The 61,140-nt window shown below is 43.4% G+C and overlaps 2 protein-coding genes across 2 annotated transcripts; one reads left to right on the top strand and one right to left on the bottom strand.

The window, feature by feature from the left end:
* Positions 1–28,063: 28,063 nt before the first annotated feature.
* Positions 28,064–47,076, top strand: ZDHHC15 (zDHHC palmitoyltransferase 15; the record flags this gene model as incomplete). Its single annotated transcript, XM_080625114.1, has 12 exons — positions 28,064–28,211; positions 31,841–31,867; positions 33,632–33,726; positions 34,819–34,939; positions 35,769–35,838; positions 36,448–36,480; positions 37,556–37,676; positions 38,473–38,605; positions 39,120–39,246; positions 40,165–40,274; positions 41,023–41,105; positions 42,213–47,076. The coding sequence occupies 11 exons, from the start codon at positions 28,064–28,066 to the stop codon at positions 41,064–41,066; spliced, it is 1,029 nt and encodes a 342-aa protein (XP_080481240.1). The 3' UTR covers positions 41,067–41,105; positions 42,213–47,076.
* Positions 47,077–47,775: 699 nt separating this feature from the next.
* Positions 47,776–59,191, bottom strand: UPRT (uracil phosphoribosyltransferase homolog; the record flags this gene model as incomplete). The annotated part of the gene is made up of 7 exons (XM_080624888.1): positions 47,776–48,184; positions 48,938–49,036; positions 49,809–49,970; positions 50,704–50,766; positions 51,430–51,499; positions 52,937–52,979; positions 58,920–59,191. The coding sequence occupies 7 exons, from the start codon at positions 59,189–59,191 to the stop codon at positions 48,078–48,080; spliced, it is 816 nt and encodes a 271-aa protein (XP_080481014.1). The 3' UTR covers positions 47,776–48,077.
* Between the last annotated feature and the right edge of the window lie 1,949 nt (positions 59,192–61,140).

Raw genomic sequence — 61,140 nt, forward strand, 5'->3', positions numbered from 1 at the left:
GCTGGCTATGTGTGGCATTTGTGGGTGAGAAAGAGTTTTTGATGCTACCTTTTATTAAACTGGGGGGGGGGGGGGAATAGCTTGAGACTAATGGAAACCACTTCCCATCCCATTATATGTGAGTGGGCAGTGAAATGGGATATTTGGGATGGGTGTTGGGGATGATGAGTGTGAATGTTTTGTTCATCCAAACTATATGGCAGTCACCTGAGTTTAAGATTTGCTCCTGGGTGTGATTTCAGCCCTGATTCATCAGGCTCACAGGACCTATAGAGAAACTACCAGTTGGCTCTGGTAGTTTTTTAGGTCAGGGGTCCAATCACATTTTTGTACTTCTGAAACTCAATGAATTATAGATAATAATAATAATAACCCAGATAAAAAATTATGATCTTGACTCATATCTGCTTTAGGCTTCAGGCTTTGTTCAACCTCTGCAAATTAAAATGTGTGTACTGGTGTGTCTGCAGAGCTCCCACTGCTGATCTCAGGCTGAAATCCTCACTACCAGAGCACCCCAGAGCTCTGCAGCATGGTCTGCAGCGTCGCTCCCACCCATCCTCCAGCCCTCAGTATTCTACACTGGGCAAGAGCAGAATTGTACCATTAAACCTCAGGAAATCTTGCTACTGGCATGATTAGCCCAGTAGTTGTGAGGATACTGGCTAGCACTCCTGAATGTTTTGGTTTCCAGTGTTGTTTATAAACCTGCATTCTGCCAATGTGCTTCTTACGCAGCTTGATAGCAAGTGGTCCCGCTTCTTAAAAGGTCTTTGTAGATGGAGGATGAATTTATTGTCTCTTAAAATTGGATGCTTTCAATTTTACCAACTTAGAATAGTTCATAGAGTAATTAACGCACTGAATTAACAAGGTTTTGTTCCCAAAATGACTTTGCTCCCTACTGGAGCAGTAAGTCTTCCCATGTGCTGCTGTAAACATCTACAGTCCTCCACGAAAACACCCTGCACAATGACAGTGCTGCATTTTTCTGGGAAATAAGTGGAAATTCTGTCAGTCAGTCAATAAACAAGCCTCTTTCTTTGTTTTTCTCTTTGGTTCTTGTAAATGCTACAGTCAAAGCACTGCCTCTATTGGAAACTTCTTTTACAAGTGCTGTAAGAGTTTGGGAAATCTGTCAAACATCCTGAGCAGCTGCTGAGCAGAGCCCTCCGATCCGTGTGTGCTTTGGCATCGGAGGGATGCAGAGGAGCAAAGAGTGAGTGCAGGAACTGGGCTTTGAAGTCTGCTTGGTGATGTTATATTATTCTTGGCTCTTTGCGCTTTGGAAAATACACTGCATCAAGTTCTCATCATTGCTGTAGTGCACAGTTTTTCTTGAGGCTGTGGAAGGGTGGTTTTAGCATTAAATTTGCCTATGAAACACCTCAGTCATTTTGCTGCTGAGATTGTTGTTTTATTAAATTCTTGTTAGGTTTTTCCTTCGTATGACTGGAGCGGTTCCCCAGGTTCTTCTTTGGGGTGTTTCGTGCTCTCACCACAATGCTGATGAGTGCCCTCAGCTGCATTTGCAATAGGGTTTCAAATGACTAAGTCACAACTGAATTTTCTGCTTTGTAACTGGATTCACCTGCACCCAACCCTCAAAAATTATAATCATTTCACCTTCTATTGCATTTTCCATCCACCTTTACAATCTTTAAGTACTTTAGCTCAAGAAAACCCAAAACACAGTTCTTCAGAACTGGAACGGGGGATGTTTTCATGGATATGTCTGATGCTATTCTCAGAAAGATGAACAGGAGCTGAAGTCTGGGTGAGAAGTGTGTGATGGTACCAGTAATGTTCCTCCATCATCTAAGGAGCATCAACCTGTGCTTTTGAAACAGAAAAGTCTGAAAGACCCTGCCAGTCTGAATGCCTTAGTGTCCTTAGTGCCAACTACAGGGATAAACTGTTATGTTTAATGTACACCAGTTTTTTCCTTTATTTAAGATCAGAATAAATGTAGTCGAGATTCATTAACCCAGGGTGGGAGAAAAGGATACATGAGATGATTTAAGCCACAGGAGAAAGTGTTTTTTTCAAGGCAGACTTGAAATCCCATATGGCTGTTCAAGAGATTATTACTCCCTCCAGCTGCATGAAGAAGATTCATCCTTCTTGGGTAGAAATAGTATAGTTTGCACTTCTAACTAGAAAAGCATGTTGATCCCAAAGTGCCAAATTTTATTTGCCAAATATTGCTACAGATCTAGAGCTTTTCTCGTCTTCTGTTTCAAGTGTTTTGTTGGCTATTCCCTGGCATGGCAATGCTTTCCTCCATACAGACTTGCATGAAAATTTGTAGAAATGCAGGTCTTTGGTATTATTATATTATTATTGTAATTATATTATTATTATATTATTATTCTTGTTGTTATTTCAGTGAATGCCTCACAGCTAAATTCTTCTAAGCTTTAAATTCTAGCACAAAGTTTGTAAGCCCATTACATTATGTTAGCTTGTGACTTGAGCAAAGTATTTTCTTCAGAGCCCTTTATACCTCCATGCCTGAAAACAAATACTCTCATGGCTCAAATCCCAAACCAAGCCTTAGATAAATATTTGATCATCATCTAGAACCTCAGTTTTTTGATAGTGCTTTAAGACAAGTAGAAATAATGCGGGACAAAGAAATTCTCAGGGAGTTATAAATCCATGGTAAGTCTTTTTGGTGTGTGTATAACATACAGCTTAATGCAAAATATGTGCCAAACCCCAAAAGATGTTTGCAAAGCTTCAAACCTTTTTAAAAAGCTTTATAACCTGATGGCTTAACCATGTAAACCGGTCTTGCAAGTGAGCCTTAGCTCTTATGAGCAAAGGGTGTCAAAGCAGGCTCTAAAATACTACTTTTCTCTCTCATTTGGATGGTTTCATCTTGTCACACATGTTAAAGTGATGGGAGGCTTTGTTTTTTCCTGGAATACTGTAAATTTAAGATGTCGTTACTGTTAGCATGCATGAAGATTGTGAAATAGCTCATTGGTTCTCAGTGTGGGCATTCGTCATCATCAGAGTGGAGGTTTAGCACCTGATGATTTGACTTGTGATCTCCTAGCAGCAGACTAGTTGGAGCAGTCGCTGTACTTCTGCCTTTCTACAGCTCGTGGAAGCTTGGTCAGATGGGTTTAAATAATGGGCAGTGGCAGGCCTATGTGTAGCTGATAGATGAGGAGAAAGCAAAAGAAAAGAGGAAAACCAGTGTGAATTAATATGTTAGAGAAATTACAACACACTGAGTTTCTAAGGAAAGTATTTCTTCAGTTCCCTGATGTCCAATTTATTGTTTTCTTTTCCAGGAGAAGTAGCGGCAGGGCAGCACTGAAGAGGGGTCCCTGGGCCTTTAGAAAGAAGGGAGTTAACAGGGGGAAGAAAAGCAGGAATACACTGAGGCTAGGGAAGTGCCAATGGCTGCAGCTGGGTCTGAGCACCTCAGTGCTGCCACCAACAATACGGCAGTGGCCGTGGAGGATGGACGGATGGATGGATGAAACAGAGTTCTTATGTTACCTCTGTCTGGGGCAGTCTCCAAACGCCCTCAGGAACACACAGTTATTAAATGTGCCTTCCCATACTATTCCACCTTTATTGATTTTTAACTAAAACAGCTAAAATCACTTTCATGTCCTTCTAGCACTGCAGTGTAATTGTGGTGTTCAGCAGTTGTCGGTAGCTCGTTGTGTCACACATGTGAGATTACACTGACAGTGGTTTACAGGCCCACTGTGTATGATTTTAGAAGAAAGAGTCAGCATAGACAACAGAAAATCTCTGAGGCAGCACTCACACTAAGAAAACAAGTTTGAGTGTGTCACAAGCATCAACAGAACTGTTTTGTGCACTGTAGCATCTGCTTTTGTGCCATCCTGTGCTAACCTTCTGTTGCCCACTTCTTTAATCTTGCTTGGTATGTGTTAGAGACAGCCTCATCCCATTCTGCATCCCATCCAGAAATGGTCCTATATGCTCTCAGCTCCTATTACAGTCTAGACCATAATGCTCCTAGAAAATATTGCATCTCACTAAAGGCTGTGGTTATTTCTGAAGGATCTTTCCTGGGGCTTAATGCACTTAATTGCACAGAAACTCAGCAGATGGGTTTTGCTGCTTAAGGCAGTGAGACCATTTAACTGACCGTGCAGTAGCACCTCTCTGCGAGCACATGTGCCAGACAGCCAAAGCCCCAGAGACTGGATGCTCCATGTGAGGAACACAATGTTCACCTGGTCCTTGCTGCCAAGACTTGAACCATAATACTCAAGACCAGGGCAGCCTATAAACCAGCACATTAGGCTGAGTCACTATTCTGGCAGCATGGGTTTAATTTCTCTTCATATAAACTTATCTGCAAAGTACTTTATCATCCTCCAACTACTCTAACCCAACAGCCTCTGACTGACTGAACATTGCAGAAGCAATTATTTACAGCAGGTAGGGGAAACAGCTCTGTGGTAGGTCCTTCAAAGAAATGAAACGAAAACAAATTAGATATTTTATTTTTGTGCTTTGTCTTAATACTCAACTCCCCTTTGGATCATTAAGATATTTCAGTTTTCCACACCAATTTGTCTTATCCTTCCCAAGAGCACTGGGTCAGTTCATGTAGCTTTTATTAAAGACTCCATCTCTTACATAAACACACATGTACTGACACAACTCAGAAATCACCACTGGTAAACAAGAATGTTAACTGCAGGGTAATTATAGGCTACAAGGAGGAGGGAAGAGTTTAAATGAAGCTGCAGGCTTTTCAAGACAACAATTTGTAGTTGGATTAAGCTGGAATAAACCCAGGTCCCAAAAGTGAAAGGACAGTGTTTCTAAGCCTAAAGCAACACTTCTTTGCCAGTTAGCTTGAAGTGTGCACTGCCCAGTTGAAGTTCCAGGCTCTCTAGAAACACTTAACACTTTAACGTGAAGGGGACAGAAGCTTAACCCTTACATTCGGCAGGCCTGAATTGTTTTTTAACATGGATATACAGGTCTAGAAAGGGTTTAAGTATTTTTCTTTTAACCTCTAAAGATAGCCAAAATTTATTTTACTGTTCTGTCTCACAAGTATCACTTGCTAAAAAAGCCACTTTTAACAGTTAAAACAATTAAGCTGAAGTTCTTGGATAGCACTGGAAGGGCATCCAGTCCCTATCCATCAAAGTCTTGGTCTGTGGCAGTTTTGCCAGAGGTTTTGTTCTGAAGAATGATGGATGGGCAAATGTTGGTAAAACTGTTTAGTGTAGATTTTTCTAACTAAAAGAGCATGTTGGCTGCAATGCTTATCTTGAAAGATGTCAGAGAATGGCCATACGCTGACAGGTATATTGTCATTTTGAAAGTGTGAATGCTTTGCAGAACTGTTCTCTCCTAAAGTGTTTGTATTTGCAGATCTATAGAGGACTGCCAGAGGTCAGAGTTTCAAAGAAATTAATACCTGTTTTGGCCTATCCAAGAGTCTTTATGTGAAACAGCACAGACCTTTTGTAGGCAAGGTTTGTGCAGTTGGGTTGTTATCCATTTTTCCCCTTTTTCCTGCCTATGAATATAACTAGCATATGCAAATCTGAGGTTTTACAGAAAAGAGCTCACAGGAAAGAAATTGTCCTCACAAACCCTGAGCAAACTTTTGAGGGAACTGGAAAATTATTGGCTCCATTGGCACAATTCACAACTGTGAGATAAATATACACAGCAAAAGTGTACTTAAATTAAACACTATTTCTCCCTCCTGCTACAGAGCCTTTTGTAGGTCTCCCTTTGCAGGAGCTGAAGCCATCAGGGGCTCTGGAAGGCAAATACTCTGCTCCAGATTAGTCTTTAGCAGAGACCCAAAGAACTTAGTGCTTCAGAGCATCATTGCACAAATGTAATCTTCACTCAAACAATAGTGCCAGGCTACCCCATCCCCTCAGACCACTGCCTGAGCTTATGGCTCAGTCCTGTAGATGGTTGTCAGTACTGCCAAGACTCAGGGGAACTGCGGAACAGGGGCACACACAGGGTGTATAAAGGTGTGGAGGGCATCAGAAGCACCCTCAGCTTTTACTTGTAAGCTACTAGTGAATTCTTTAGGAAGATGCAAACAGGTGAAAGACTTGGCAGAGTCTTTATATAATATTCCTAGATCTACAAGGCGTATTTAGGATCTTTGTAAAGTATTTATTTTCCAAGAAAATACATGCAACAGAACAAATAAATTCAGGCTTAATGTAATTTGGGTTGGTTTTCAGTTGTTGCAATTAAATTTTCTGAAGTTTTCCTTTCAAAATGACAAGCTGCCTAGTCCAGCTAGGCTGGTTGTTCTCCCAGCCTAGCAGCCTCTTCCAGGGTTAAAACAAAGAGCAACAATTCCTAGATCTTTTAATTTCTGGGCCTCACTGAGTGTAATGCCTGTTAACCCCTAAGGACTGCTGAAACATTTGTACTCCGCAGGCCCTTAGCCAAGCTTAGCATGCCACAGATGAAGTAATGCCATACCTGTCCATCTGTTTGGCCTATTGCTTTACAATATTTGGGATAAAAATTCAATTTCATCTAATTTTCTGTGACATTGTTTAGAAATAGACCATTCTGATGTGTCAGAATGAAATGCAAATCACCCCTTTAGCAAACGACAGTGTGATTTCTGACTGATATTTGTAAGGCCTGATTGTTATGATTGCTACCCACTTGTATATTCTCCCCTTCCTCCAGAAGAAAATGTAATGGAAAATGTAACCTTAACAATTACATACAGATGGCACCATCCCATGATTTCAGTTCTGTGTGGTGGTAGTGGCTTATATTTCTATGCTACAACTGGTGTAAATTAAATTGCAGTCATCTTCTGCACATGTATTATATTGTATCTTCACTAGCAATAAGAGCAAGAACTGCACATCTGTTGGGTGAGAGGACGTGTTGGCAATATTCTGTTTATTTGGCTATTACACATTGCTAGTGCCAATGAGAACCCAGGGATCTAGTTGAATTTGTTGGAAACCATATTAAATGTCTCAGATCACCCCATCCACGATTTATTGTCTCTGCACTGTGGCGGAGCAGGCCGTGGTGTAATTTTTTCTTCATCTTCTCACACACTGGCAACAACAGCCTTTTCCAATTGGAGTTACAGGTTTTGTTATAGGATTGTTATGTTCAGGGGGAGAAAGATTAGGTCTGTCCAAAGCAGAGGAGGAGGAAAGGGCAGACAAGATTTTCTGCACTTTACCTACCTTTGAAAATGAAAATCAAGTTTCTCTTTATTTTTTCTGTCTCACAAAGGCTGCCTGCTTCATTCAGTCACTCTTCCTTCAGTGTCCCAATTAATGTGAATTAATGTGATTCAGTAAATAGGACCCTTCCTTTTCAGTTCTTAAGCACTGTCAACAACCAGAGGCACCAGCACTGAAGATGGGTCTGTGTTGGTAGGTGCAGACACAAGCTCTTCTCTCTATGCTTTGTGCTGGTGACACACAAGCCTGCTCCAGGCTTGATTCCATGGGGACATGCCAGCACAGCTAGTTGGGTTGTGAGGTTGAAGCAGACTTGCCTGCAGCCAGCCTGATGAGCAGGCAGAGCCCTCGTCTGTCCACTCCTGCCTGTGTAGATGTACTCTAGAATTACTGCTCCCCTGGGCAGGAATCATCTTTCTGGTTAGACTGCACCATGCCAGAGCGCAGCCATGGCATCCCGCAACTGCAGTTGGGATGTGGCTAACAGCTATTGGTAAACACTGTAGTTGCCAGTTGCAGCACTACTGTCATTCGCTCCTGTTTAAATCTGGCACAATTCTACAGCTTTAGTAGACCTAGGCCTTAATTTAAGCTGAGGTAAGTGAGAACATGTTTTAGAGGCAAGATGAAATGATTTGGGGGGTTGTCAGAAGGGTCAAAACATTAGTGGTAGAATCTTACCTGCTTTATTCATCGGCATTTGCAGGGCTCTGGCTGTAGTGATTGAGCTAATTAAAATTCTTTATACCTACATTTTCCTTTACAGCTTCAGGTGGTTATAAGAACCTTCATGTCATGTCCCAAATTATTATGATGTGTAAACCAGACGCTGTGCTCCACTCTGAAGTGGCAGCATTTCAACAGTAGATCAAGTGGTCCTCGTGCATAATATCTATTACTGGCTTGTCTTCTAAGATTGTAGTGAGAATTTTAATCAAATGTCTAAAAAGAAGGTGAAATTTTCAGATGAAAAGCCCTTGTGAAGTATAAAGTGCTCGTTTTATTTGATTTTACCTTCTTTCCATTCCGTGTATGTGTGTTTCTGTGTGTGTATATATCAACAGATTAAATTAGGAGCTCTCTCTAAAAAAACCAGCTCTCTGGCTGGTTGATTCACGCATGAAAACCAGACAATACTGAACATGAGTCGTTAGTTACCGTAAAGTTATGAGCCCAGCCTTATTCCCAGGGAAGCCAGTTTAAAGCAGGGCCTTAGTCCTTAATGTTTTCTACAGAAAGCCTGAGACAGTAACCTTAGGAGAATGAAATGTGAACCCCCCGTGGCAATTTAAGTAGGGCCATAGTTGAAAAGCAGCAAGAAACAGGTTCCCTTTGTACTTCCCTGAGCTACACTTGGCATCCCTTGGGGCACACTGGGAGGATTTCAGCCTTCAGTGTCTACACAATCCCTCATTTTTTCAGGAGCAGAGGCTTGTTACAGAAGAATGCTCTCTGTTCCTTGTAAGCCTAGAGTGGAAGGAGATCACTGATTAAAGCAGAGGCTTTTGATTAAATGATGAAGCTACTCTCAGTGATTAAACATAAAAAGGTATTTTGGGGGCCACGTTCTGCAGAAGCTTAAAGCACACAAAAAAGCAAGCAGGTCAATAGTCATTTTGGAGGTTGGGAAGGTGCATAGCATGGAAGGGGAAATAACAATTTCAGGATTATGCTAGTGTTCACCTGTAATTGGATCTCTCCTTATTTTTGTTTCTTGAGATGCTGTCACAGGCATGTATTATATTTACCTTTCTAACTCAAGACACATAATGCCGTGTCACTCAACACAGGTAAAAGGCTTCAGTGTCCTCAGGTAATTACAGAAGTTTTACTGGCTGTGATGAAATAACAGGTATCAGGGCTTTGATTGCATCTTTTGGAAGGGATCCTAGTTTTTAGTCCGTATTTTCTATTTCTTGGAACGATTTTAAAAGTGCTGGTGATCTTTTAAGAGAATCAAACTACCCATTTCTATACAGCTTTTACCTATATCCCCAAGGCTTTGGCTTCTATAATCATAATACTCAGTATCCCACACAGCCCCACTGTTGCAAAATGATTCATTAGCAGGCTGGGACTGAAATCTGTTCCTTCATCATAGTCCATGGCATCACAGTGTGTTGGTTCATATGTAACTGTGCTCTGCATGTGAGATCCCAGGTCCGTGGAATTCCGATGAAAATATGGGAAAGGCTGTTCCGTGAGCATTTGTTTCTGTGTATTTCACAGAGTTGCTATGCTTGCGTTTTTTAGTGTTTACATGCTGCAGCCATGTAAAAACCATAAAGTTATGGGGAAAAGGGCAGGGCTTGCTGCACGTTATCATTAGAAGAACTAAAATGCAGACAACTGTCAGGAGATCTTGATGAACCTGTTTCTGCGGGAACTGGAAAAGAGACCAAGCCACAGAATTAAGAACTAGATCCAGATTCCATATCCTTCAGCCTCACCCCTAAGGGGATGAAAGATTCAGAACTGAAATACCACAAGTTTGGGTTAAGGTTTTTTAATTTCAACCTATCTCCCCATAGTCTGGTTATACTGACAATCCCTCAATAAATGTTAATATGAGCAATACCTGTATCTGATTGTTATACCTGGGCATAACAATAGCATTTGCAGTCAGACTATGCATAAATGCAATTTCTTCCTTTTGTTCCCCCCCTTATTTTAATGCATTGTTTGAAACTGGAAGTTCTGCTAAATATTACTGAGCTGCCTACAAAAACATTGTGAGTTGTTTCCTGCTTTAAATGAGATCTAAGAAAATCATTGAACTTGCTTTCACTCTGGCCCTTAAACTGATAAAATAAACCCAAATTCCTGGTTGTGAGAGATGGGCAAACACGTCAGCTTTTGAACTGAAACTTAGAGGATGGTTAGATTGAAAAACTCACTTAATTCCAAATCAAGCCAACCACAAGATAATACCAGAAGCTGCATTTAACTAAAGAATCCAACCCTTTATCTCTACTATTTGGATTTCCAAAACAATACTTCTGTCAGAAACTTGTGATACTGCTTTTTATTTCTAAATATCATAATGATATTAGGTGAGAGACATCTTTCTGGGGTACCACAGTATTTCCCCTTCCTGCATATCAACATGTAAGATAAACCCCCAAAAAAATCTTCCCATGAATTGTAAGATTCACATTAGTATTGTTATAATAATTAAATCAAAGCAGGTTTTGGTGATAATGTATCCTGTCTGTCTTCAGTTGGCAAGGAGTATATGCACTATATAAGAAAATGTGCTTATGCCAGATATATTCGTTCAGGATACAATAGCAGTTACCTGTTATGATTTAAGTAGTGTGATTAAAACACAGATTTACACAATCTTCTCCTTCAGTATTAATGTGAGCAAAATTCGCTGCCACCAAGCACCTAATATTCTGCTGGATCACCTTTTAACTGAGACTTTCAAAAGCTTTAGCCATTTAATTTATTATGTAAAACAACTAATTATCTACAAATTCAGAATAGTCTTCTTCCTATCTTCTTTCTCCTGGCAAAATATCTCTGATAAAATAGAAGTGGTCCATCAATTTAAACTATATGATGATGGGAAAGAGGAGCCACATTGTTACTGTAAATGCAGCCAAGATAAAAAGGATAAGATAAAAAGACTCACGCAGAAGAATACATCACATCAACCTGAACTGGCTTTCTGCCCCGGATCTTTTATTCTCACTCCTTTACCACATTGGTACCTGCTTGTCTCTCCTTACCCTTTTTAAGTCGGAAGTATTATATCATTGTTCTTCTGCCAGGTCAGCTGTGATGAAAGATAGCTTTCTTTGTGTAAAGAGAAAGTAGCTGTTGAGCAGGCAAAATCATATCTTTTAGAAAGCTAAGTATTATATAGAGTATTTTGTTCGGCATTGTATGTTGGTTGCTACACTAGTTTAGTTGCTTCAACCATACCTAGGCTGGTAAGTGGCTTTCAAGAACAATTAATTATTTCCAATTAAAACGAATCCTAGTTCATCACCTTGACATAGGTCAATTAGTTTATTGATTAGGACTAAGAATATTACAACCTTTGAGAACAAGACTCACAATGTTTTTACTCTGTTCCAGTTTTTCAATGCATTTAAAAAGACCAAGGCATCATCTAGTAGATAAGGGTGAGGGTGATATTTAGGTAAATTTAACCTGATTCAAGTTACGCACAACAACCTTCTCTTGATTTGTCAGTCTCAAAAGCAGGGATACAAAACTGCCATTGCATCCAATCAGCAGCAGTTGAATTCTGAAACACATGAGGGAGTTCATTACCTTCAGCCTCTTCCTACAGATCGTCTGTACTCAAGACACTGTCAAAATACAGGCAATCTGTATGTGTTATGTATGTAAATTATATCTGAATCTTAAAGAATGTTGGTTTATTTTTTGTTTTATATTCTATTAGAATTGGCAGATAAGATAGTGGAAGTATGCACTTTTACTATTATGTTCAGACATAAAGGTAGAACATCAGAGATCATAGGATCACAGAATACCAGGGTGGAGGGACCTAAAGGACCATCTAATTCAACCTTGGCGAAGCATGACCTGGACTAGATGTCCCAGCACCCTGTCCAGCCAAATCTTAAGTGTCCAGTGTTGGCGAATCCACCACTTCATTGGGAAATTATTCCAATGGCTGATTATTCTTAGTGTGAGAAATTGCCCTCTTATGTCCAGTTGGAATCTCTCCAGAAGAAAATTTTGTCTATTACCCACCTTTTCTTTCTGAAAAAGAGTCTCTATCTTCTTTGTAGCCACCCGTTACGTAGTGGAACAAATGTAGGCTGCAGGCTCTGTGCAGGAAGAAGTAGGTGCAGTAAACTGGGTGTAGGCAGGAGGAGGCTGCTGGAGGAGGGGAAGCTGGAGAGACGAGGAGGGAGAGGGTCAGAGGAGATGGGCTTGCCTCTCTTAACAGCAGCCAAGAGAGAAGAGCGAGATCCAGTTGGTGGGGCACAGGAAGGGAAACAGCTAAAGGTGCTCGGAGAGTTAAATCATCACAGCTGCCTTTTTCCATCCGTTTTTGTTTTGCCTCTTCTGAATTCCGACACCTACACAAGACTCTGTCTTTTCAAAACAATGTTGGAGTTCCCGACATTGAACTCTGCAAACAAGTGTGTTCTCAATTAAGTGAAGAACTTCTCCTGCCCCCCCTCACTTGATACGAGTGCTTGGCTCAGACGTGCTGGCCTCTGGAGGAATCACACCAGCACATTTTTCAGAAGGTTTCCCCCTCCCAAAATCCCATCGAATGGCTGTTTCTTATAAACCCAATGGAGACAATTTCATGGCTTTCCCTTTCATGGCCACCCACCTCCTCTTCCCAGCTAGCTTTGATATAAAAAGACAAATCCTTTCCCATTCACATCAAAAGCAGGAGGGTCGCTCTGTGTCACCTACCCTGGGATTTTGACTTCAGCTATTCGGAAAAAAAATAATGGAAAGAGCAGCTTGGTTTTAACTCGACCACAGTGTGTGTCAGAGAGTTTTCAGGGTCATTGACAGATCAGTTTCATAGCCCAAACAGATAAATAGGCACAAGTTATTCTTTATTATTATCGTTCATAATTTGTTCATGCCATAAGCCTGCTGAGTGCACTACAGAGGATACCAGCCCTTCCTCGGGGAGCACAGGGTCCAAGTTAGACATATGTTTTGTGTATTTTCCATGTGTATTCAAGCACCTCCAGCCCTGGATAGGCACTTTTAAAAACAAATTTCAAGTAATAACAATAACATGCTGAGTGATAACAACAGGCATGGGGGTGAAAGGAGGACGAGGGTTACAAAAATAAAGATCATGTGAATCGTTTTCTTTATGTCACACACGAGGCTTGGGATTTCTCTGTTTTTCTTTTTCTTTGAATGCTTTTGTCATTCCTTTCTCTTTGGCAAGAAAAGACGACAGACTTCAGAGGCAGAGGAATTGCTGCTGGAGTGAAGGAGAAACAAGGCAGAGGAAAGGGGCTGTTCCTGTTAGTACACCAGAAATCTCTGGCCTGTTAGGGAGAAGCATTGCTGCAGGCTGAGGGGCTGCCTTAGAGAAGGGGAAGAACAAAGTCTTTCCCAAGTGAACAGAATTTCCACCATCTCTGGTGTATGAGGTTGTCCCTAGTGGAAGGCTTTACCCTCATTTTCTGAGGGTTAAATCTGAAAAGACTCTTGTTCCAGCTCTCTCTAACAAGAGTGGAATAATAGAAGTTTGTGAAAGCAGGAGAAAAACAGACTGAAGTGCCCAGGACTTGGCACTCAGTGGAATTATGTTTCTCTTTAGTTTAGAGTTCCTTCTGTCACATTTACCTGGTTCTACCTGCACCTGGTGCCTTTCAATTAACCCTCTCAGTGGACTCCTCAGTGCTTGGAGCAATCACTGGATGTGGTGGAAGTTTCTATAACACCTTTAGCCCCAAACAACTGCTTGAGCTTCCTGCTCTTCTGAATAGTTGGTTTGACTTTTATCAGATATACTCTTGAGCATCCTTTCTGGTGCATCATGCCGGAGCCATTGTGACAGCTCTTGGTTGTTATTGTATGCATTGTTGATTGCAAAGCTGCTGAAGGGGAACTACAGTAGGCTTGCTGCAACATCGGTGATGTCTCAATATTACAGAGCAAATGGACTTCTAAAATTCAGCAAGGAACTTGATTTTGGTGCACTGCAAAGAAGCAGGTTTCTGAAAGTGCTCCAGATTTGAAGCAGTGCTTAGGAACACACAATTTACAGTGCTTGAAATCTTACTCTTCTAGGGAGACCCCAAGGATTTTTTAGACTCTTTCACCCTGTATTGCAGATGGGGTCAGGAGGCTCATAAGAACTCCCTACAAATTGGGGATCTTCTGAGTAGCATGAATCTGTCCCAGCCAGCTTCACACCACCAGCCTTCCTGCTAGTGGCAGGGGGGAAAGCCCAACATGAGCACAAATTTGGGCTTGGGTTGACATTTGTCCTGGCTGCTGGACCAGCCCTTGGGTGATAATACTGCCTGTTCAGGTTTAGAAGTACCAGAAGTTAGTTGGACTCTATGGGAGGAGTTGCTGGCCCTTGTCTTGTTTCAAGAAGTGCAGTGCAAGTTGACTACTTTCTTTGCCCTTAAACACAGAGCAATGAATAGTTTGTCTGAAGGTATGCATGTGGCCTCCTCTGTGGTGTTAGTGCATCTTATAGCAGCCCAATAACAAGGTTTCCATTAGCACATGAGTCTTTTCACTGTGTTTCACATCCTGCAAATCCCTTCGACATATTTCTACCACTGTATTTCCAGCTCCAAGTTCCGTGCCTGCCAGGAGATGTGGTCTATATGTGCTTTTGTTTCCAGTTAAGTCTCTTTCTTTCCTTCTAAGCACTTGAGAAATGCTGTGGCCTGTAGAGATAGAACAGATTTCTGCATTTTCTCCATTGTGTGAATAAGTTAGTTGTTAATAAAGCCAATTCTTTTATCAAATGCTGTTTGCAAAAATATTTGTTACACATGCTGGAACTAATTTTTCATCAGTTATTTACTTTGTGTGGGGATTACAATGGGCTGCATTTCATCTGATAACTTTTGCAGCTTAGTAGATGTGAATTTACTAGCTGCGAACAATTGAATAATATGAAACTCAGGAGAAACAAGCTGCACCATCCATAGTATAATGATCTTTCTAGATTAGCTCTGGCCAAAGTTCGTATTTCACAATCCTGTAAATAGCTTTCTTATGGATCATAAGATGAACATACACTGAGTGAAGCAACTGAGTTTATAATATCTTTGGTATAAGGTGAACACTTTCTAACAGATCATGACACTATCAAAGTGCTATTTGAAATTAGCTCCATATGCTGTAGCAATGCTGTAAGATTTCACCCTGAATTTCATTTTCAAATGTTTTTCATTCAAGTTCACTGAGGGTAAATTGGAAACACTTGGGTATATCCCACTTATGGATCTGTTAAGACCCACTTAATTTTAACATGTGAATGTGTGGAGAGAGAGGAAGGAGAGGAGAGTTGTGGGATGGGTTGAGTAGGTTTAACTCCATCTACTCATGTCTTTTGAAAACCTGAGCAGTGTATTTGCTAGTGATTGCACAAATACTGCTGTGCAACCCACACTCACCAGTCCAAGACTTGTGAAAGACAAGATTTCCATATGAAGACAGTGAGAGCCTTTCTGCTGCCTGGCTGTAGCAGAGGGTTAAGCAAAGGAGCTCAGCCTCTGCTTTGCCATGGTGATGGGAGCCAGTTGGCAGAAGAAGAGGAGCCACAGAAGAAGGGCCAATCTAGAAATGCACTGGTTCTGTACTTCTGCTGGCGAGGCTCCTGGCTGGTTTTAAACCTGCCTTGCCAAAGCAGGGTTGTGCTCAGGATGGCTTGGAAGCACTTTAGTTTATCAGGCTCTGCAAGGCAAATGTGGTGATCTTTTTTTATTATTTTTAATTTATTATTGGGTAATAAATGCATCAGAAATTCTAATTGGCTTTAAATTATTTCCTCTCTTTAAAAGAAACTGTATGAGGGAACTGTATGTTGCAATGAGGGATTCATGTTTCTTACTTCACCGACTTGAGGAGCTGGGTAAGGGATCAAAAACTGCTTCAGCAGTCAGTGGCTGTAGAGATGAGGAGGATTCCAGGAGCTTTGTTGCACTTCTGGGCTAATAGTATTCCTTATGTGAACATACTGCATCTGCTACTAGGAATGTAGAAAAAAAGAGGTTTAGCTGCAGTACTAAATAGGTCTTTTTAGCTATTTGTATAAGATACAATAAAATACTTTAATTTGGATTGTGATAATTAATCCAAATTAACAGGACATTTAGAATAATGTTCGAAGGGAAGAAAACAAAAAAAGCTATTAGTGCTGGTTCAGTTCTGCATTTACATTTATCTATAGTATTTCCTTATGGGCAGAAACACTGACTGCTATTTGTGTTGTCTTGGTACTGTTCTGGTCCTATTAAATACACTCAACTACAGAGGTGCTGAGAGTATTTTTGTAGGTTAACCAAGTTCTCAGAAATTGTGGCTTTTATCACACTATTTCTAGCAGGTTTTCTGTGCTAGACAGATTATCTTTCCCCTAAGGGGAAAATGCAGAAGAGAGCTAGCTGTGGTTGGGAAGCCCCAGGAAATGGTATACCACAGCTATTGTAGCTCCAACAACACATCAACTGGCAGAAACACGAGTGTCAGGGGAGCTCATTGCATAGATTATCTGTGTCTAGAAGGATATGGTTTTAATTTTGATAATGTTATTCATCTAAAATCTCAAACTCATACCCACAGCATGAGTGTTTCTGAGTTTTGCATCAGAGCCTGGAGTTAAGCACACGTGCGCACCTTTACATCTGGTGCTTTTATGAATCGTTTGGAGGAACTGTTACTAAGCAGCAGCTATATCAGGGTTCCATTTTATAAAGAGGAAGGGCTGTGTTACTCATTTTGCTTCCAAAAAATTCATTTGTTTTGCATTCCCAGAAGGTACTTTTATTCTCCCAGAAAGGTCAAGCAGAAACATTGATGTAAGTCCTGTTTATGGCAATTTTGTTAGATTTCCAGCTATTGCAATGGAACATATTTATAACAAGTATGTTTCTCTCTAGGGTGATACCATTAGTCAAAATATGCTTTCTCATATTTCCACTACATAAACACAAATACATTTTAAGATTCAAACTCACTGGTCTTGAGGATTCCCACAGCCACGTCTCATTAGCGGTTCAGAAGGCTACAATAGCCATGGTTTCAATTTGGGATGAAATGATTTTGTTAGGAGAAAACTTTAACCAAGCTAGAAGGTTGAAAAACAGGATAATATTCCATGTGTGGGCTGTTGTCCTGAACAAAACAGCAACCATGAGAAGTCTGATACTTTAAATGTACAACTTGTGATTCCACGTGCTAAGGATCCAGGCAGGTCTGTGTTTGGTGTCCAGGTCTTAGCTGTGATATTGTGCCATGGCACAAACTTAATTATGTTCAATGTGCTGATAAGGTATCTGTCATCCTTGGTGATGACTGTATATATGGTTCTCTACAAGTATTCCAAAATATGTAGGTATCCTAGCAGAAACTGTCCACTGATACAAACATCAAGAACAGACTTGACAAATAAAACTGCATTCCTGGGAAAACAGCAGACCAGAAGCTGTAAGTAATGTAGCCATGGTGATAAATGAGTTCTATATCCCCACTTTCATTTCTTCATTTACGAGACTTCTGTTGAAAGTAAGTGCCAATGTTGACGTAGAGAGTGTCCAAATAAAGAGGCAAATACAAATTGAGTTGAAATGACATATTAGATCTCAACATAGTAATGAACTGGCTGTGAACTAACTACTGAAAGAAAAGCAACAAGCTTCTAGCCTCATGTGTAGTCTTAGGAGGATTTGTCTACCGAGTATTTCAGCTGTTGTCTTCCACATACATCTCAGTATGAGCAGAGCTTGTTACAGACACAAAACCTTTTTGTAAGGTTTTATAAGGATTTTAGAAATAGGATACCTTAAACACTACCTTTAAATGAAAGTCTCACATAGACATGGAACAAAAGTGAATAAAACTTGGAAGTGCAAAAATTACTTTCCTTCCTCCTACTACAGTTGAAATGCAGCTGTCTGAAATGCAGTCTCCCTTCTTGAGGATATCAGCAAATTCATCACCTATACTTTGGCAGCAATATCACTAGCTCATCTACATGTCCTAGGACCTAAGTGAGTTGAAACAGAATTCCAGGACAAAGTTCCACGGAATAGCATTAAGGGCGTTGTTATGTATCGCTATGTTAAAAACACTAACTACAGTTTAGCAGGAAAAAAACTGGCAAAATACTACCTACTTCACACTGCCAATGTTTATGAGCACTCTCGGGGCTCATCGGCATTACAAGAGTGAATCCAGTGACTGGATTATGTTCCGAAAATTTGGGGCCAAAACTTGTTTTTCACACAGCATTTCAAGAAAAGTATTTTGTTTTTCCCACAGATTACAATGGACAATTGACAATAAATTACATTTTTCTCAGGGTCATCAGCTATAATTCAGAATACCCATTACATCCTTAGCAGGCAGAATCCAGACTAGCTGAAGCTTGTGTAAGGCCAGAGAAAAAGGATGTGGACTGTCAAAGGCAGGTTTAACCAGCAGCAGACATACACTAGTGTTATTTTTATCATACATTGAAGACTAAAAGTGACAATTTCAGGTATTGTAAAGTGTCCTAGTTTTATATAAAATGGATTTACTAGAGATTGTAACAATGTGAACAGAACATTCATCATTTGATGGACTTGGTTGTATCCCAGTGAATAGAATTTGCTGTTATTGGGGCTGAAGCTAAAATAAATTATGTGTCAGATTCGAACAGAGAAATAGTCTGTGGTAGGAAGAGAGAATTATTTGAATTACCCAATGCCCACAAATTCTTCTTTACTACCTGATTAATGATTATCAACAGGAAAAAAATTGATGCAGAAGCAGAAGTGAAGAATTAAATAAGGATTTTGAAAATCAGTGTCAGTGCAACCACTCTTTCACCAACATTTTGGCAGCTGAAAATAAGATTAGGAATAAAGCCAGGTGGATAATATGGTCTTTTCTTCAAATTGCTTTAATTACAACTCATCAGTTACGGACTTCTCTATACCCCCAGCTTCTCTACCCGAAAGTCTCTATCAGATAATGAAAGCAAAGGAAATGTACACTGGAATTGAAGGCAAAATAATAATGAGGAAAACGGATGTTATCTCTAAAACATGGTAAAACTAACCGGTTTATCCATTAGAATGACATGCAGAGAACAATGCAGTGAACTGACAGAGTCTGTTAAGAACAGTTGAGAAGACCCATCTCTAGATGATTACTGCTAGAAAAGGATTCCCTGCCTGTACCACAAATTATGCTGGAGTCTATCTGTCACTGCTGAGGTGGCTGCACATGGGGAAAAGAGGAACAGTAGTGAAAAGCTCATGATTGACTTTTGAAAAAAGATTAAAGGATTAAATCATTATAACTTGGATTAATGACAATTAGGGATGAGAAAACCTTCTAAAAGTAATTGAAGGTGAGCTCAGGGGAGGAAGTTGAACTATTCAGTATTTTCTATGGGGCCACAGGTAGGAAACCTAGAAAAGAACCTGAGTGTAAAATTTGGTCCAGTCATCCTAGTTATGTTGGTACAAGCTTCATCACTGAGTCCTTTATATTTCAATGTTATATATATTTAATGCTGTAGAGGATGATCTGTAACTCAGACGTACAAGCTGTATCTGAGAGACTTAATAATGGTCTTCTGTGCATGCAGTGCTTTCTGTGTAGGTACAGCTCAGGCTACAGAGGAAAAAGACCATGGAAGTAAACATTCATCAGTTATAACATGCTTGGTTTTATGAATATATCTGATAGATACAATAGCTACTTATGGGGTTTTCCTTATGTTTTCTGAGGCAGGAGTTTATACACTACTAATATATGAAAGCACTAAGAATTGTTCATAGGACCAACTAAACTTTTGTATGTCTTGGATTTGTAACTTTAGAAAGGCAAATATTTTAAATACATCTTTTTTTTTTTTTCCCCAAAAAATAAATAATTCCAGTCTCCTAGCAACAGTTCCATAGCTGATTACAAATAGCAGACTTCCCAGGGTATGATGGAATTCATTCTAGCAATCCAATGCAATTAATTCTGCCTTCAGGCTAATTACCAGACTGACACAGGTTCAGAAGTTTGGAAGAAACATCAGATGTAAATGAGACTGGAGCATCCTCCAGGAGATGGGTATGCATCAGTGGAGAAAAGAGTCAAAAAAAGACATCAAGTCAGTAATTATGGTTCTGATTTTAAAAAAAAAATACCTAAAAATGAAGCTCATTTTTCTTACAAAGCCCCTCTTGGCAGTTTGTGGAGGAGGTAGCAGTATGTTTGAGAGATTCTACAGCACTGGTATTTATCATGTATTTGAATGCAGTGGATGATTTGAGGCACTTAGCAGAAGGAGCATGTACAGGACTGCTCAAGAGGACTCTGTCTTAGTGCAAAACCTGATGAATCTTTCTAGCTTAGAAGGTTCAGTTTGTATTTTACTGTCAGAGGTTGAATACCAATGCGCTGCTGGGGTCACACCAGATCTCATCTGTGGGATATGCAGGGTTTTTATCAGTATGAAACCATTTAGAAGGAAAAAAGAAAAGCAAAACCTCCAGTAAGGGAGACAAAATTACCTAAATAGGAAGAGACAGTTGCTTTTTCCATATGAGTGGCTCTGTAGGCAAGAGAACATTGAAAGTGCCCCCCCTCAGTTCATTAAAGACCGCTCCTTGAGGTGATTAGTCTAAATCAGTGTGTTTTCTGTGCCAGTGATCCTTAGTGGGTGCTCATCAAAAAGACCATCACTGTTGGGTTTCTGGTATCTTGATCCTGTGCAAGTGACAGGCTCTTCTTCAAGCACTGACTGGTAAATAGAGTGCTCTTGTTGATCTTGCTTTCAGCAAGAGAGTACAGGTACTCCTGACTGAAACAAAGTTATGTTCAGTTATTTTGTGAAGGAAGATACTGCAAGGACCATGAACAGTGTTTTCAAGTCTATATCGTCAGTAGGAACTAAAAGCACAGTCCTGCTGTTCTCCCCATTTCCCTGAGATTTGTCCTCTTTAAGTGCCTCGGGGATGGAACCAGTAGTTTGAAATTTGCATCCATATTATCTGTTGCCTTCCCCATCCATATGCACCATCTCCAAGAGCCCAGGGCAAAGATGCCATTAAACTCCGTCACTAACCAGCCAGGTGCAGTGAAGAGATCTAACAGAATGTTAATAATGAAGATGAAGAACAAAAAATAAACAACCCTGCTGTTGTGCCTGCAAGAACTGCTGCTACCAGGAAATGAAAGAATTACACATGGCATATGCTGCCTGCCTACACTCAGCACTGATGCTCAGCTCTGGAATCATCTCCACCAGGTACAATGAGAATGCAGTAAATTGATTCGCAAAACTTCAAACTGCAGAATGTGGTGAGGTTACCCGAATGTCCTCCTCTCTGCGCGTCTCTGAGCCTACATACTTGGTTTTATGGTTTAAAACAAAACTCTGAAGAATCACATAATTGTGTGCATCTCATTCTTGAAAGGTGGCATAGACTGAAATTAAAAAACCTGACTTTGGGGAAGCTTCTTCATGGTCAGAGGACTCAAAGCTCCATGCAGTTGTTCTAAATGATAAGGAAATAACGAGTTGGCTAGAAGTGTGTTTGGCTGCTTTCAAAGTTCATTAGTGTGAGTGGGAAAAGCATAGTGACCATTGATTGTAAAAGATGTAGATTTAAATAAATAATCACAGAATACAGCTATTGTAGAAACCAGAAACTGTGTATGCACATGGGACAAGGACTCCATTTGCTGAAAAGATACAGAGATTTAAGACGTCACAGGAGCATCTCCCTGGGTGTAGCATGTTTCTCTCCCTATCTATCCTCCTCTAAGGGTGTTATGTGAGGAAGGTCGTTGCAGAGGCAAGAGAAAAAGGTCCATCCATTAGGTTGCTAGACTTAATTACTGCCAACTAATATAGTTAGTCCAGTGTCAAAAAGCAGATATCTGTGACAGAAGTTCAGGATTCACTTGGTAATTGCAGGAGAGGAAGAGGGATGGAGAAGACAGATTTGCTGTATGTATATAGAACGGTATTTGTTTTAATGTTTTGCCTTTAAAAGATATGGCAAGATAAATATCAACTGTCTAATTAAAAGGATGTTATTTAAGGTGCAAAATTAAGAACTCAGAATATGTCATATTATGGTGTTTTGTGTGACTTCTTATCTAAACCTGCGTTGTAAGTGTGTTTGATCAGCTTTCCAGTCCCTCTGGAGTATACAAAGACAATAGGTGTGAAGATATATATCGAATGATATTTGGACAAGGCTATAAATGTGACAAAACAAGGTTATGATGGGTTTTATCCCCAGTGATTTCTCTTTCCGTTGTTACCAGCACTGCACCCGTACACGGCTATCTCCAGCGAGGAGCTTTTGAGCTGGCTGGACCCGAAGGCAGGTCAGTATTGCGTGGACTCCAGCACCCTCTAATGGTACAAGCCTCGCTCACCAAATGTTCCTTTATACTCAAAACCACGACTGCGTTTGTAATAACGAGACAAATCTAGCTGCAAATGGCCACTTTTTCACTTGGTGGCAATTGAAAGTTTTTCAAACACCTTTAGTTGCGATCTGTGCTGACAGACCTTGCTGCACACCCTATATACCCTGCCCGTATTTCCACATTAAGTTAGGATCCAATATTAAACTGGGGGATGGGAGAGAGCAGGAAGCAGGTGATGGCTTGGAGCGCCACCACCATGCGTGCCGCTTACAGTCAAAGGCGAGGCAGGGATCACTGTATAGGACAAAGAAAGCTGGGAAGGCTGTGAGGGGAAAAGTCAATTCACTTTGGTTTCAGTATCAGTGGCAGGATAACTATCTAAATCCTAACTTTCATCCCAGAGCTGTAGAGAGAGATCTCATGTACGAACCCAGCTCTGCACACTTCGTTAGAGCTCTGCTGACTTACATCAAGTCAGTATGGTCTAGCAGTTTCCTTAATTTGCCTAATCCGTTGCAAGACAGTATCATGATGTTGTATGCAGACTACGTGGATAAGTGTGCGATGGGACCTTTGTACGCGTGCACAAAGTCATGTAAAGTGCAAAAGTCCCAGTACAGAGCTGCAAAAAGTATCAAAAATGAGGTTTTCCTGGGGTTCCTGGGAAGATGGCAACTTATCACCCAGAGTGGAGAGTTCTTAATGTAACGAGATACAGCTTGCTCATAGGTTAGTACCAGTGAAGCCTCATTATGCTTCATCATCTCCCAGTACTTAGCTGGGAAAATGGGGAAAAGAAGGGAAAGCTGTTATAAAACATGACTCTCTCTGAGATGTCACCAGTGAAAATTGAAGGATCTTTTGTGATGTCTGAAGATGATCAGCGGCATCTACTATTTCAAAGTATTCCCTAATCCTGACCCTTTGGCTCATTAGTCCTTTGGACTTTCTGATACAACAGCAATCAGAGAAAACTGCTGAATCCCAGCCTGTTTGAAACTAGCTGTGAAGGCTACTGGAAAACTCCAGCTACAGCAAGAACTGACACTGAAAAGTTCATGCTGTGTTAACGCACGACGATCTAGATGATGGCCAAGGTGTTAATCGGTAATTAGAGCTCTGCATGGCCACTCTCTGGACCAGCTCTCTTATTTTCCTCTGCAGTCAGCTGTTTAATTTCCATTTTTCTGGAAAAGCTTGGTCTAACTCGTCTGCAGGAGCTGGGGTGCAGCATTTTTGATACAAAGCCCAAATCTGATCTGATTAGGTTTAGCATGTGTTGTGATGTGTTATCTACTTACCTACAAGTATGGTATGTGATAGTCCTATCAACATAGGATCAAGGCAGGGAGGGGTGCTGTGTTTTCCTACAATAAATGACAAAACAGGCCAGCCTTGAGGCCCACAAGCCTTTTTCAAGATCAAAAAGGGCTCTCAGCCACCAGTCAAGGTTGGCTTTGGTTCCCTTCTTAGATCATGGATTATCACATTTCCTTGCCAATCTCTGCCACTGATAAGCAAACCCATGTGTAACCTACCCAGATATAAATAGATCTGACAATTAAAGAAGGCTACACCTTTATTTTACACACACTAGGTTAAAAGCAGTTTGAAAAGTTACATCTTCACAAGGTTTGGCTCATTACTGTTGGCGACTGCTTTGTAGCTATCTTTCCACATACCTTCAGGGCTTGCATGTATTACAAGCTTAAGCAAGATTTTGAAATGAACAGTGGGGAAAGTAACTTGCACAGCTTTGATTTTCTGGATTAGAATGTGATTGTGAAACGCATACTGTGATCTGTGCACGGTTTCATGTTCAGCACGGGAAATACGAATGGCATTTTCCAGTTGTGTGGTTTTTACAGGGCAATACAACGAAGTGTTTTCTACCATGTGTCATTTTTAAAGAGCTTTTTCTCATATGAAAGACAGCATTTTGGTGAAAGTGGTACACGTGGTCCTTTGGGGTTTTCTGCAATAGGTAAAGTGTCAAAACTGGCGTATGTTTCCTGAGTTAATCTTGTTTCCTGATGCTTTTTAGCTATTTCTTTAGTCCTGTGAGCCAGTGCCATCTTAGCTGGTGTCAATCTTACTCTAGTCTTCAGACTACAGCTCTTAGTATGATGTGCTTCTTGATGCCCAGTCTCTGTGGCAGTGGGAGCCACCACCATCTTCTTCTCTTTGAGCACCCAGAATGTTGGGGTTTGATAAAAAGCCGATGAACATGAGCCTTGTTTAAATCACCCTCAAGCTGCAAGTACTTGGTTTTCTTACCTGCCTCCCTTAGAGCTGCAGTCTCAGTCCTTTCAAACAACCTGGTCACATGTACGGGTGAAATCAGAGCTTTCTGAACTCTGCAGAAGTTTGCTGCTTTGTTTCAAGAGTTGTGTGTGATGTGCATTAGCGGGAAACTGCGAATGGCAGAATGAAACTCAAAGGTACAGATATCACTTAGGATAATCCCACTGCTTCCTAAACCACTGTCTTGAATCAGACTACTTGCAACTGCTGTCGTTGCTGTGGAGCCCACTGAGGCTGCACATCCAGAGAAGACTTTACTTCGTAAAATGGGCTCAAGTTCAACTTTAGATTCAACATTTCTTTGGAATAACATCTGTAGTGGTGATGTCTGAAAAGGGCACAAGGCACTTTATACCAGTTCTGACTCCAGCTGGCAGCTTCAAATGAGGAGCTCTCACTTGAACCACAAGTGCAAAAAATACCTTATAAGAATCACAAGATTTCAAGGTCGCATGATTCTTTTTGTTTTAAAGAGCTGTACTTGGGAATCTCTTAGCTCAGATGAGCTCATGTTTATATGACTAAGTCTCCCCTGGAAGCCCATGAAACAAAAGAGTTTTGAAGATAATCCATGTGGATCTTTGAACACATTAAACTGGCTGTTGAACAAAAAAAGTCTTAACTTTATTGACAGAGGCATTATATGAAAACAGCTGCTCACTTCTGCAGAGCTCCAAGGCTGCCTGACAGGGAGGTTGCCTTCCAGCTTTATATACACACACGCAGGAACTGTGTATCATGGATGTGCCCCATCCCATCTATACAATGGGCAGATCTGAGATTCTGGAAGAGGAGATTCTCTGACTTGGTTCATGTAGTGATGTTTGTAAAATATACTGCTGGTAAAAACGTTGGTTTCCTGGGTCTGTGCAGTGTGGGAAGGAGGAGAAAGCAAGCAGGAATTCTTGCTCTTCCAAAGCCTCAAAATATTGAGTGTACATGTCCTGAATCCTCTCCCTGAATGCCCCAGAGGAAGCATATCTCTTTCTGACAAATACATATATATAGAAAGATTGTGGGTTATATATATGTAGACTCTGGATTTCACAGTCTAATTTGCTGTCTGATTTCGTGTTTAGGGTTACACACAGCTCAGGCCAACATATGGTATCTGCAAAGCACTTTTGCTACAGCAGGGACTATCCACAGCTTGGTTAAGCTGTCCCACACACAGAAAACTAAAGTGCCAAAAAGTTGAGGGTTTGTATTAAAGTTTAGTAGCCCAAAGGAGAGAATAGTGACCATATAAACTGTGAGCAGGGCAGAGGAGAGGTTAAGATACATCACCTCATTACTGAACAAATGTTTGAAGTCACAGGTTGGAGATCATCTCCGTCTTACAGTATTGAAAGAACTGAATATGGAATTAGTAAGTGTGGTCTGAGGTGATGTCTAAACTCATGGATTTTGGCAGGAGAATGGCAAATGTGATACCTGTACTCAAAGAGAAGGTTGCTAGAGGCAGCACAGCCTGCGAGTTTGATACCAACAATGAGGGAAGTTTTCCGAGGGGAAAAAAACTGATGAACAAAGGGGGTGACTGAAAGTGGTGAATTACTCCCGGGCTTTATCACAAGTGCAATCTGTTAGATAAGACACTTTCTTGATGAGAAAACTAATTTCCTTAACAGAGGCAATGTAGTGGATTTAATTAACTGAAGCCTTAACTCAAAACACATTACTGAATGTTGAAATGAGGGGGATTCCTACAGGAATTCCAAGGGGGTTGTGGAGCAGATGGGAGGGTGGCATGGTCTTTTTTCTTCTTTTTTTACGTTAACTGCTATGTTACTGGGTTGTTGGAGGGGATCCTCCTTTCCTTTCACAGGTTGTCTTGAGTCTGATCTTCCCATGTGTATCACTAGTAACCAAGGTTTATGCTCAGGTACTTTGAGAGCAACATGAAGCTGGTAGTGTCAGAACAGAAGGACAGGATTATCCTACAGGAGAAGCAAGATAAGCTTTACAGAACAAGGTACAAAATTGGATGATTACTGATAGAAAGGGGTTTTGGTACAAAGCGTATCAAGTGTCAGGTCCTGCAAACATAATCTAATAGTACAGCACAGGCTGGGATCTGCCCGGCTGGGAGCAGCGCTGTGGAAGGGGACCTGGGGTCCTGGTGGACACAAACTCAATAGGAGAGAGCAGTGAGCTGCTGCAGCAAAGAAAGCCAACAGGTTGCTGGGGAACATCAAGGGCATCACTAGCAGAGATAAAGAAATCATCATACTGCTTGGTCCTTCTCTGGCCACAGCTGGAATACTGTGTTTAGTTTTGGTCCCCACTCTGCAAAAAAGATGTGAAGAGACTGGAGAGGGTACAAAGAAGGGCGACAAAGATGATCCAAGGACTGAGAAGGCCGCTGTGTGAGGAAAGGCTGAGAGAGCTGGGCTTGTTCAGCCATAAGAAAAGAAGGCTCAGGGAAGACATTATCCCCCTGTTCCAGATTTTAAAGGGTGGCTGCAAAGACGGAGACTCTCTTTTTACAGGGATTCACATGGAAAAGACGAGGGCTGATGGGTGTAAGTTACTCCTGGGGAGATTCTCGCTGGACACAGAGCAGAATTGTCCACAATGAGAACAATTATCCATTGGAATTATCTCCCCAGTATATTGGTGGGTTCCCCAACATTGGACGCTTTCAAGATTCAGCTGGACACAGAATCACAGAATCAGCCAGGTTGGAAAAGACCTTTAAGATCATCAAGTCCAACCATTCCCTCAGCACTGCCAAGGCCACCACTAACCCATGTCATCTACACAGTGTGTGAACACTTCCAGGGATGGTGATTCCACCACTGCCCTGGGCAGCCTGTTCCAATGCCTGATTGTTCTCTTGGTGAAGAAATTTGTCCTAATATCCAATCTAAACCTCCCCTGGTGCAGCTTGAGGCTGTTTCCTCTTGTCCTATCACTTGTTACTTGGGAGAAGAGACCAGCCATCTCTTTACTCCATCTTCCTTTCAGGTAGTTGTAGAGAGACATGGTGCTGGGACATTTAGTCTAGATCATAGAACCATAGAATGGTTTGGGTTGGAAAGGACTTTAAGATCATCTAGTTCCAAACCCCCTCCCCATGAGCCTAGAAAGGTTGGACCAGATGACCCTTGAGGTCCCTCCAACATGGGATTCGATGATGATGATGATCAAAGATTCATCAGTCAGAAGGCAGAGGAAGAACATCAGAGTCCATCAGACACGTGAAACACCACGGGGATGCTACTGTGGAAGGAAAGGCTGGTGGACTTCCAGCTGGGACGGGAACCCCTTATCGCACTGCGCCACGAAACACCGAGCACCACGTTATCAACTTGAACTGGGACGCACCGGGAGCCACTGCCCCGCCCCTCCAGGGGGCGCCGAAGCGCCGCGCCGCACCCAATCCAGCGCCACCGCTGCCATCCAGGCCGCTCAACCGAGCACCGAGCGTCTCCCTTCCCGCTCAGCCCGAGCAGCCGATGGCCGATGCGGCCCCGGTGTGGTGGAAGATGGCTGTGTCGCGGGGGCTGCGGTGCTGCCAGCGCGCCTTCGCCTGGCTGCCCGTCCTCATCATCGCCCTCGTCGTGCTCTGGTCCTATTACGCCTATGTCTGTGAGCTGTGCCTGGGTGAGCGCTCGGCGGGACGGGGGGGTGCGTGAGGCCGGGACGGGGCCGCGGGCAGGGGGACCCTGCTCTGCCCCGGGGCCGGATGGTGCTGAAGTGGGTCCGGAGCACGACAGGGCCCCGCTGCCCCTGACTTGTGGTAAGGGTGAGTGTCCGGAGGTGGGAGCAGTTTCCGTGCTTCCCTAAGATAGGGGCCAGGTTGGACGGGGCTTGAAGCAGCCTGGGCTGGGGGAAGGTGTCCCTGGCTGGGGCAGGGCGCTGGAACTGGATGAGCTTAAAGATCCCTTCCAACCCAGATCAGTCTGGGATTCTGTTATACGTGACCCTGCTTGGGTGGTAATGAGGTGATGGGGTGGGTGGGAGGAAACACGCTGGTACAAGTCAAGGCCATGGTGGGATTACTTAGTGGGGTTTCTGTAGTGTGCTGCCTTGGCTTTCCATAGGATTTGTATCCTGGCAGGGCTGGACAGGTCTTGTGGGTTCCTTAGTCATGAGTCCATGTATTGTGTGTTCTCATGTCAGCCGGGGGAAGTGACGTTTGTCTGGGAGGCTTATACCACAGTGAACGTCCCTGTTGTTGCCATGTGATGTGATTTTTGGTTTAATCAGTAACAAAAATCGGTGTATTCCCAGAGCTGAAGTCACCTTGTTGTGTTCTGAGAAGGAAGCAAAGAGGTTATGCTAAATCACAGTCATGAGTCAAAGAACCTTGTACAGCAGCGTGAAAACCACTGAACTTTAGAAAGGAAGATTTTGGTACAGGCTAGTAATTGCATAGTTGAACAATTGAACTCTATAGTAAGTGCAGACGTTCTTCTGTTTGGCATATTCTGGCTTAATGTGTGTGCAGAAACCTGTTACTAGAAGAAAGGGTTGCAAGGTCTGGTGGAGGTGGAGAGGAAAGCTGGTAGCTTGGACTTTTGCAGTGGTGAGGAGGAGCCTGGTGCTCTTCCTCCTCAGGACAGGGTAAGCCAGAGAAAGGAAGACAGCGTTCTCCAGACAGTTTGAGAGGTTTCTATGGAAAGAGCTGGTCTCTGGTGCTGCACAGCAAGTTTAAATCAGACTCTTGTTAGGGTTGCCAAAGCAGTGAGACCTGTTGTTTCTTAATGGGGACTAAAATGAAATGCGTCTCTTTGATCTGTTTTAATTGGCAGCTTGGCAAACCTCCCAAATACTTCATGACATTTTATTCCATCTCTGAGGTTGTGAGCTGTGTTATGGGATCACAGAATGGCTTGGGTTGGAAGGGACCTTAAACATCACCTAAGCTTTTAGTCTCAATTTAAAATCCCTTTTCCTCGACCATTCCCCAGGGAGATGGTGCTGAGCTCAGCGGCTGCTGGCCCCAGGGCTGCTCACCTCACACATGGGGCTAATCTGCATTAATTAGCCTTAATTAGCCTCAGTGGCCCTCACTGGCTGCACCTGTGGGCACCACCCATACGCCTCCCATGCTCCCCAGTGCCAGAGCTGCAGCAGGGTTGTTCTGCAGCTCGCATTTGTTTCCTGGCTTGACTTTGGACTTGAGGTCTCATCTCCATGAACTTGGGTGGTTTCTTCCAGTAATTCACATGGAATGGTAACTCCAAGGTGCATGTAGCTGTCAATCAGAACCTGTGACGGAAAAAGAGGGTATTTTCCTGAGCTGCTGCCACTCTTTTGTGCTGTTTGCAGTGCTGCCCAAGTGCAGAAACATTTAACACCTGCTCACTCCAAGTCTCAGTGTAGCTATCAGAAAAGACTCAGCTGAGCGTGTGGTTTGGGCCTGTGTTGTTCTGCAAGTGCTGCTTGAGCTGGCAGGAGCTCCTCTCCGTGCCTGGAATCACAGCTCAGAATCACTCCCTTGCCCACACCCGTCTGTTTCTTTGCCCCATCTTTCTCTCTTGTGCATTTTCTTTGCGTCTGGAGGAGGTTTTCTGCACAGAAGTGAAATGACGATGTTATTTTAGGGTTTGAACAGTAACTCTTGGCATATGCAGTTACTTGAAAACCATCTCTGAGGACATTCTCTCACATTTCTAACATAGGAAGGCTTCCTCATGTGTTGGCTTCCTTTATTACAGGTTCCCATTGTGTTTTTCCAGTTCATTGTATATTCCCGTTGCAAGGGTGTAAATAGATCGTGTTTGGATTCTTGATTTTCATCTTCAGTTGTGCAGGCTGCTGAGGACTGAGAGTACTGTGAAGGTGAAGTCCTGGAGGTAGCTCATGATAGTGGGTTTTAAACTTTGAGTGGTATGGGCAGCAAGTGACACTCCAGAGGAGGCTGTGATTTCATGTCTGGTTGGTGGTTGCTGCCACAGTGAGAACCATGACCCAGAGTCCTGCAATAAAACCTTTTATATACTTTCTATTCAGGGGTTTGCTCTTTTCTCATGTAAAATCCTTAGAAAGGCCATGCTGCAAGAGTGACATGTGCTTCAGGAGGGAACCAAGCAGTGTTTGTGGAGAGTTATACTCTTCATAGTTTGATTTGGAGCAAACCAAAGGAAATCTAGATGCTTCCTAGCAGCCTCCTTCATCTGAAGTTGGGCACGCAGAGGCATGGCAAATATTTGGTCTGTCTTTTCACGTTCATTGTTGTGTATCATAGAGCTCACAGAGCAAAATGGTTTGTTAGCAGGGTTTAAAGAAAAGCTAGTGTCATTAGCAAGAGCAGGGCCTCTTGGGTCCTGCTCTGATTTACATTTTCCCAGTTTGTTGTTCAAGTAAGGTGATAGAGTCTCCTCCCAGGCACTGGCTCTACAGTGGAAGTGAAAAGCTGTGCAGCCTAACAGCTGCTGGCGGGGTCACCACTGCTGTGTGCAGTCTCACATATCTTTTAAGTCTTATTTTTGTCAGATTACTCTGCCTCTGGTTCAGTCACAACCATTAGATTTAAGGCTTGATATAAGGGGCTCCCATCCTGACAACAGTCTTTGTCTTCCAAGCAGTATTCTGTCAAGAAACCACAGAACTGCACCATTTTCAGTTCAAGATGTCTTTTTCTTGTCAATTAAACTTAGATGATGGCTTTTAAAATAATCACTAGCAGCACACACTGAGCAATGTGGCCTTTGGGGTTGCTCTAAGTGGTTCTGTTAGTAGGCACTGTTCCTATGATGTTCCAGCTGTAAAGTTGGGAGAGGTTGTAAAAACTCCATTAGTAGGAAGTGTAAAAATAATGGAGTCATTACAGTGTATCCTTTGTTGCTGACTAAGAGCATTTGTAATTTATGCTGATGCAGAAATGCATCAGGGCACTGCTGCTATCGAGGATCAAGCTACAAGTATGTGCTTGTAAGTACATGCACAGAGACAGTTGCTAGAGGAGCCCTGGTAATGGTGTCACAAGTGGATTTCTTTGTCTTATTTCCAGTGTACAAATATAAGAAAATCTATTTTGTAACAAGGGAAAATACATCATAAGCAGCAGTTATGGAACATCTTGTGGGTGTCATTTGCATGGGCAGAGGAATTGTAACAAATGCTTTTGATTTGGTGCTAAACTTTGGGCTTTCTTTCTGTCTGTTGAATTTGAAGTTTTTTCCCTCAAAATGGCTGTATTTCAGATAGAAATGTTATTTATTTTTCACAGACTTTTCTGGGAATCCTCTTTGCTCTGTTTACATGTGGTTTTTTTTCTCTTACAGTGACTCTGAGCAACCCAGTAGAAAAAGGTATGTGCATTCAGTTTACTACTGACATTCAGTGCTTGTGTAAAAAGATTCACAAATGTTCCAGGTAGAATAGCAAAAGCACTTTCTGTCGATTGTTTTATACCTACACACCCTTTCAGTGTTTCCTTCCTGTAATTTCACACTCGTGAAGCACACAGCATGCACTGTTAGACATGCTGTAACTTCTGGGTGTATTTGAAATGCCCCAGTTTAGTCTTGGTGTAAGAGGCCCTTATCCCTTTTTCAGGAAAAGCTGTGTATGTCTGTGTATACCCATGCACCACCAGCAATGCCAGCTGATGCTTTAGAGATGCTCCACATTGCTGCATCAAGTAAATTCTCTTCCTCCTATAGAGCTGCCCTAATAGTTGGAACTGTTACAGAGGAACTGTAGGAAGCATGCTATTAATGATTGCTCAGCAGAAGGAAGCTATTAGCTGCCTAATCTATCAGTGCATCTCCAGGTCAGCTTCCTCTAACATGCTGCTGTGTTGCTTTATCAACAAAATTAAACCTTTTGCAAGATTCATCTCCTTACATATTGATTTGGAAATGACTGAGCTCCACCTACATGTGGTATAAGGATAACATCTCAAACTTGAGAGCATGCTGATGAGCTACCATTGAATCACAAATCATTCACACAACCCATTGCATTTCTTGAGGCGTATCAGATGGTCGTCCGTCCCCATAGAAGGTCTCAAAGCTGTGTTTGGCCTTTTTACCAGTTACATTTTCACACAGGCACTCTTGCCTGAGAAGTTGCTTGGATTTTAGACTTCTCTTTCCACTAATAGTAGCTACTTTAATCTTAATTTCTAGAATTTGAAACTTAAATGAAAGGGGGGAAAAACTGTGTTGTTATTGCGATTAAATGGTGTGTTTGAATAAAACTGTGGTAGCTGTTTGATAATGTCTTAGTGAGTTGAGTATTAGAGAATAATCACATGGTCTGTGTAGCTGTAGGTTTGCTGTCCTTTGGTTTTCTAAACTTCAGTATGCCTGCTTATGGCCAAAGGCTTTGAAATCAAGTTTGCACTTTGAAATGACATGACTCTGATGCACGCTGGATTTCATGTGATAATCTTGTGTCTGGTGGATTACAGTTCTTCCTCAGTAATCACAAGACCCATTTGGCTCAGTTTGAGGGATGTTTTCCTGATTTGTTTTATGGTGTCAACTGTGGTAAATCTGAAAGATGTTTAAGAAGAGATGTGATTATTTTTCTGGTGATGTAAAGCTGTCCTGAAGCGTTTCTCAGCTCTCAAGTAGTGAAGAATGCACTGCACAAGTGGACAATAGCCTAATAATACAGTACGGTGCTTGTAGGTGCATTTAGCAGCAACTGAGCCCCAAATTTAGAGATGCTGGAGTATTGCAGTATTAACCTGTATGCTGCTCGGCACCAGCCGGTTCTGCTTTGCCTGTGCCTGGGATATGGGGAGAGGCAGGAATCCTGTCTTTCCCAGTGTTACAGCTGTATTCTTACCCATGGAAGCAGATAAGGTGAAGAAGGTGGAGGCTTGTGAGATAGGTGACCCCTAACTGCAGCCACAGAGCTCTGAAATGCCACTGACCCCATCACCACAGGGTTTAGCTCTGTTCTAATACTGGTCAGTGCTGTAAAACTTCTTCTCCTGTATTTTTTGGTCATTGTTATGAAAGATTGGAATGATACCCATCATGAATGAAACTTTTGCTTAAGAAATCATTGTTTCTGTTTTTGTTTTGTTTGTTGTTTGTTTTGTTTTTGTTTCTTTTTAGTGGCCTATCTTATAATATTCCATATTCTCTTTGTGCTCTTTGTGTGGACATACTGGAAGTCTATTTTTACTCTCCCGGTGCAGCCAGGTAAAAAGGTAAGAGCCCAAGCACTTGTCATTCATTGCAGAATGGAGCACTTGTTCTAATTGATTTGAACAACTGACTGGATTTCCTAAAGAGATGGAAAGTGACCTGGAGTTGTCCGTAAAAATTGAGTAATTTACTGTTCTGAGAATCCTGTAATGCCCCAAAGAGCATGATTTAAATCAGAGACAGTGTTGGCTTCTAAAGCTGCCTTTCCAGGTGTTCCAGGAGCTGGTAGGAGTTTTCATGTTGAGAATAGCAGGATTGATGATGATTAATGTACATATTTATAGTCATTGATCTCTAAGCATTTACCAAGTTGCAAGCCAAATCCTGAGCACCTTCCCTCAGCTGGCCTTACTGCAGCTCCTGAGTAAGGACCTTCAGCTTGGTTGTCACTCTTCATGGTGTTCAGAGTGTTTAATGATTAATAGTTTGGTTAAGGGTTTGCTATTGTTTTCTAACATAGGTGGCTTATTTTAGGACAAGGGTATGATTTAGTGGTTTGAGCACAGGCAGACGTTTGTTTCAGTTCTTTTTCTACTGAATAGTTACTTTTTCATGTTCATGTTGGTGGATTTTTTTGCATTTAGTTTTACCTCCCTCTGAAATACTAATAGAACACTGTGTTTGGAGCAATGGAGTGGGGCTGGTGTTTGTGTGGCACTCCAGATGTACTTGCCTGTAAGCACATCTTAGTTACAAGAATGTAAATTTATAAAAAACAACTAATCCCAGTTTTGGAAATACAGAATTATGGCTGGAGACAGGTTCTTGCTCGCAAGGGAAGTGCCTGAAGTGACCTTGTCATGGTTAGTAGTGTTCTTCATAAGAAACAGTAATCTAAGGCAGCCGTAGTAGTACTTCTAGTACGCTGGTTTGTGACGCTTAATTTCCCTTTCCTGTTTCTTACTGATGCATCACATCGTATTCTGGCTGTCCAGCACTTACTGTCTCTTCATCTTCTTAAAAAAAAAACATTTTTTCACATTAGATTAATCTCATTAGAAGGAGTGGGAGGGAAAATGTTGCTAAATCTGCCTGTGTTTGAAATACTCTCTCTGCTACCCATGGGTAACTGCTCTTCTCATTCCTTCTTCCAGTACCACATGTCCTATGCTGACCAAGAGCGTTATGAAAATGAGGAAAGGCCGGAGGTGCAGAGGCAGATTCTGGCTGAAATTGCAAGGAGGCTGCCGGTGTACACGAGGACGGGGAGCGGAGGTGGGCTGAGCAGCGGCTCTGTTCTCTGATCACACATGCTGCAGTGGCCTGTGCTGGCAGTGCAGATGACACGGCTGACACACAGGGTGTTCCTAATGCCACTGCATGTGCTGAGTAACTCTTGTGTGAATAATTGTAAAGCCTTTTCTCTCAGGTTTTATGTCTGGGAAAACAAAAAAGCCCTGAATGCTTCTGTTCATCTGCAGTGGAGCACCAGGTGCTGCCTTTGAGAAGCAATATGTTCTCCTTTGTATTTACCATTCAAATGCCTATGTGTGTTGTCTGCCTTTAGTAATAGAATAACAAAATTGGCAGCTGTTTTTACTCGCAATGGAATCCAGGTAAGGACTGCAGGACAGAATTCTGTGGGCAGATTTCTGGGTCCTATTTGGTGATCAAGTGCAGACTGCGCTCCTTTCAAAACTTAACAGAAACCCGTGTTCCTATTGGAGGCACTGCCCTATTTGTTTCTCTTGCCCAGATGAAGAATTCTGAGGTAAAGAACTGCTGTACAGACAATTATCCAAATGGAATGTAGTAAAGTCTTATTAAGTGTGGAAGCCAGAGAGAAGTATACAATTCTGCTTTATCACTTTGAAGCTGTTGCACGCTTTGCAGTGAGGATTGTTCCTCACATTTGCAGGCCTCCAGAAGAATTATGAGCTTTGCTTCTCTGATTGCAACCTGGCAGCACAAATTGGCTGCAAATGCGCTGATCTTTTGAAAGGATAGAGGAAAGAATATGAATCGTTAGGAAATGAGGGGAATATTAACTACTGTGGGAAAAGAACAGCTTTGTTCCTTGGTATTAATACGTTTCTAATTTCAGGTATTCGGTTCTGTGATCGGTGCCAGCTGATAAAGCCTGATCGTTGTCACCACTGTACTGTTTGTGCAATGTGAGTTACTGGGTGGTTTGTCACTGAAGTGAATAGTCAACGCTAAGTTATGCGAATGGGCTGGGCCTCTACACATACAAGTACCCTTGTACCTCTGGGCCAGCTGCAGTCTGCAGAGCAGTGACAGTGTGTGACAGCACTAGCAGCGACATTTCTGTCTGTGGCCCTGAAGTGTTTGCAGTTCCCACACCTTGCGAGTGCATCAGTGTTAAATTGCTAAAAAGCAATGCCAGCAAGTGCAAATCCACAGATTAAGCTGGGCAGGTTAAAATAAAATATGATCTGACTTTTTTTAATATATATTTAATTTGTTTTAATATTCCAGACCTTTACCTGTGGTGTTTTCTGAAGAATATAGGCCTTACACAGCAGAAATCATTTTCATGTTGTGTTACCTTGCAGAGTACCAAGGACATTGGTTGATCTTGGAAAAGTAATAAATATTCCATCTTAAAATGATACCTACCTTAAAAAATGCCCAGAGACTGCATCACCCTGAGTTTGTGTCATGTAGGATTCTCTAAAACCAGAGGCTTTTGCTGTTGATCTGCAGTTGGCACTTAAGTACCAATCAAAAACCTTCAATTTTTCCTTTTTATCCTTTTGCAGATGTGTGCTAAAAATGGATCATCACTGCCCATGGTATGTCCTAGATACTGGCTTGTAGTTTGCTGAAAAGAGAGGCTGTTTTAATGTATTTCTTCCAGAGAACAGTGTCTTTGTGCCTCTTTCACTTCAGACCATGCACCTCTTGGTGTTGGGAAAGTTAGAAAATAGCTACACTCTGAAATAGCCTGAAAGTGTTTGATATTTTGAAAGCCAAATCATTCATGGTTGTTCATGTGTGTAAAAACACTGTTATGTTGACAGAATTTAAAATCCAACTGCTAATCCACTCTTTGACTGTTATTCCCGTCTTAAAGGGACTTCATTATAGCTTTTGACTTTTGATCTATAATGGTTTCAGCATGCAGTTGGTGGTTGCTTTCAGCAATACTGTTTGCCGCCTGCACCCACGCGTGTTCAGAGACAGCGTGTGTAGAACGGTGCATGGGTGAATTAAGCTCTATACTTTTGGAGAATCCCTGCCACTAGATTTCTTAAACCTCTCCTTTTCTTTTCTTTGAGAAGGAAGATTTCAGAAATCAGAAGCAACACAAACCTGTCCCCCCTGAACCTCCCTGATCATCCGGAATTGTAGAGGGTCTTTCAAATCCGGGTTTTGAGACAAACACCTGCTGTTACTTCCTGCATTCCCTTGTTCTTTTGGAGAGTTGTTCTGTGCATGGAGAAGCAGAAATCAAACGTGGGGTTGGTTGCTCTGTGTGTGAGCAAACCAGCAGTGGGGAGTCTGACTGCTGAGTTTTGCAGATGAATGAAGTAACAGAGAAACCCCCAGGTCTGATTAACTTTGCAGGCAAGAAACAGCCGTGAGTAACTGAAGCTGCCTCTGTGACAGATTTACCGGTGGTACCAACTTGAGAGCAGTTCCAGAACACAAACTCTGCTTTTTCCCTGGCACAGCAGGAAGTCTGCAAGTGGAAAGCGGAGACTTCAGTTCTGTTTCACACTGACCACTAAGGGGAGCTCTTCATTGACGTGATTGTGTTGTGTGAATAAGAGGCTTTAATAACCAACCGCCCTAAATTGCAGTCCTCATTGTGTTACAAGTGTGTGCTGTACGTATCCTGATTGCAACTTTGTTTTTGTTCTCTAGGGTGAATAACTGCATTGGATTTTCTAACTACAAATTCTTTCTACTCTTCTTAGCCTACTCTTTGTTGTATTGCTTGTATATTGCTGCCACAGTCTTCAAGTATTTCATTAAGTACTGGACAGTAAGTCACAAACTTCAATTACTTTTTCATATCCTGTGCCTCTTGTGGGGTTTAGTCGTTCTTGCTACCTCTTTGCTGTCAGTCTATGGAGGTTATTTCTCCTGTAAGGCATTTTCCTGGGCCCTTTTTTGAATTTAACTCCCATTATATGTGTGAAATGCACAAAGTGAGAAGCAAATAGACTTCAGGAGTTTCAGGTTCTAGAGTTAGCTCTAGCCAAGAAGTGACATCCTTTTCCTCCTCTTGTATTTGCATGGATGTATCTCAGAGTCTTTGGTATCCAAGCAGAACATCCTGGCACTGATCTGTGCATATTCCCTGAATAATACCAAAACACCTTGTTCATTTCCTAATCCGTGTATGACTCCTTTCTCAATTTAAAAGTCGACTGAAATGAAGTACACTTCTTATTTAGTTACCCGTTATTGTTCGCACACAAGCAATGCCAACAGACAGCCCCAAAAAGAGCATGGCCTTTGGTCTGTAGTTTTTTGTGTCCTCTCGGATGCTAACTCTGTGTGACTGTGCTTAAGCAACTGAACTTTGCTCTGCATTAACTTACTGGTATTCTGTGTACTGGCTAGTCACTCAAAACCGCCACTGCTTTGGCTATGAGAGGGGAAATGAGCCAGATCATTTCTTTGTCTCTTCTGGCTTTCCATTGTGAATTACATTTGTGCATACAACTTTGAGAGCTCCAAACAGGACTTTTAGAGGATCTCTTTCTCTCTAGGAACTAAGACTCTCCAGCTTTTATTTGTTCCTATCACTTGGTTTGTGTTATTTTTCTTTCCAGGGTGAACTGACTAATGGACGTTCCAAATTTCACGTCCTTTTCCTTCTCTTTGTGGCAGTCATGTTCTTCGTAAGCCTTATGTTTCTGTTTGGCTACCACTGCTGGCTCGTTAGTAGAAACAGATCCACTCTAGGTAAGGCTCTTGGGTCTTACTTTCTGAAGTAAGACACACCCAAAGTCCCATTGGTTTTGAGGGGAGGAAGATTTGAGATGTTGGCACAATGCTACAGAAATTTGTCACTTCAAATGAGGTGGTTTATAGGTGGTGTGATAAAGGCTTCATTAGGGAAATGACAGCCTTAAATGTAAAAGTCCATTTATAACAAGGTTATGCATTTGTACAACTGCATTTGCTGTGAGATGAGTGGAGCTCATTTTTACCTCTGCTCCCTGGATTAAACACAGTGTGGGTTGGTTTGGCTGTTCCACGTGGTTCAGTTGCAAGACCAAACTCCTCCCTTCAGTGCGAAAGTCTTCCTAGACTTGCAAAATGAAGAAGTGTTATTGTCAAACTTTGTATCTTTGTCATGCTAGTTCCTAACCTGTTAGACCATGTTGTCTGTAAATGGCTACAGCCTGAACAATCCTGTTTCGCAGTGTTTGCCACTGAGTTTCATTGTTTCCACTGATACTGTGTCTGTGTGCAGAGGCTTTCTCAGCTCCTGTGTTTCAAAACGGCCCAGATAAAAATGGATTCAATCTTGGCTTCGTAAAGAACCTTCAGCAAGTGTTTGGAGAAGAAAAGAAGCTCTGGTTGCTACCAATTGCCTCTAGGTAAGTAATGATCAAGTCAGTGCTGAGTTCTAAGTGTCCACTGCTGCCTGTTTTCCAATTTTAAGTATAGTTAAAGGGAAAGGGTCAGCACAAAACCCTTTCTGTTCATGAGAGGCAGCGCTTGAGTACTTTCAGAGGCATGTTATAGATAGTGTGCATAGTTATCACAGGAGGAACACTTAAAGCATCAGAGGAAAAAGGCCCTTCTGTTCAGAGTTCCTCTGTCTGTGCTGCTGGGTGTTAGGGAACGCAGTGGGCACACATCAAGCTCCAACAGCTGGGGTTTAACTTTGTTACTTGTGATGTGAATTTGAACATGCTCTCAGACTCTTGTTTGATACCCAGATACACATTTCTATTTGGCAGAGTGTACAGTTTAAGTCAGAGGGAAGTGGCTCTTTTGTCTTCCAGTAACATCTAACTAAGATTGGGGCCATTTTCTATTGGGTGTCATTCAAACACAGAGTGCAGTGTCTGCCCTCAAGGGTCTATGGTATAAATTGGTAAGATTTATACCTTAGAATTTATACCTTAAATTGCTCCTTCCACAGAAATGCTTTCCTTATTTCCCCCCTCACTACTCTTTTCCCTTTATTTATTTTTCCTGTATCCGAATGACTGGATCAAGTCGGGCACATTTAAGTTCTGCTAAAATTTACTTAATTCCAGGCTATGGGTTTGAACTTTTATTCTCCAGAGAGCTTGAAGGAAGTGAGGGCCACAACTCCCCACCAGTAAAACTTGGTATCTGAGCTGCCACAACATAGAAACCCAGTACTTGTCGAGACCTAATTTTAAGTAAACATGGGAAATAGAGGTGACAGAAAACGCTGTCTGCGGATAAGATGTGTAGACATTGTCATCTCTCAGAGCCCCTGGCTGCTTTTCACAGCGTCTTCCTCTGCCTTTTCCATGCAGCCAGGGCGATGGGCATTTTTTCCCCATGAGAGCTTTGTGTGAAGCTCAGAATCCTCTCCTAGCAAATGAAGAGCAGTGGGAAGATGATGGAAATGATGAAGAACCTCATGGTAAGGTACCAGTGAAGGGAGTTGGTTGTATCTCAACCTGCAGTGACGAATGCGTGCATTACAAGAGCTAATCAAAAACTTGTGCTGGCTTAATCAGCTCCAACTTGACAGAGAAACACTGACTAGAAATGACCCCTCCTTCCTTCCATAGAAGGATCACTGTGCTGGGAGCAGTTCCAGGTGAACCAGCATGTTTGTACATTAGGTTTGATCAGCTTCTGAAATGTAAAACACACCTTTTACGCCATGGAGCACATATCCTGTTAGAAAAAAACCTTTCTATGTATATCCATTCACTGATGATTTTTGTTAGGTGGAGCCAAGCTTAGTTTAATGACTCTTTACTGTTACATTTCTCTGTGCTTTTATCGTTTCATGTAAGGAGCAAAATATTGTGGGGAGGTTTTTGTTCCATTTCGTAGCCAGAGACTGGAAACATTTGCTTCCACAATCATGGTAATTTGGATAGTTTTCAGATTTATTAATGCTCATCCTATTTAAGGTCTGAAATGTTCCATTAAAACAGAAGGATCTTGTCTTTGTGGCTTTAAAGCTTGTGATGCAGTTATGAATAGGTAAAGCCAGTAACGGAGTAATCTTAGTTTACCAACTGCTCTTCAGGTATCGCTGACAAACAGTTGTCTTTATTTGGAATAATGCTTAAAAACACACTCCCACACTTGGTGGAAAATATGTTCTCAGTGAGGAAACAGATTTACTTATCTCTACTTTGATTTCTGTTCTGTAGATTCTGGTGAAGCTTCCTCCCTTGCCATAGAAAGGGAGACATAGCAGTCTGAACATGCAGCGACATAAAGCTTGTCCAGGAAGGTCAGTATTTCTTTCTTCATCACCTTTAAACAGCTGCTCTGCAGGAAATGGGCAGGTGATGCTGGGCAGGGTTTGACTCTTAACTGCAGCATACCAGAAAATGCACTGGCAGAGCCACTGTTAGCGTACTGAAGGCTGTTCCCCTGACTATGGTGTTGCTGCACCAGTATTTCTCCTTGTCCCAGAAATACATTGTCTAAGAGAACCTGAAAGAAAACAGTGTCTCTCCTGGAGGCCTGGGCTGGCTGTTGACACAGTGAACACAAGAGCCAGCAGCTCTGTTTGCAGGGGAGGGTGCAAACCTGGCAGCTGCTCTGGTAAACATGGCAGGAACGACTCTTGCCACTTTGAAATCTGTTCAGTGATTCATGAAGAGTGTGGGAAGTTGCAGATACAGTCTTGAAAGAAACCGAAGCTGTGAACAGCCAACAGTTAGGAATAAATGGCAGTAACTTGTAATGCTACTCTTATAATTAATTTAGTTAGTTATTCACTGCGGAGAAGCTTTGGTACAGGAACAGATGATACAGTTTGGGAAAGATGCTGCTACGAGAGTGTTCACTGCTCTGCAATCTGTCCTGGCTTTCCGAACAGCAGGGTGATGCCCTGCACACGTGCTGGGCAGTGAGCCACAGGCTGTGTCCACCTCACTCCCCAGGAAATGTTTTCCCAGTGGAGAGTGACTGGAAGTTTCGGTCCCAGTGGAGGTTCATGGAGTTTCCTCTGCTGCTCCGCTCGCAGAAGGTGGAACAGTCAGGGGATCTTCCCCTCTCTTTCCTGGGGCTGTTGAATAACTGCACTGTGTGGCAGTGTGCTGTACTCCACTGCCCAGCTCTGCACACCAATAGGGCAACCCCAGATTTTTCCTAATGGGCTTCTTGCGTATTGTAGATGTGATTCCATTTTCTTCCACTGAGAGAAAAATCCCGAAGTATTTTTAATGTAGGTAGTGGGGATTGAATGGTGCCGTTCTGTGGAGGGACTGAAACCCCAGCAGTTTCCCTGTCATTCCACATGGCGTGGAAATGTCCCGGTATAGATTAGACATCTTCCAGTGCCCATCGGGTCAGCACTTACAGCTGCACATTTTCTGTATATGTATTCCAGCCTCCCTCTCAGGAGTCAGCATCCCTTTTCTTGGCCAGGACTTCAGTTCTATGGGGCAGAAAACAAGTGGATCTTCAGGATGCGAAAACATCATGGAGCATCATCTGATTGGAATCTGCATTCCAGAGTGCTTCTCCAGGAATCCTGCCATCCAGATGTCTCAAGGCTTTCTAAGTTTTAAGTTACGGAGTGAACAGAACAGTTTTATAGAGTGATTGTGGCCAATCAGCTTTGGCCTGCTCTTTATTTTATAAATACTCTATATTTTTTATTCACAATAGGTGTACAAATACTGACCTGAGCACAGCTCAAAGGCCTTTTCGTTCTGCAGACATCAGGGACTCGAGTTCTTGAGGTTCTTTGAAGCCATAGTATTCTTGGGGATGGTGTTTATTTTGAGACTGATTCTCCAGCCTGCTCTGACAAGTGGCATTTTCTGACACGTTTAAAGTTCTGAGTCAGTTCAACTCAGTGAGAGACAGACCCACTGAAATTTGGCACTAAATTGACAGTTGGATCCAAGTGTGTTGAAAGACAAAGTGCTGAACATGCATTATACATGTGCAGCTGTGTATGAAAATAGAACACATTGCCAGAATTGAGAGTCAAGAATATTGTGGCCGTAGGGGGGTGTAATTGTCTTAGAGTTTGAGTTCTAGCGTCCTTTATGCCCAGTCCTACTTGCAGGCACCTAAAATGCAAAAGGGAACTGCAGACAGTAGAGCTCGTGCTAATTCCTAGGGCTGCGATACCAGCTCATTCCTGGACCAGTGTTTGATGGATATTTGTGTGTTTGTGGAGTCAGGGGAAGGTGTAAATTCTAAACGTGTGAGTTAGAAATGCACTGAGAGTTTTGCTCCAGCAGCAGAGTTTGGAGTTTATGCCTCACGAGGGTGGTTTTAGTCCCGTAATGCTGAAGAGCCAATGGTTACATTGAACGTTTTCAAACTTCTCCATACGTACATGGGCTGGTTGGTGGTTTGAAGGGTTTTCAGCACTTGAGGTGGTTGGGTTTTTTCTTCCTTTGGCTCCATTTGCAGTCAGGGATGTACCACTGGGTTTAGTCTGTGGACTGGAACTGAGGATTTGCTGCAGGATTACCCACATTTTTCTACACCTAGGTTTTTTTTATCTGCATGATTCAGAGCTGGCAGCTCCATCACTCCTGTGAATTAGGTGCATGCTTTAAGTATCAGTAGACTGCCTTTAAGATCATTTGTTCCCATTTTCTATCCTGGTTTTGTGTTTGTTTATCAGCTCATTGTGTTGACAGTGACTGCAGCAGCAGTTGTGCATGTCAGGAGAAATTACCTGATAAGTATTTGTTTGGTGACAAAGGCACTGAGCCCTTTTCCTGTTTACTCTGCTACTGGTGGAAATGTGTTTATGAGGCAGGAGAGTCTTGCAGGTTTTCTGTCCATAGGAGTGAATGTTTAGCTACCCGGTGTAAACCATGCCCTGCACCACAGGTATTTTGCACATCAGCCTCTGTAGTTGGCTATAGGGCAGGCAACGACCTCACTACAACGTCAGTTCACGACAGGCTCACCCAGGCTGAGTGTAGATGATGCTGGCTTCTCAGAGTCACAGGGAGCACTCTGGATGTTCCTGTTTCAGCCCCTCTAACCACATCTGATGGGTGTTTCTGTCAAACAGCTATTGAGCACTGAAACTGCTTTTCCTGTCAGTCTAAACCTGCATTTCTAATGTAAATCTCTTGGAGGACCCTAAGCTGTGTTTAGTGAAAGATGCAGTAGAATTAATCACCTCATTGCCAGCAAAACATGTTCTGGAGGGGGCTGGTAAGAGAAGGATGGCAGCTAAACACAATAGGAAATGTGTAGGAATTTAGCACCCACAGAGGTGCTATTTGTGCCTTTTAAAACTCACAATTCCTCGTATACAGAAACAGGAAGATGATCTGGTGACCTCCTGTTTCGTTCTGTCAGCTGAAGCATGGTTTTAAGGTAGGAGTATGAGCTGTGTCTGAAGCCGTGTGGATTCTCTGAGCAGGTTCTTGTGCCCTGGCTGGATTTGATTCTGGTCACAGCCGTGTCATTGTTCCAGTGCTGTGTCTCTGCCGGGCAGCAGCAGCACAAGAGCTGCGTACGAGATGTGCAGGCAGCATCCCTGCCTGCTGGCTGCAGCACTGCTCAGCAGGTAGTAGAGGATCCATTTTTGTCTTATTTTTAAAACAGATGTCTCCGTGATAACACAGCTCTCCTGCTCAGAGTTAGAAACAGCTTTAAAGGTTTCCAAGTGACGTAGGAACGTTATTTGCAATTAGTTATGGCTGATTTTCACCTTCTTTAATAGCAGCTCCATCTCACTTGGTTATAGCAAACTCCTGTCCAGGTAGAAACAATAAATAGTTTGAGATCTTCAGAACCACTTCACATCAACAGTCATACGTTGGGGTTTGAAAGCTCCAGAATGAACCAGGAAACAAATACAAAAGTGGTGTAAAAATGAGGCAGAAGAACATGTGGAAACCTGTTGATGCCACAGACACAATTGCAGGTGGCCTGTGCCTCTTGCAGTTGGTGTTTCTGGCCTTTGAAGAGGCTGTTAACAGAGATATGGGCAGTGTACAGGCAATAGTTTTGCCCTCACCCCCTGCTACCCGTGCTGCCACCGTGGTGGGCTGCCATTTACTTTTTAAATGGACTTTTTTGTTTCCTTAGCTTCCGAAAGAAAGTTGCATACAAAGCATGTGATAAATGCAGGATGTGTAAAGTTCTGTCAGTTATGCCTGGTAAATGCACTGGAAAACAGGAATTCCTCAGGCTGTCTGTAGTCACTGCTGCAGGTAACAAGTGAATACACATTGGAGTTCAGGCTAAGTGCAGGCTGTTCTGCCTTGCCTGTGGCCTGTTTGGGTTGCATTGCAGCGTTTTACAAATCCATTTTGTGTCCTTTGTGTGAGGACTTGCTGTGAGCAGCTCTTCCGCAGGGATGTGTCTGAGTGAGGAACAAACACTCTCGCTGGGGTTTGCTGTGCTGCCACCATCCCATCCTTGCACTCCAGAGTAACGCTCCCAAGTGACCAACCCCCAGTGACCACCTCCTGCCCTCCCCTTTCTCACCCATGTACATTCAGGTACACTGAACTCTTAAATAAGCAGAGAAAACATCACATTGATGTTTCTATGGATAATATTGGGTGGGTAAGCCCCCTCCTTGGCCAGCGAGTCCTGTCCAGGGAATGAGGAGGTCCATAAGCTGCACTGCGCTGCTGCTCTGTGTTGTCTCTTGCTGAGTTGGTACAGCATGTTTTTGGAGTAGGATATGGTTATATTCCATTATAGAGGAAGCAGTCCTGTGTAGTTTTAGTGGGCTGTACCTAGTGCAGGTAGCTATGAGAACCAGGAAGCTTCCCAGCAGCACTGCAGGGATGAATGTTTACTTCCTGGAGCAAACCAGCAGACTGTTAGACTAGGTGTAGTTGTTAGCTCCATGTGCTCATGTGGACTGAAAGCACAACCTAGTGGTAGTTACCAAACCTGGTGCATAAAGTCTGTAACATAATATGAATGTAAGTGTTGGGGGGCGGGGGGGTGTTAAAAAGAATTTACTGGGTTTTCCCCAAAGTCAGAACTAAAGGACAATGTGCTGAGGTGGGTTCAGAGACCCACTGCCTCCACACAGTCCTTGTGCCAGCAAGAGCACATTCACTGTTTGTAGAGCTGGCTCCATCACAGGAGCGTTCCATCAGCAGCTGAAGGAGGTGCTGCTGACCTTAGTAAGCCACAATTAACTAACTCAGAGGGTCACATTCTTTGTTCAGTGACTTGTGTGGTACCAGCTGTTGAAGTTGATCTATAGTACTTGAAAATACCTTGATTCTGAGATCTTTCCAGTTCTGTCAGGTTGGGGTTTGTTACAGAAACTTACAAACTCATTCTGAAGCCACCAGTTACAACATTTCCTTGCGGAGTGGGGTTCATTAGAGGCACTGGTCTGTTGGAGCTCCGCAAGAGCACTTCTGGTGCTGTTCCTGCTAAATGCTTTATTTCCTTTCCCAGTGATGAACTCCCAGATCATACCCACTGTCATGCAGCTTTATTCTTGTTCTTCCATCTTCCTCTGAGGCCTTCCTCTTCCTCCTGAATATATCAGCTAAAATATGGACAGTTTTCAGCTGTCTGTGGTGGTTTTTGGACCCTGTGCAGGTGAGTCACTGTCACTTGGAGCACTTGTGCCGTGTATTTTCTTTGTACCTAAATCTGAATGGCAGGTGTGGGTCTGCAGTTCTCCTCGCTCAGGCTCGGCTTTGCACAGGGCAGTGGGATCCATCTGCCTGCGTTGCTTTTCTCTCTTCCCTAAAAATGTTACTTTTTCCTTTTCTAGCTCCCGTTTGGAATGTAAACCCTGTGAGATAAACCCGAAGTTTACGTTTCAGAGACCAGCCCGTAAGGTGGTGATGCTTTCATGCTGCTTAAAATAGTGTTATTTATTTTTCGGTATGAGATTTTCAGATGTGCAGCAGCTCAGGATGTGCCACTCTGAGCCGTGTTGTTTCATACCAATTCCTCACTCTTTGATTTACTGGGAAGTGTCACAACGGCTCCGCTGATGACATGAGTTGGGTTCAGTTGAATGCTGCTGCTGACATTGAGACTTTTGATATCAAATGGGTTTTTACAAAAGCTTTGGATACTCATTTTTACTGTCTGATGAACATTACTGTTGTTGTGCTTTGTGTATGTTCCACTAGTGTTCTCCTGGTGTTCATATGGTTTCTACAGGTGAATATCCTCTATGTTCTGCTGTCATTTTCTATTACGGTTTATACAAGAGAGCCTGCACGCTTTGTACTGCACTGCAGGCAAGGGCTGCATTAAACCTACTTTTGGCCAGTTTATTATACTTGTGAATGGTTGTTTCTCTTGAGGCCTTACACAGCTCTGATTAACTGAAATCACTGCTTGGAGTGGGGAAGGTTCTTTATTTGTGTCTAAATCAGGATTCACCAAGCGCTGCCCCTGGTCCTACAAGGTGCTGGTTGGGACAGGCCAGCCCATTGCATTCCACTCTCCTGGCAAGGTATGAAGTACTCTGGTGGTGGTGATGTCCTGTATTCCTGCACTTCCTACTATATGGGTGTATTTCAAAACTATTAATGGATTACATTGTCTTGATACATAAAGTGTAAGTTACAGTAGGGTGAGACACGAGCCAGTTATTGTGTCCTCACTGCCAGGGGATTTAAGCCAAGAAGGAATTTGGCTGCAGGTTCCTGTTTAATCCGATCTATACAATTACTACACTGAGTCTTCCAGAAGGGCGCAAAGCCACCAGCACCCTATTTGTCTGCTGGCTCTAAGCCCTAAGCCCTGTTGCTCTGCAAATGGAGCTAAGAGCTGAGTTCCAGAGGAGAATTCAGACAGTCCTCTCTTTAGTTCTGGGCCATCATCTAAAGACAAGATTCTGCCTAAGTTTGGTGTGGCTGCTAAGAATGCCACGGAGTTCCCAGCACACCCAATTCTGGAAGTGTTGGGAACAGCCACACCAGCCCACCCAGAGTGATGTAAATGTGAGCACTAGAAATGAAGCACACACCCTGATTGAGTTGTTTTATTTTGCTTGTGCAAGCAGCCACAAGACAGGCTATAGAATAAATAAGTTAAAGCAGAGAGTGTAGCGCTTTATACAACCCCAGTGTTGAGATGGTTGACTTTGTCATGGCAGAGTGCTTTGTTACTGAACCTGACTCTGTGTTCAGGCAGTAAACCAGAACTAACCTAAGTCAAGTATTTCCCCTTTTGGCCAAAAACATTTTAAAACATGCCCTCAACCAATAATAAAATGTAGAAAAAAACCTGTTGTAACATCATAGAGTCACATCCGTGTGTTCTGAGTGGGTCAGTCTGTTCCAAAATACTTCTGTCCAAAGTGTGTTGGTGCAACGGGATGAACTTCTGTCGTTAGAATGGTGATCTCTGGGAATTCCTGTATGATGGATTTGGCACCTTTTGAGAGAGGACAAAGGCAATAATTAATGCGGCACTGTGGCCACAAGTTAAACCGTGATTAGCAGACCTCCTGTACAGGTAGGTCGGGCTCTGTTCCTCCACTTCCACTTCATGTTTCTGCCTTAGCTGAGTGTCTATGAGGAAGAACTTCCTGAAGTTATTGCATTGCTTTTTTGGGGGTTTCTTACTTGGTTTTTTTATTTCATTACCACACTCTTACACTCCCAATACAATCACCACAGTGGTGACAGGAGAATAACTCTGCAGTTCAGTGGCATTTTTGCCTGAATTCTGCCCCAGCCTATGCTTAACACAAGGTCTATTTTCCTATTGCAGACACAGAGGTTTCCCTTTGGATCCCCTTTATACCTTAAGACCTTTAGCATACAGACACAGCTCTGTAGCTTTGTGTGCACGCCAACTCAGTGCCACCCATGGCTGCCAGTCCCGAGGGCAGCAGGACAGGCATTGCTCAGTCAGCCACTGAAGCATTCCATGCCCTGGTAGCACTGCACATTCCTGCTTTAGGGAATACTTTGCCATTAGGTGTAACAGGCTTTTCCCTTCTCACCCCACACGCTTCACTGCTCACTCTTAGTTTTAAACTCGGCCAAAACAAGACGAGCAACAAAGTGCTGCCACTGCCAGCAAAGAAGCAGCTCTGCACTGCTGCCCCAAGCACTCACTGAGGTAACTCCCCATTACATGTACCTGTGCCTGCTCCTGTCCCTCTCACACCCCTCAACTCACCATGAGGTGTGGAGAACAGGCTGAGCAGGATAATGACGCTTGGTTGTACGCCATGTTCTACAAGAACTTTGACAGCCTCAATGACAGTATTGCCAGTACCTGAAAGGGGAAGCAATGATCTGTTTAATATCTCCCCTCTCCCCTTGTTGAAGAACTTGTCCTCAGCCACCCAAGGACATCCATGCTCACATTGGGGTGTGACTGAATGACACCACCATCCTTTCCCCCTGCAGAACTATTGCCTCTGCATGTATTAACTGTAGAAGGCTTTGGTATCCTGAAGAAGGAACTTCATCCCTACTCTGAAACAGCTCTGCTGGGTTTGAGCACTGAAGTCAGTGGATTTGATTAAAGCCCCGAGGCAAGAAAGCTCATCTAAAATAGTAAAATAGCAATTAAGAGCTCCATGTGTAGAACCAGAATTAAATCTTACCCTGGAAAAGTTACTTCATCCTGACAAACTCCTCACTACACTTACCAGATTATGGGGTTTTTTGGTAGTATTAACTGTATTTAATTCTAAAGTAATTTACTTCTAGGATTCTAATACTAATCCAAAAATGTCTCTTAATAGCATGAGAAAAATAAGGTTTGAGTCTTTTCTCATGGCACATATTAAGAAGTTAAATTGATACCAAGTCTTAATGCTGCAGCTGTTCTCACAAACACAGGCATGCCCAGGTGATCCACTCTGCATTTGTGCTGGTGCAGGCTGGCTAACACGTATTCTGGCACAGCCTGACAAATTCCCTGCTATGGCACCTAAACCAAGGGAAAAACCTAATCAAAGCCCCTGAAATCTGACAATTTTCCCTTCAATTCCATGTCCTCCCTGTCCGGATCAGTCGAACTGCATGTAACAGACACTCACTGAGTATTGGGTACATGAGCAGAACCTTTCTCCTGTAGATGTCTGGTGGGAACTTGGCATAGTACACTTTGGCTCTCTGCGTCTCCTCGTCGCTCTGTATCAGGATCTTCCCAATGCGGATGGATCTGCAGCAGTCTCGTAATCCTTGTTCCATTGCCTCTCCTAAGAGGAGCAGCACCAAAAACCAACAACACATTGTTACGTGCTAAGGAAGGGCACAATTGCACGAGGCTGCGACTGAGCAGAGCCTGCAGTGCCGCATTGCTCAAGACGGAGATTCTCCCCCTCCCATTCCAAGTGCCAAAACCACTTGAAGCCCTTTCCTTTTCTCTCTGTCTGGACAGAGACAGACTCTGCTCGGTGTCACTCTGCTCCTGGGTGTCAGTGTTCACACACACCAGCACTGAGCTCCCAAAGGTGAGAGCTGGAAATGTCAGAACAAACGTGGGGTTTGGAGAACGTCTTTGAGCTCTGCCCAGAGACGCCCCGGTGCAAGGTGCAGTGCAGGAAGCTGTGGGGCCACTGGGTTTTACATCCCAGACACAAAGGACTCTGCAGCATTGGGCAGAACAACTCTGAGCATAGTTCATTTGGAGCCCTGTCCCTGAGCAGCAGTGGTTGGAGCACACAGGACACTTGGCCTGGCCTCTCACAGTGAACAGCTGATAGAGAAGAGGCCAGATGAGATCTGTGGCAGCTGTTTTTCTCCTAAGAAGTTAATGACAGACACTGCTTGATGCTCTGGGATCAAGGATGCCTAAGAAGGAGTAACTGCTGGTGGGTTTGGGTAGACCTTTGCTGTAGGGAAGTGCTGTTGCATGGTTTTGAAAGGAAGTTGCTTACAGGCTTCCAAAATATTTAATTTGTGCTCATTAAACACCCAGAAGCTGCCTACCACTTCTCATTATGCTGACTCCACAGTTTCCCTTTTCAAATCTGACTCCTTCATACTTGTGTCCTGTGAGAGGAAAGAGAGAAAGCAGACGTTAATGGCAGTAATTGCTCCCTCTGCCCCATCTCAATGCCCCTCTGCAGGATGCTGTTTTAAATGACTGTAATGCAAACAGAACTGAGCTCCTCTGAGTGCCCAGGGGACAGCAGCAAGCTCCACAGGCAGGATGAAGCAATCTCCATCCTGCAGCCCACACAGACAATGGAACAGAGCCCAAACCGGAACTGGTAAAGAAGTTTTACCTTTAAAGGTCACACTGGAAAGGTGGCACAGGTGTTGCTTTCCAGGGGTGTGGTTTATAACTCAGGTGTTCTGTATTTATTTTAAATTATGCTATGCCAAATTAAGGTAAAAAGAATGTCCCTTAAGAAGCCTGGTAAGTGCTTTTAAAATACCAGGAGGGACCTTAACTCTGTTCTCTACCCTGGATGTTAAACTGTTCCAGCCTCAGGCTCCTCAGGGAAGTGCTCAGGGCACCAAGCCTGGCTGAGTTCAAGGAGTATCAGGATAATGTTCTTACATAGTTCAGTTTTAGGAGCAGGGAGTTGGACTTATGGGACCCTTCCAACTCAAGATATTGTATGATTCTTGTAATGGTCCCATATGGTTTTATATTAGTTAAGGTTCCACTTACAGTGCTACCCAGGGGAGAGGTAATCCCCCACATACCTGTTGGAGTGGTCACGGTGCATTCTGTGTAAGGCAGTTGATTCAGTCCCTCTTCAACCACAAGTCTGATCTATAGAATCAAAGAGATCAGTTACCTTAAAGGGATTTGTTATCAATGGAGATAAGATGCTAAATGTTAGCGGGTGTTCAAGTACTGGGTGAACTCCTAACAGCCTGAAGGGTCTCTTGAATAGTAGTTATGGGCTGAATTTAGAGAGCTTTTTGCGGTGTTTTGCCCACAAACCAAAAGAGGGCATTACGAAACAGAACTAAGGGAAGGGGGTGGTTCACCAGCAGTCACAAAACTGACTTTATTTCTGTCTGGCAGGCACAGGCATCACAGGCAAGTTTTTCTCAACAAAAGAGTGAGGCACCAATGCAGCTTCACCTTGCTGACATAAAACACTAATGAAAAAAAAGGGAAAATGCACCCTGCCCCAGCTCCCATCAGCGAGGCTCTTGGGTCTATCTTCACATCCATGTTTCTGTGAGCTGCAGTGGGGCTGCCAGAACAGCCACAGGAGCTGCAGCAATGTAAATGCACCACGGAGTGCCCAAAGAGTTCAGCAGACCTAGAAATCTCTTTAGCACCTTCTTCTTCTGGAGCCTGCCAGCTCTGGTTACTATGGGATGCTCTGCCAAGCACCTGCACCCTCACATGGTGCGGATCAGAAGGAACAGGAGGGAAGTGGAAAAGCTGCCGAGATAAAAAGCACTGCAGGCACAGTTGGAGGCTGTGGTCATAGCTAAGTCCTGAGCAAGCATGGACCAGGCATGGATTAAGATTGGCTCATCACAGGAAACCTGCCTGTAGCAAATGGTGCTGGTAACTGAACAGTTCTGGACTCGCCTTTGTTAGAGAGAAAAAGGCTTTCATTGTTAGCGATGTGGACCTGCAAACAGCAAACACCCTTGCGAACACAAGGAAGTACAAGTGTGGGTGTGAGTGCTGTGGTTTTCTTTAAGCATGTACCTTAAATAAGAGAAATGTTCCATTCCCAACAGTCTTTGTTCTGACTTACTAAAATGTGTGAGAACTTCAAAGTGCTCTGTCCCTGCTAGTAACTACCATATGGCTAAAAACCAGCTTCCAGAGTGGATGCACCCAGAGCTACTAATCTAATACACCACAAGCACCAGGAAGCACTTCTGCATGCAATTGTTAACATCTACGCTGTAAGAAATTGTATAGCTCTGTTCATAAGATCAAAAGTACAATTTCAAAGTAAAATTGAATTATATCCAGCCTCTGTGCATCTGTTTTTAAAGAGTACTCTCATTACTACTGCTGTCTGACCTGATGTAGTTGTGTTTGATAACAACATGGTTTCTGGAAGCCTTTGAGATGAACAGAGAACAGCAGTCCCTGTACAGAAGGTTGTTGTCAAAGAGCAATTTCCTCTGTGTAGAAAAGTTGGGACCGTGCCATCATTATTCCATCCTGAAAGACCCATTTTATGGAAGAGTTACAAAGTATGACACCATGAAGAGGGAATTCTTCACCTACCAGACGATCAGCAGAAAATACGAAGTCTCCTCTACTGGATTTCCTGGAAAAGGTAATAATTTATATTTATTTATATTTAACAGTTTTAAGAACACTGCTTAAATATAACATTAATTCAAGGACAGTATATTCAAAAGGCAGTTCAGAGAAAAGTCTCCTACTGTATACAAGATTTCTCCCACAGAGATTCCACTTCATAGGTTTCCTATTTGGTGGTGAAGACTGAGATGCAGTGAGCTAACACAGGAGTTTGCCTCTCAGTACTGCCAACATTGCTACCCTGCACCAGCAGCAATTAAAGCATGAAAATACAAGGATGATAATGTGTATGCTTCCCATTGTATTAGCATTGCAACTCAGTTCCAACACACCTCTCAAGATCAGGTGTGCACCAGTCTGGTACATTCCCTACAGCTCTGAGCCACAGAGCTTTGCTCCAGCTGCTCTTGTGGGTCAGTCAGCACCCACAGGACAGTAACAGTGCAGATCCCTGAGACTTGTGAGTTATCACAAGCGATAAGCAGGATACATATCCTATCTTATCTGGAACTCCTTCATTGTGTGATTAGATTAGTGAACTTGAGACCAAAACAAGCAGGGATTAATGAGTATTCCCATGAAAACACCTCCCTGCTGGTTTATTAGCTTGGGTGCAACCTTTGCTGTTGTGACAGTGCAGCTTTTGAACCCTTCAGAGGACAGAATAAGCTCACTTCCTCCTGTTAACATGGTGAAGGCCTGAATGTTAAAAGCAGTTGTTAACACCTCACTTCCCATGTCAAGACCGACTCTCGCTACACAAGAGCAGGACAAATTTCCAAGTAAGGAGCCAACACTCACAGCATGCTGGCCTTAAAAACACAAAGCACCGATACCATAAGCAAATACTTGTACATAACATTTGCTACTAATCACAGCAGGCATACCCCTCTCTTGTTTTGCAACCATGAGACTCTGGATGTCTCCTTAAACACTATCAAAAGAGTTCTGCATTAGATCCCCAGGGTTCTGCAGCATCTTGTGTTTATGCGAGTGAAAATCAAGCTGTTTGCTTATTTATGACTGTGGCAAGACAAACCCAGCATCACCAGGACTGTGGTTTTGACTGCCAAGCGATGTATGTTCAGAGTGAATACTGTAAGTTATTAATACAGATTACTAGGCTTTAAATTAACTCCTCTGTCCAGAGAGACACAGATGTTTTTATGCACAGTTCACTGAACTGTGAACTTGTTCAGTTACGGTTGTTTTTTGCACTGAGGAGGACAATAGGAAACAACAGTACACAAAAATGACAGGCAAATAACAGCAATACTGAAAATGACAGACCTCTTGTACACTGCCAGCTGGGACCAGATTTCAAACCCCACAGCATGAGAGAATTATTAGGGGCCAGAAAAAAAGGCTTATGTGAAAACACTGCAACTGTTCAACACCAGGTACGAGGACAGAAAATAACAATGGCAGGCTAGAAACTTCTTCAGTTTCTTCATCAAGCAACAAGACAACATCTAAAAAATCCAAGGCATTAAAACCTACGTAGCACACAATATAAATGAGTTTCATTTTGTTTCTGAAAGTACAGAAGCCTGGCTAATGTCATGCGTCTGTCTTAAGAGGTGAAAAGGAATGGTTTTGTAATACAAGCCAACTACAGGGTTTATTCCAGCTTTACCACTTGGTACTAGTCACAATCACTAACACAGCTGTAGGCTCTGTGGGTTTGTGGTCTGATGTACCTCAGCAGTTCCTGTTTCTCCAGTTACCTTACAGAGGAACTTCGAGGGATGCCCAGGGCACTGTGAAGGCAAGACTGAAAAAAAGCTGCTTCCCTAAATAGAATTTGTCAATGGTTTTTCTAAGAAAACTTAAGACATTGGGCAAACTGCTGCCATTCAGGGTTGATGATGTAGTGACGAAGCAGGATCAGGTTCTACCTGCAGCACCTCAGTATTTAATGTACTTCAGTATTTCACTTTTTGCAGTGCTTGGGCTGGGGGTGGTATGTGCAAGGGATTCTACCCTTCCTGCCTGCAGCAGTCATCTTTACTCATCACAGGCAAGTTACACACACTCCTGAATCATCCTACTCTTTATAGCAGTCAGGACTGTGTGTCCTACTGCTTTACTGCCTTCGTGTCTATATTGTTCACTCAGTTCCCCAGGGAGTAAGAAGCCTTTGCAGAACACAACAGAATGATCTCAGGTAACAATAACCTTTAAATGCCTACATTTGAATCGTGTCTATTGCAAAATCAGGAGTTAAAATGACACCACAAATCTGAGCTAAAGAATTTGCCTCTATAGAAACCAGAGCTCTTACGTTGCAAATTGCTGCATTACTACTGCTCCCAGGCCCCTGGTTGTGCCCTGTGCAGGCCAGAAATTGCTTTGAGATCATACGCTCCTCAGAAAGAAGCTGTAACTTTGTCCCCAGATGTTCAATACTTAAATCCCATTAGATGACTCAAAATTCACTCCCAACAGAGTGCAAACAGCATCTGCCCACCCATTCAGCATTTGCTAGACAGAGATGTGAACAAGCCTGAGTGAAAGTGAGCAAACCCACATACACTCGAGGTGATCCATCCATCTATCTCCTCATTCTGACACACAGTTCTTGTTAACTTCAATGAAGCAGAGAAATACATGGTCATTTTAGTCTATCAGATAGCCATTACTGACTCAGGCAGCTGTCTGAACCCACCACAGGACGTGGTGACCAGCCACATTTTTAACCTGGAGAGTGTTCCCAACTGGAAGGCCAGGATTTCTTTCTCTGAATCCTCTCGGGATCAAGGGAAGAGCTTTCCACTTTTCTGAGCGGCTCACATGACAGAGTCCCTGAGGTCTTCCGTATCCTGGGCTGCATCAAAAGGAGCGTGACCAGCAGGTCGAAGGAGGTGATCCTGCCCCTCTGCTCTCGTGAGACCTCACTTGCAGTATTGTGTGCAGTTCTGGTGTCCTCAACATAAAAAGGACATGGAACTGTTGGAACAAGTCCAGAGGAGGCCACGAGGATGATCAGGGGACTGGAGCACCTCCTGTATGAAGACAGGCTGAGAAAGTTGGGGCTGTTCAGCCTGGAGAAGAGAAGGCTGCGTGGAGACCTCATAGCAGCCTTCCAGTATCTGAAGGGGGCCTACAAGGATGCTGGGGAGGGACTCTTCATTAGGGACTGTAGTGACAGGACAAGGGGTAACGGGTTCAAACTGAAACAGGGGAAGTTTAGATTGGATATAAGGAAGAAGTTCTTTACTGAGAGGGCGGTGAGGCACTGGAATGGGTTGCCCAGAGAAGCTGTGAATGCTCCATCCCTGGCAGTGTTCAAGGCCAGGCTGGACAGAGCCTTGGGTGACGTGGTTTAGTGTGGGGTGTCCCTGCCCATGGCAGGGGGGCTGGAACTGGATGATCTTAAGGTCCTTTCCAACCCTAACTATTCTATGATTCTGCATCTGCCTGACCATCCTTAGCTCCACATAAGCACGCCTGATTCTAACTTGCATCGCAGTGGGAGTATCCAGCCCTTCCTTACTTCTCAGTAATAGTCCTAAATTGATTGGCTTTTCCCCACTTCTGCTTCTCTCCCCTCACAGTAGCCTGCCTTTCAGTATCTGCCCTTTTCAGGTGATTTCTGCACTTGCAGCACCTATCTTCTGTAGCAAACCCCCCCTTGAATTAAGGCAGCCCTGGTGTCACCTGCTCTTGATTTTAACTCCTTGCAGCTGAGCACTTTATAGCATCTTTCTGAATGACCAGCACTGGAATAGCACACTCTGAGGTCTCTTATTTATTGAGGTGCAGCTGATGTTCTGGGACAGAACATGGAAATAATGCTTCTCTACTGTCCTTACATACAAAGCCTACACGTGCCCTTCTGAGCAGTTCCCAGTTTTCCTCCCTGGTTTGGAAGGGAGCTGGAAAGTGACAGTGCCATCTCCACTGCTCAGCACACTTTGCTATCACTGCAGCTGCTATGAGTAATTCATTATTTACAAGACTTATTCTGTACTTGCCCTTGCCAAAGTCTTGTGCAGTGAAGCTGATGTAACTCAGAAGTATCTTTGAAGTTAAAATATCAGCTGATGACTTCATTATAACAAGAAACTGATTAAACCTATGTGCAAGAGTTCAAAACCTACTTACAACAGAACAATAATTACAAACCCTAGCTGGGTACAGTAATTACATTGCTAGTAGTTGCCTAGATATTAAAACTATATGCTATTTCCTTTTCACTAACCTCAAAACCTTTTACAGGCCATCAGCAAGCAGAATTTGGAGTTCCTCCCTCTCCTTCTCTCTGCTTAGCCCACTTCTAAGGAAGGTGCCAGGCAGGCCTTGAATGCTTATGTCAGCTAATAAAATTAATGTAGGTATTGCCTTTGAGACACTGCCTTTGCATAAAGCTGTATTAGAGACAGTACCGAGAAAATTAAGCCCTCTAGAACCCAGAAATACCAACAGAGACTAGGCAGATGGACAGAAGTGAAACAAAGCGAAGAACCATGTCAGTGCTATGCGTTAGTTATTGCAGATGTTAGAAAGCCAATGTGCTGCAGGAAGAGAAGGGTTTATTCAGAACCCGGTCACCCTATCAGTAAACTTGATTTCACACCTCTGTGTCTGCTGGTGGTTCTTGCATCACAGTAGGCAAATTTCACTTTTAATAGATGGCCACTACTTAAGCTTGTCATACGCTGCCTGCTAAATTCAGCACTTTATAATATCACCTTACAGGTGCTGAACACTCAAAAGCTACAGATGTGACCAGTGGGAGGGAAGCCTTCAACACTTACATGCTATGTAAGGAGTTATAAAACAGTCTTCAGTACCTCACACTGGGTATTCAGCACTGGTGCACAGATTTCTGCATTCCAGTTTAAGATGTGTAAAACTGGAAAAAGAGCTTCATGTCTGCATGGTGACAGTGATGGCAAATAACACCTTCAAAAAAGGCAGTCTCCTTTCAGGTGATGTGCCCTAGATAAACTGTTCTTGTCTGCCTCTCTCCTTCACACTGCCTCTCTCTAATTCCTCCCAGCCCACCACGGTCTAATCTTTATGTTATTCCAAACTTACTGTTCCAAAACTGTGGCTTTTTGCCCAAATTGTTCCAGCCCCTGCTCCTCAAAGATTCCAGTTCACTTTCACTTCAGCTAGTCCCACTTTTCTCCAATCCACCTCACTCAGGCTGCCCTCTTGAGCTGTTGTCGGGCCATCCTCATCCCAAAATCCTTAAACCCCCCATATACTCCCCTCAAGTACAGACTACAACGACTTGGCTCTTACATCTTCCTTGACATGGTAGCCCCAATCTTCATAGATTATCTATTATAGTTCCATGATTCGTAGACACCTTCCACTAGAGCAGGTGGTGTGACTGCTCCATCCCCGGCAGTGTTCAAGGCTGTAAGCCCCGTTCAACCTGGCCTTAAACACTGCCAGGGATGGAGCCGTCACAATTCCTTGGCCAGCTTGTTCCTTCAAGGAGCTCACTGAACGTGTGTGCAGGGAGGGGGGCACATGGTTGCCAACATACTCTTAAGGCAGCGCAACAGCAATCTAGTCAGTGGAAGCTTGCACACGCTTTATGCTCCTTTGTAAGGTGATGATGATGCGGAAGCAAGCTCCAGGTATGGAGATACGCGGAAACCTCTCATCAGCGAGCGCAGAAACCTATACGGGGTTCTAAGAGCCGCCGAATTACCGCCTTTGTCTCCGCGGCCCCGAGACGGGGCGGGTGCCGAAGCCCCCGAGCGCTGAGGCGGAGCGGCCGCACGTCACCAGACATGGCTGCACTGGCGCAGGGCCCCGCAGCGCGGCCGCAGCCCGCGGGCTCGGCACCGGGCACCGCGGCCGCCCTGCATCCCCTCAGAAGACTGCGCCGAGCGCGGGCTGGGCGGGACCGCGGCCGCCCCTCAGCCTCCCGCCGCTCCCCCTCAGGACGCGCTTCCCGCCGCCGCGGCCCGCCGGCACTCACTTGTCCCTGATGATGGTCTGCAGCTCCCGCAGCTGGTCGTTCATGGGCAGCAGCTTCAGCTGCGGCCCGAGCAGCGCCGCGCCGCCCTCCCCGGTAGGGATCGCCGCCGCCACGCCGTTGGAGCTGCTACTGCTGCTGCTGTTGTCCGGGCTGGGGCAGCCGCTGTCCTCGCCCGGCTCCGCGAAGCGGATGAGCCGGGTGCCGCCGCTCGCCGTGACCTCGTCGTGCGGGCGCGGGCCGAGCCGCTGGCTCTGGCACGGCATCGCCTCCATGCGCGGGGCGCACCCCCCCCTCCCCGGCACGGCCGCTGCCGCCACGCGCCGCGCCGGCCCCGCTTGCGCCGCCGCGGGGGGGCGGGGCCTCGCGCCGGTAGCGCCCTCGCCCTATTGGCTGCGGGCTACGTCACTCAAGGGGCACGCGGGGCGGGGCGCTCCTGCTGACACCCCCCCGGCGCGGTGATGTCATGGCCCCGCCCGCTTCCCGCTCCTTGCGCCGGTGGCGGGGCGAGAGCACGGGAGGAGAGCTGGAGCAGGGAAAGGGAGGAAAAAGAAAGGGAAGGGAAGGGAAAGGAAAGGTGCGGGGAGATCCAGGTGTGCGGTTGGGAATTCCGGCTGAACGCGAGTGCACCGTGGTCAGGTCTGTGCGCGTGCAGACCCTGCACGGCTCACTCCGCAGCGCTGCCTCTCAGCTCTACGGTCCCCGCTCAGCTTTGCCGCCGCACCCGGCTCTACACAGAGCAGCATGTGCAGCATTGAATACCCTGTGTGAGGGTAACAGTTCCGAACGGCAGGATTTGACACAGGTCTTGCGCTTGTCTAACGGGGATTTACAAATCACTCACCAACATGTATTGTTAAACCTCGCAATTCCGTTCTGAGACTGCCTTACTACAGTCCTGTCTTTGTTACACAGGGAGAGAAGAGTTTCTACATACCTGTACAGTGTGTTGGTGATAGAAGCTCTCACGAACTTCCAGTGAGACCCTAAATTGAAGATGGAAAACGTGCATTTAATCATTCAGTTCATACTTTTCTTTATACAGACTAATCTCTCATCTAATTCAGTTTAAACGTTCTGAAATAATCACCAACTGCACAAGAAATACAAGATATTCCTCTCGTGAAGTACAAAACCGAATGTTTAGTGTTCTGATGGAATACTGAAAATAACGTTCTGTCAATCATCTAACACTGCAGAAACACATCAGTGGATTGTGGGGAGGAGGTGATTAGGTTTGAGGAAGGGAGTAACAGTGCTAAATGCCTGCAGGTGAGTTTACAGGTGACTCCACCCCATGCTGTAAATGTTTAAGAAGGGTGAGTAACTCTTAATGGTGGGAGAAGGGAGGTGTTTGAGGAGTAATGGAAATAGATTAAGTATAGGAAAGTAAAGGTCTGGCAAATCATTCTCACAATAGAATTGGGATGGGATAGTTGGTATTCTCTCATTTAGGACATTTAGAATTTAAGTGGCTAAGAAATGAGAAATTTATCTGCACTGAAGAATCTGGCATCACCTGGGTATGTATATACTCAAAATACCAAATGCTACATGGTATTTGATGGGGAATTTTATAATTAATTTTAATAGACCATTATCATGAACTGAGGAAAAAAAAAACCAGCCTGAAGATTTACGTTTTCCATGTTGATGCATATTGTTTTATTTTTCTACATTTTTAAGGCTAATAAGGTACTTAATACATTTTATATGAATACTTTCCCTGCAAATTTTCCTTTACCTGCTCTTCCTTCTTTAATGACTCTCCAGTGTTGCTGGTTTTATTTCCTCCCCAGGCTTTTTCAGTCTTTTTTTTCCAGCTCAAATCTTCTCTTTCTCCTTTCGATACCAGTTTATTTACATGATACCAGATTATTGGTACCTGTACAAGGCACTGCACAAACTCTAAGGGAGACACGGAAAGAAAAGGTGGCTGTATATATATCATTGTCACAGACATGACAACTCCTTCTCTCAAAGTGACCTGACCTGGAGAAGTAAGCCCATGCTATAGCCACAGAAAGCTAACAGGTGAGGTTTATAAACTTATGCTGTTTCAAGTAGGTTGCCACAAAATAAATATCTGTTTCTCTGCAGATTTAGCTGTAGAAGCAAAGAATCTCCTTGGAGACAGACAGAAATCAATGCATGCTCCAGAGATGGCACTCGGAAAAGTTGACAGAGACAGCTTGGTAGAAGAAATAGAAGCTCTGGAAGTGGA

The sequence above is a fragment of the Psittacula echo genome (genome assembly GCF_963264785.1).
Source record: "Psittacula echo genome assembly, chromosome: 8".
Taxonomy (NCBI): Eukaryota; Metazoa; Chordata; class Aves; order Psittaciformes; family Psittacidae; genus Psittacula; species Psittacula echo.